The 72,089-nt window shown below is 35.4% G+C and overlaps 1 protein-coding gene across 1 annotated transcript; it reads left to right on the top strand.

Annotated features, from left to right (window-relative positions):
• The first annotated feature begins 16,657 nt into the window (after window positions 1-16,657).
• On the top strand, window positions 16,658-29,998 carry LOC120086104 (folate-biopterin transporter 1, chloroplastic-like). The gene is made up of 9 exons (XM_039042551.2): window positions 16,658-17,134; window positions 17,885-18,096; window positions 18,442-18,506; window positions 18,625-18,787; window positions 27,584-27,732; window positions 28,392-28,634; window positions 28,752-28,920; window positions 29,010-29,102; window positions 29,195-29,998. The coding sequence occupies exons 1-9, from the start codon at window positions 16,879-16,881 to the stop codon at window positions 29,489-29,491; spliced, it is 1,647 nt and encodes a 548-aa protein (XP_038898479.1). The 5' UTR covers window positions 16,658-16,878; the 3' UTR covers window positions 29,492-29,998.
• Window positions 29,999-72,089: the final 42,091 nt, after the last annotated feature.

Raw genomic sequence — 72,089 nt, forward strand, 5'->3', positions numbered from 1 at the left:
AAATAAAAACACCATCTTTATGAATAAACACTTTATTCACATTAAACGAGATAGTATATTTACATTGCAACAAACACTTTATAGAAATGAAGTTCCTCTTTAGTTCAGGAACAATATATACATCATTTAAAATAAGAAACCTATGCTATAAAGCTAACTGGAGTCCTCCCACTGTCACAGCTGAGACAACGTGCCCGATGCCTACTCGTGTCGTCATTTCACCAGCCTCCAACTGTCGCCAAGATCTAATCCCCTGAAAAGAAGAACAAACATGGTTAGTGGCGCCTGAATCAATTATCCAGGCAGAATCATCATTCTCCACTAAACAAGTTTCAAGCACAAGTAAATCACATTTACCTTTATCGGCATTGGCCTTAGCCTTGGCTGCTTTCTTCTCTTTTAGATACCAAGGACAGTTCCTCTTCCAGTGTCCATCTTGGTTGCAGTGACTTTCCCTTAGCAACCTGTGGACGCCTATTTGGGGCGACAGACAGTGGGTTAGCAGGTGCCTTCCCTTTTCCCTTACCACCCTTCTTCTTCTTTCCCTTTGCAGAGTTAAAAGCAGAAGGTGCAGACTTCATTCCTAAGGTCGAACCTCTATGGAACGTCCTGGAAAATGAAGCAACATTTGCCTCATCTTTCTGCCTCTCCTTACTTTTCAGTAAAGATTGGCATGTCTGCAACTCGTTGAGGAGAGTTGTAAGGTTGTATTTCACTTTGTTAAGAATCACATTGCTAACAAAGTGCAAGAAGCTCTCCGGCAAAGAATGCAGGATTATGCTAACCTGGCTACCCTCATCGATGGTAGACCTATTCAACTATGCCACATTAAAGTGGACGATCATGTTAAGCACATGTTCACGAACAGAGGTGCCTTCTTCCATTTTGGAGTTGAATATGTATTTAAGAGCCTCATGCATAAGCTGTTCAGATGGTTGTCCAAACATCCCCTGCAGGGACTCCTGATAACGGGCAGAAATGCACGTTATTACAGCACAAAGTCATAAAACAATGTAGAATTGCGATGATAAAAATATATAATATTGCATCCAAAAGCATCAAGTTCACAACATTACGATCACATGCATCCATCGCATTAAAACAGTTAACTTATGTATTTTTGTGCAGGAAAATGCATTGACGCAAGGCGAAAATGCGATCCGCATAAATTAACGTTAGAGCGTATTAAGAGATTGTGGCCGCAAGGCTATATGATCATTTGCGCTCGCGGAAAATCTACTCAAGAAAGATGGCTGCATAGAGCCAGCACATCAAGGTGGGCGCATCTGGATGAAAGTTTAATAAATCACGATGGGACAAAAAGCTGATGACGGTCGATTTTGAGTTAAGTTGACAAGATGTTAAAGACATACTGTAGCAAGTACACTCAACTTTTTGGTGACAATTATTCAGTGCATTAAACAGAGAATTAATGCCATCCCATCAATGAAATCATCAGAGAGAATAAGCTCTTCACCCTGAAGCTCTATAAACACCGAAGGCCATCTTCAGTGAAGGAGTTCGTTTAGTCGCCCAAGTTTTTAGAGTTCACCATTTAGACGACACTTAGCCTTGTTCTTAGTTTCTTATACTTAGAAGGCGGAGCGAGAGAAGGGAAGAGACGCCGGAAGATTATCCTGGTCAGCTCGAGAGAGTGCCAGGGAGCGTGGAAAAACAAAGAGGGCTAACTCTTGCGAGAGCAAGAATATCTTTTGAGTAGAGTAGAGAAGAACAGTGTAAAAGCCTTGGGAAGCAAGAAATTGCTACCAGGCTCTTTATTCTTAATTGTCATTCTATACTTTGATTATATATTCATAGAATGGAACTTGCTTTACTACATCTGTTCACTCTCTTTAAAACTCGCATGAGTAGCTAAATCTATCGAATGGGTTGAGAAGTACTTAGCTAACATGACCTAGGATTTTCATTGCATGTGATCATCTTGTCTTATGTTGTGTCCATCACCCCTTTAGAGTTACTCGAGAGAGAGTCTAAAGAAAGAACCTAAGACTTGAGAGAGCTAGGTTAGAATCTAGACTCGAGAGAGAAAAATTAGATCTGCATAAGTAAGAGATAGAGACTTAGAGATAAGCTCTATTTGTCAACATGCATCACATGCACCCTAGAGATAGGTTATGGTAGTATGCGGTCGCCTTGTATGTGTGTGTGTCAATCGTCATTGCATAGACAAGAATAGAGGCTTTTGTGAAAGTCCTATAGACATCGTCGCATATATCGCATGCGTTCTAAAACTAGAAGCCGTAGCATTTGCATTGAGAGATGATTTGCTGTTGTATGCATGTAGCATGACCGCATAATATGAACGCAATCCTAAGAAGTGTTAGCTGAACCTCTTTTCAGCCCGTTCCCCCGCATATTCATCGTATCTATCGTAATAATAACTATTTTCTTCACTCCACCGCATACATTTTATACTGTAAACAACAAACCAACCAATTCTCTGATTTATGTTACCGCAAAGTGATCTATAAATTACCAGGCAACTCAGTAGGATTTATACTTGGATCTTACTGAGAAAACTTGTATGCTCAACGCATTTTTCACTAACGCAATCCTTACCATTATTTCATCACATAAAATAACACATCAACTCTATGATCTCACGCGCTGAGACCATATGCTCATGTTTCTTGGCCAAGAATTCAGAAAGACTTGCCAAGATGTAGGCTCGGGCCATCTCATTCGTCCTTGTCCATCGCTCATATGCCTCCCGAATATTTCGAGCGGCATTCAGAGTTGGAATAGAAGGACAATCCTCTGTGAGAGTGAACATGAGATCCTCAATGATCAGGATCGTCGTGATCATGTGTTTTCATGTTGCGAAATTATCGCCAGTAAGTTTTTCAGTGCTTAACAAAGCCAACGTGGCTGTTGCCATTTTTGAAAATGTTGCTAAAAATACAAACAAAAATTTATTAGATTTTGCTAAACCACTTTTAAACCAATCAATTTTGTAAAACAATTTCAAGTACCCTAAGTTATAGACTTCTATTTTGCAATGATGCCCCAGTGAGGCAGGATAAATGCCACCGGTCGGGTGATCAATTGCCCCTTCGCTGGGATGAGACATTCTCAACCATTAGGAAGAACTAACTCTTAGAACTGAACCTAACAACCACCATTTTTGGGTCCAAAATCGTTAACCTTTAACTATTCTGCGTAAGTGTAACCCCTCGCTTTCGGTGCTAGAGTCCCGCCCTAATGAGCCCACCATAAGAAAGAAACAGATTAGGACAAGAGACTAAGTTACCTTATCCTCTTACAGGAGGTCAAATAAAGAAACACGCAAAATTGCCATCTTTTAGGGGGATGCTCCCAGGGTACCTCGAGGAGATGCGCAGTAACTTTATTCAACCTAACGAGAGAGACCGAGGGATATGCTGTCGCACTTCTGGCTCCCACTTACTATAAACACTCTCTCCATCTACCTTGATATTGACCTACCCAAACACCATCCATTGGGGGGACATGCCAAAGGTGCCGCGAGGCCAAGGGTAGATCTCACGGTGTGGACTATTTAGGAGAAATGTGAAAGGTTTAAGTGAAGCATCTCATGTCTCAAGTACCTCCAACTGAATGTTCTACCTAAGGATTCATTAACCTAGACAATCCGGCTACTGATTTTAGTCTAAGTCGTCTTTTTAAACTCTGCTCATAAACAACATTTGTCTATGAAATATGAATAAGTTCAAGTAGTCTCATTTAAACACTTTAATGGACTGTCCTTAACTTGCATGCATGCATCAAATCTATCTAATTCACCTTTCCAGGTAAGTTCCCAGGTCAAGGGTGTTACGTTTTCGTCAACTTAAATATCCCAGCCTAGACAGAACCCACCTTGGACAAAAGGTCCTTTATAGATAGATTTGCTACACTTTAACCTTTTATTAGCCAATTTAATCCTATTAAACTGATTAAAAGATTAAAGCCTTAGGGTTGCTAATTGTATTAAAACCGTGATCTTAGGTTTATGTGATCCAAGTTTTAAACACTTTAAACCATGAATTAAACCTAAGTGAGCATTCATGTCTTTCTTATTTCTTTTAGTTCTAATTTCTTTTTAACTTTTAAAAACAAACAACTAAAACCATTGCGTACAACGAGGCATTTATAACATTTATAAAATAATCTATGTGTCATGCTTCATGCAATGTCCGGTCATTACTATATATAACTTTTATATAACGCGTAACAACCAAGAAACCATGCTATCATCCACGCTTATACTATAACATTTATAATATAAAGATGATGCATGTCAATGCTTTTTATGCTGCATAAATATAACTCTTATATTATATGATGCATGAGCATGCTCTTACATAATTAAAATCATGCTTCTTTAAATATAACAATTACAATAAAGAGATGATGCATGACCATTGCATAACCTAAGGTGGGATTTATTATATGTGCATACCATATGACATATAAAAACATATATCGCATGTAATAAATAAAGGATTAATGGACCGGGATGAGCCTTTACAAAAATCGGAATGAAAAAAACCTATCTATTACATTTTTCATCAAGCTAACTGGTTCATAGGTGAACTGGGTCTTGAACTGCCAGGAGGTCTTCATCGTGTAACAAACTCCAGTAGGTATATGATCGTTCAACGCACACTAGACGATAGAAGCATTAGTAAACGATCGTGTAGACGACGACGAGCCTGCGAAGCCTAATCGTCCATGCGATTGTGTAGCGCGACGACAGGTAAACGATTTATCTTGCTTATTAAGTGATCGTTTAGTTAGTTACTAAGCGATGAATCTTGCTGACCTAAACGATTGTTTAGCGTGCGCACTTTAAACGATATGCGAGCGTCTCATCATCTAAACGATGCGTGCAACTAGGTAAACGATTTACCTTGCGATGCTAAGCGATCGTTTAGTCAGTTACGAAGCGATAAAGCTTGCTGACCTAAACGATCGTCTAGCGTGCGTGCATTAAGCGACCCGCGAGCATCTCATCGTCTACACGACGCGATACTTAGCGATCGTGAATGCGATCGTCAACCCGATGCGACCAACTCTTGATCACATTCCCCATCGTTTAATCGATGCGTTCAACTGCAATCACGTACTTCTTCATCTTTACGATGCGATGAGCAGCGATCGCGTAGAACTTCTTCTACAAAATGTGATCAACAGCGATCATGTAGAACATCTTTTGCACAATACGATTAACCCTAGATTGCCTCCTTCTTCGAAGAGCCGCAACGCTTGCCCAGAACTTCGACGAACCATTCAAAACTTCAAACAAACTTTGAATACAGACTCGATAATGATTATTAATGCCTAAAAACGTAGGGGCCTTTACAAATAGCTGCAAATTTAAAAGGATCTAAATCAAACCGAGGCTAATCATCCTGAAAACATCCATTAATCCCAGACATCCACAGCAGATTTAACAATTAAACAGCATAGAAATGCACCCAACATGAATGTAAATATCATTTCGTTGCAACAGATGAAATCGGCCTGGCTCTAATACCAATTGAAGGATCTCATATCTAAGGGTTTCATGAGTGCGTTTGGATCGCTCCGATTTCACAGTGACCGAAATACAATAATATACATTCAACACATACAGTTATGTAAACAAATCTAATTATCGACATGCTTAGAACAAGATAAATAACAAGGGAAAGAGTTCCATACTAGTTGAAGACAATCTTCAATCTTCGGCACTCACAGCAGTGGAATCCTCCAAGAGATCTACCAATGGCCAGCGACAGCGTCAACAATAGCAGCACGAACAACGCACGAACACGAATGCCGTGGGGACGACACCATCACTAAAGAGCCCCGGGTATTCTTGGAGTGAAAACCTAAAGGATGGGCTTTGGTGAATTTGGTAGAGGAAAGAGGAAACACGAATCGTGTAGATGATAAGCAACTGGGAGGGAAAAAGACTACTATAGCATAGTAGATTGCTTATCATTTAGGAGGAGCTACACGATCGTGTAGGATTTACTGAACGATCGTTTAGGAAAAAGTACACGATAGTTTAGTAAAATTGGCACACTATACGATCGTTTAGAGAAACTATTCGATTGTGTAGGCTAGAGTGTGCGATCGTTTAGCGTGAGGTGGACGATCGTTTAGGCGGAGAAGTGACTATCGTATAGGCTCTCGAGCGATCGTTTTCTTTCACCAACGCGAGCATCACGAAATCTTTTTGGGCGAATGACGGACGATGTAAAAATGAAAACTATTTTCATTTTAACTCATCGGTTACAATAACCAACGCTGCCCACTAACCCACGTCCGAACGTGAAAGTTGGCATAATTATCTTATAATTAACCAACTAATTAATTAATAAATATAATCATATTATATTTTTATCCTATAGTTTGATATCACATATCTACTATAGCATTTTCTCCTCTACTTGATATAAATCATATTTATATCTTATTTTCTCCAAAATAATGTATCTCATACATTTAGCCAATTATATCATATATAATTAAGTCCAATTATATCATATATAATCAAACTTCCTCTTGTCAATTTGAACATTTCAAATTAATCCAAATACTGGTTCTCGGCTTTATCCAAGCTACCTAGGGGACTTAATGGACTTGTGGCTCGAAGTTCCAACGGTATGTGAATAGTTGATTAAACTCTTTAGCCATGAGATCCACCATCTGTTAACTGTCAGACATTCCACTAAAGACCAACAGCTAGACTCTTCTTACCACAGATATATTTCTATGTCCATCGGATATAACCAATCATGAGTACGATGACCCTTACAGATGCTCGTAAGTACAGCTGAGCCAAATTACCGTTATGCCCCTGTAGTTACATCTCACTCCTTAAGTACCACTGATTCCTCTAATGAACAATACAACATAGTCCTATTATGTGTGAACACCTCTCGGGCCAAGAGAAGGTGTATGACACCACATCGTTCAAGCCCCGGAATCAACCCTTAAGGGAGTTATCTATCTACTTACCCCTGCCTCGGGGAATGAGTGAATTCCATCTTGTGTAGCTGAATTCCCAGCTCCCAAATCAGACGAATCCTCAAAATGGTAGGTTTGAATCGGCGACTTGGCCACTCGCACCCATACAAATCAAAGGACTGCCCTCAATGGTAGGAGTTCCTAACTCACTGAGGATTGAGGTCATGTTACCTATGGTCATCCTAGTGAAATGAAGTCTCTGTCATGAATAGTGTTATATAACGAGACAACACTTCGTGGTCAGGTCTTGTACAAACTCTTTGTATAGGACGCCCCCGCTCGCATGTCCCCAATACGAATGATCAGGATCAGACCATATGTGACAAGTCACAACACTTGTGACCATTCCACAAAGCGGGCCGCATCCGTAGCGTTACCAGGATAAGGTTTTCCTCCTATATCCATATACTACAGACTATTTTGGTTATCACTCAAGACATGATCCACTTGTATGTCACCACATACATGCTTGAGTCACATACAGATAACCAGGGATTTTATGTTTATTGGTTTGTGGTAAAGCAAATAAAACAAGTAACTGAGCAAAAAAACAAGATGTGAAGTAAATATCATATATTAACAACACAAGCGTTCGTACAAACGGGAGACAAATATAACTATAGGGGCATAACGGTTATTGGTCCTGTTGTACTTACGAGTGATCTGTGAAGGGTTGTCGCACTGCTCATTGGTTAAGATGGACACATAATATATTTGTGGTAAAGAAAGTTCAGCTATCGGTCTTTAATGGAGTGCCTGGCAATTAACGGATGGTAGATCTCGTGACTAAAGAGTTTAGTCAGTTATTCACGTACCGTTGGAGCTTTGAGCTACAGGTCCATGAGGTCCCTTTGGTAGCTCAATGGATTCAGTTGAGGATCAGTTCTTGGTGTTGATTTGAAATGTTCAATTGACAATAGGTTTTTTGATTATATATGATATAATCAGTATGATGTATGAGATACATCTAGTGAAGGATTGATGTAAATGAGATTTACATTTACCATGGAATAGAAAAAGAACTATGGTTTATATATTTCATGAGATGAAATATTAAAACTATAGGTTATAAATATTGTATGATAAGTTGGTTATCATTTATATTTATAATAATATTAATTATTGGATAATTAATTATTTTTCTTTAATAACCAAGTGAGTGGGTCGTTATTGAATTTATGATAACTGTGAGTTTAAAAGGAAAATGGTTTTCCTATTTTCAAAATGAAGTTTTACAAACGCTAAAAAGTTTTCTTTGAGTTTTCTCTCTCGCGCAAAAGAAACTCACGTAGTCGTCAAGTAAATTCAGATTTGATAAACGACGACTGGGTGAGCTAAACGATCATGCAGTGGCAAGCTAAACGATCGTGCAGTATTTACTAAATGATCACATAGTTTTGCTAGACAATCACTTGCCCAAAGTAAACAATCGTGTAGTATCTGTAGGTGATAGACAGAGCTAAACGATAGGCTAAACAATCGCATAGCTTTTGCTAGACGATCGCATAGCTTTATCTAAACGATTGGGCATCGACCTATACGATAGGTCTCCGCCATCTCCCACTTGTCCAGTCGTTTACACGATTAGTGTTTCCTCCTTTGTCTTCCTTACACCAAGTTCGAACAGAGTCCACCCTTTGGATTCTCACACCGAGAATACCAAGGTCGCCTTATTAGTGGTGTCAGACTCAACTCGACACCGTCGAGGTTTTCTGGAGGTCGTTCGTGGTGCTGTGGAGGCCATTTGTGTTGCTGAGGAGTTCGTGACCGAGGCGATCATTGAGGACAAGTGCGAAGTGTTCATGTTGTGTTTGTTGCAATGTTGCTGTCGTGTAGATCGAGCGTTCGAGGTTGCTGTTGTTTGAGCGTTCGTGCGCAACGGAGCGTGGAGACACTTCTGCCATTGTTAGTACGATTTTTCCTTTTGTGCATTTGTAACTTTCATGCTGTAATTTCTATTTGAGTTGTATAACCGCTTGTTTGAAAGTCGACTGTAAAAGAAAAAAGATGAATGTAAAATAGTAAAAATTGTAGCAAATAGTAAATACTGTAGCAAATTGGGGGGTTTTGAAATATTGTTGACTGTAGCTAATTGGGACTACAAAATAGTATTTACTGTAGTAAGAGATGGTTATTATAGTATTATGATAGTTGTTGCCCCGAACGTCCCCTTAATGCCAACTATATCTTCCTTAGCTTCGATTTACCTTTTCACCAAATCTACACCAAAAAAGTTTAATTAAAATAATAACTAAATTAGAATTAATACCTATGACATATGATTCTGTTGGAGATGAGGAAGATCTAGATGATGATACAGTTGAGAGTTGAAGTTGCAACTGATGAAGAATAGTCTAGCACTATAAAATTGCATCAGTAATATTGGTTAGGGTTGATGCCCTAAATCTCGTAGGTCTTGTAGTTTGTAATTGTAATGTACAAACTTTTTATTTATTTGATAAAATATGAGATTTTTATTCGACATTTAATAGCATTAACCCACAAACCAATAAACTAACATCTAAGGTTATCTTATATAGCTTAAACATATATGTAAAGACATACATATAGATCATGTTTAAGTGATAATCTAAATGGTCTGTAGTAGATGGATAAGGTTGGGTACCTTATCTTGGTGACACTATGAATACGACCCGTTTTGTAGATTTTAAAATTGTTGTAAAGTGCTACAAATGATCTGATCCTGATAATTCATGTAGAGACATGTGAGTGGGGGTATTCTATACGAAGGAGTTTGTATGATATCGGATCACAAAATTATTAGTCTTGTAATATAACACCGTTAATAATAGAGACTTACATTTCACCAGGATGACCAAAGGTGACATGACCTGAATCCTGAGTGAGTTATGAACTCCTGCCTATGAAGGCGATCCTTTGATTTATATGGATGAGAGTGGCTAGAATGCCGACTCAATGAGCCTACCATTTTCGGGATTTGTTTGATTGGGGAGCTGGAAATACAACTACACAAGACGAAATTTACTCATTCCCTAACATCTGAGTAAGTAGATAAATTGCTCCCTTAAGGGTTGATTTTGGGGCTAATGTGACGCTACACCCTCTCTTGGCTTGAGAGAGATTTAGTCATAATTGGACTATGACTTATTATTCATTAGAGGGATCAGTGGTACTTAAGGAGTTAGATGTAAGTATAGAGGCAAAACGATAATTTTGGCCCAACAGTACTTACAAGCATTTTGTTAAGGGTCATCAAACTGTTGATTGGTTTTATCCAATGGACACAAAAATATATCTGTAATATGAAGAGTGGAGCTGTTCGGTCTTTAAGGGAGTGTGTTTGGGATAATTTAGGGACGCGTTTTGTTTTTATCATTTAAAGACGGATGGGTTTGAACATGAAATCATGCGTTAGACATAATTGATGCGTTTGCTCCCATGCGTCTGAGGTCACGCATCAGAGTGATGATGCGTTAATCTTAGCATGCAATGATCACACGTTTCTATCACAACTTTTCTTACGCTTGCGCCAAGTATAACACAAACGCAAGTTTCTCGGGTAATTCGAGGTCGAACACAGGGACTTGTCACTCAATAATATTTGTGAAGTGATGCGTTTGAGGTGATGAATAAGAATAAAAATAAAGCGAAGAAGGTTTAAATGTTTTACACACTACTCCTACTCCTAACTAAACAGATTGAGCAATAGAAGACTTGCAATGAGAATAAGTAGAGACACAATAACCAATAACGCATAGTAATATTTACCATCTTAAATCGCCCTAGTAATCCCAGCTTGTTGCACTAACGCGTCACACTTCTCGGTGGTCAGCCGCATGACTATATCTCTATAATGCATGGTTGCATCGAGCATAAGATTTTGCCTATCTCTAGGAACAATACGAACCTTTCTTAGTGCGTTCTATCCCTTACCTTTTCAGGCAGTTAGACACGGCTACTTAACTTATAGACAAGCAATGCAGCATCCCATAGACAAGCATGCCACAGCCTTTCACCAAGCAAAGAGGATTAACTCACTATACTCGCACAACGCACACCTCTCGGTGGGTTGTTACATGAGTTCTATCTCTAGGCTACACGATTAAGCATGCGATTGACTTTGATAAATAAACGCTGAAGATAAACTATGATGGAGATAAAGATGATGAAGAAGACGGTAATGAAGGAATTAAGATTTGCATTGATCACAAAATATCTTAATATCTCAAGCTAAAATGTAATACAATACAGAGATTAGAAGGGAGATGAAGGACTCTGCTTCAAGGATGCTGGTGGTGCCATGGTTGAATGGTGGAGATGTCTCTAAGCTAAAATGTAATACAATACAAAGATTAGAAGGGAGATGAAGGACTTTGCGTCAAGGCTGCCGGTGGTGCCATGGTTGAATGGTGGAGATGATTCTCTCGAGCCCTATCTTTGGCGAATGCTCCGATCGTCACTCGGTCTGAGTTATGGAGATGAAGAATTCTCATTGGAAATCTCTTTCAAGCTCTCATCTGTGATCACAAACTTCTGCCTTGAGGCAGAAGCTCAGATGTCTCAAAATGAAGGTCTCAAGGGCTATTTATAGAATTAGGACGCCGACAGCTGTAATGATGAAGGTATGGCTCACTGATACTTTTGTCGCGGTATGGCCATTGTCACATCGCTTTATCTTGTTGATACTCCCAAGGTATGCGTCTGAGTTGAATTTAGCTGAAGTTATCAACGCATTCTACCCATCTTGTGATTTCTATTATGGCTGTCAATCCGTGGCCGCAATCTCTATTTGTTCACCGCATTCTCTATGCGTTGGACGCATGCGATTACTGCAACTTCCATGCGTTGGACGCATGGGGTTGCCGTCTGCGTTCGTCTTTTGTGGTTGCCTGGCTTCAACGCATGTGTTTGTTTGTGATTTCTTATTACAAACGCATGCGTTTGATTCCTGTGATAGCTACAAAAATAGACACTTTGGCACGGAATAATCATAATATTGTGTCAGTGAGGTTTTAGGTGCTTATCGACGCAAAACTCAATTTTTCACAAATTCTAAGTATTATCACTGCGTTTTCTACCTGTTAGCCCTCATAATTCTAAATAAAAGGCTTATAATAGTTAACATTTCTGCCAGTTATCAAAGTGATCGACAGTTAATGGATGTTGAATAATTTAATTAAAGAAGTTTAATTAATTATTCAAGTATCATTGGAGCTTCAATCTACAAGTCCAAAGGTACCGTAGCTCAACAAGGATTATTGATAATCAATTTTGGATTAATTTGAATTATTCAAATTAATAGAGAGAATTAATTATATGTGATATAATTAATATAATGTATTTGATACATTATAATGTAAAGTTGTTTTTTAAAAGAAATAAATATTTGAATATGATTCAAATATTAATTATGTAAATTGGATTTATATAATTAAATTTAATATAAATATGATGAATTATTGAGAGAGTTCAAATTATAGGTTATATTGTATTTGATATAATATAAACTATAGGTTATATGTTATATTGGATATAAATTATAGTATGTATATGTTATAAGTTAAGGTAGTTATATATATATATATATATATTAACTAAATTGAAATTAGTTTTACTTTATTTAATTTTATAATCTACTGGCACTCAAAATAAGCTTGGATTAAGGGAATAAGGAGAGAAGGTTTCTGGTTTTTGACAATATGAACAGTTCTTCAATCACTATTTCTCAGCAAATTGCAACTGATTGTATGCGCAATTTTCACTCAGACTTCAAATTTATATTACATGATCATCATGCAAACTCATTTGTTGCATGAGATCCAACACTAAACTCATTTATTGCATGCAAACCCCACTTTTCAAAATTTTCAATTTTTTCAATTTCGAAACAAATTTCAAAATTACAAATTACTTTCAGTTTTTAATTTTACATTTAAACTGAAATTATATTAATGTTACAAAAATCAATTCAAAATTAATTTTTCTAAATAATTAATAATTAATTAAACAATTTAACTAATTCTAATTAATTTAATATAAAATATTAAATGAATTAATCATCAATTCCACTACCATGAATCCTCATTCATGAATTTAATATTTAAATCATATTTAAATATTAATGGATTCTCCAATTATGTTTAATTCCAAAAGTAGACATGTAATTATATCACATATAATTATTATTCCCTTAATTCTAATTTGAACGTTTCAAATCAACTTATCACGCTACTCTAAGGCTAGTCCGTTTATGAGCTAGTAGGGGGACCTTGTGAACCTATAGATTATGGGCTTCAACGATCTGAGATTAATTAGCTAAACTCTTTACACCGAATTAACCCCCATTCGTTAACTATTGAGTCACTCCACTAAAACCCAGAGTTGCACTCCCCTCACTGTAGATATATCGTGTCCACTCGATATAACCATGATCAGTAAGTTAACCCTTCACATGTTGTTCATAATAATGGCTGGGTCAAATCTTTGTTTTACCCTCGAGATTATCTCTTGTTCCTTAAGTCCCACTGATCCTCTAATGAACAATATGTTTATGATCCGATCATCAAATAGAATCCCTCTCGGGTCAATGAGAGGGTAGGGCCTCTTGTTCAATACTCGGAATCAACACTTAAGGGAACAACCTCTCTACTATCCCTGAAAGCGAGTAGGAGTTAATTCTATTTTGTACCCTATGTTCCCAACTATCTACCTATTCTTACCCCTGAAATGGGAGGCTTATTGAGCCGGCACTGTTGAGTCAACCCTCATCTATGCAAATCTAAGGATAATCTCGAATAAACAGGAGTTCATAGTTAACTCAGGATTCAGGTTAAGTTACCTAGGTCATTGTTATGAAATAGTTAGTCTTAAACAATAAACAACGTTATAAAGTAAAAGTGACTCATTTCATGGTCCGATCTTGTGCAAACTCATTGCACATGATGCCCCCACTTCTCATGTCATCACATGTACAAATTAGGATCACTTTTTCTGTAGCATTTTACAACTTCTTGTAACAACTACATAGTGAGCCGCATCCGATAGTATTATCAAAATAAGGCACCCAATCTTATTCATATAATATAGATCATTTTGACTATTTACTCGAACCTAATCCATGACTATTTACTCAAACCTAATCCACTCTTATGTTTCCACATAAAGTTCAGGTACTCATGTAATAGTCATGGATTTTTTTCTAAAACGTAAGAAGTAATTCATATATTCAATAACAACTTTATAGAATGAGTTTATTGTTTACCAACCACGAGTTTTAGGACATAAAACCCAACAAATAGGACGATCCTAGCATTGTTTTGATGAAGAATTAGTCTTCGAACTATTTGCAGAGACAACAAGAGTAACTGCAGGAAGAATTGTTGGAAAAGATCTAATGGCTCTTTGTTGTTCTTCTTAAAGAAGTAAAGAAAAGGCTCGAGTAACCGAAGGAATAGAATCCATTAGAAGTAATTGAGTATGAGCACGAGAGAAAGACTCACTAAGTCCTATAAAAAAAACCCATTAGATACTTAACTTGAAGAAAATCGGCCATATCACGAATTCCTCCACAATGACACACTCCACAGTTGCAAGAAGGACAATACGTATTGAGTCGATCAATAAGGTCACAACAATCGGACAATACGTACCGAGTCTTGATTATGAGATAAGGTCGTAAGAGTCCTCTTGAGTTGGAAGATTCGCAGAGCGTCTTTCCTTTGAAAACGTTTTTGTGGATCAAGCTAGATTGTTCGTGCAAAATCAACAAAGAGAATACTAGCAGATCTAAGATTTGAGACAAAATTCAAGAGCCACGAAATAACAATGTTATTATTTCGATCATGCTAAAAGAAGCTCACTGGTTGGATGAGGGAGAGTGCCATCAATAAAACCGAGTTTATTCTTGACATAAAGTCCATTACCATGGCTTGACTCCAAGAAACATAGTTATCTTCAGTCAGAGGTCCTGTAACTAGAACAAGACTGGTATATCATTGTGATGAAGAGAATATGGATTGAGGTAAGCTTCAGATTCATTTTGAGAAACTGAAGATGGAAAGGATGTGCTCGAAGGAACAATTTCAGGATTGTTAGAGGAATTTGCATTAGGATCACTGGTTGTTCAGAGTGAATAGGAATATTTCCATTAGACATGGCAGGAAGTTGAAGATGAGCAAATGAAAAAGCGGAAGATCGAGAAGAATTTTAGCGAGAGAAAAAATAGACTTATGCTGCCATATTAACAAAGGAATTTTAATAAATCACCCTCTTGCTTTATTAGAATGGGCCTTAGCCGTATTTATACGAGAGTGGACTAAAACAATAATTAATTACATGGGCTAACAAACTAACAATCCATTTACAAGATATAGAAAGAACGACTAATCAAACTATATACTAACAACAGAAACATAACTATTTCTGATAACTTCATCATCTTATAATATATTGTAAATGAGAAATAATTGCCTACTTCAGAACGCTCTCAAGTTTTGGTACAAGTACAAATGAGAAACAGAGAGAAGATGGAGATGGAGGAGAAAGAACACGAGAGAAGAGAGAAGAGAAAGGGAGAGGAAAAAGAGAAGCGAAGAAGATTAAAAAATATATATTTTTCTAAATTATCTTGCCACATCATATAATTAATCAAGTTTAAAGCACCTTCTTAATCTATTATTAAAAATTCAGGGACTAAATGACCAATTTAAAATATTAGGGACCAAATGCATTTATTCTTAAAAACTAAGGTGCCACTAGGCTTCAGTTGCACTCATCTTTTGTGGAGCTCGAATAGCAATCAATAAAACTTGCCAGTGGCACTTTAATTTCTTTAAAAATGTTTTTTTAAAAATTTTTCTTCTTTGTGTGTAAATGAGAAAAGGGAGTATGAGATTAACTTGCAGCTAATCATTATTCTAATATAAATATTAAACATAAAAAAAGATGGGATTAGACACATAATCTAGACTAAAATGTCAAAGGTTGAATATGTTATATTAAATTGTTGTACTAAAAAGAAAATAATTAAATATTCATGATTTAAATGTCTGTTATAATACAACGAATTGTGAATGTTTGTTTTCGTATGTTTTGATCAATTTTTTATATTGAAAGCATTAAATCATTACTAATGATATTTTAATAATTATTTAATATTTGTAATGAATATACTAAATTGAGTTTGGCCAATCGTATTGACATGCACTCCATCCTTAGAGGTCAGTGGTTTAATCCCCCACCCCCACTACTAAACTAAGTTCATTTTCATCCTTTGATTACCTATATTACATCACAATAATTTAACTAAACTTAATATTTCAATATTATACGAATCATCCACCTCTATTATATCAACAAAGAAAAAAAAATTTCAATTCCACTATCAACCCATAGGAAGCAAAAGAGAGGAAATATGTACATTTTTGTAGAAATCATTGGACAAATCCAAAGTTTGAAACTCTTTAGAATATGTTAAAAAAAGTATTTATAATAATATTTCAACTTTGTATTTAAAATTATATTTAAAATAGTGATGTCAACTAAAATATTGATGTCTTAATTTTATAAAAATGTCTATAAAAAATTTGAGAAAATGTCGATCAATATTGATGAAAATTTATAATAGCCAAAAAAAAAAAAAAGAAAGTAAAGATTTAAATTATTAAACAAACATTCCAATGCACAATAAAAATAGCAAATAATTGGCGCCCTATCCCCAGACCACGCAAAAGCAACGAATGATCCCAAACCCATTTTTGGTAGCTAAAGATATCCGTGGTTCTCCTCCGGCCTGGCAGTTGGCACAACGAAGAGGAGGGTTAGTTTGGTCATTTCTTAACTAATTAATTATAATTAAGATTCTAACCCGAATTAGGGAGGTTAATTAAATATATCTCCATGGCCTACATTTTAATGCCTGCATCCATCATACACTCAATCTCAATCTCGCGCTTCGGAAAACCAATTCTGTCCTTCCCTCCTTCCTATAAGATACGCCGGAAACCGGCCCCTCCCGGCGCCGGAGCCTTCAAGCGGAGTCGACAGTCGCCGCGGCCTCCGCCGCCTTGCCGGGACCCGCCGAAAGACATGTCCGTCGCTGTTCCAATGTCGCAAATGGACGTGGATGACGAGTCTTTGCCCAATTCTCGGAGTAGTAAGATTATAATTACTTTATTTTTTGTTTTGTGTTATAGTATGTGGAAGTGCGCCATTTATTGAAGTCTTGAGCACGCCATTTATTGGAGTATTTGGAATTTGAAACTCTCATATTTGAATACGAATTGTTTGTTTGTTCGTTTGGCTTTTTTTTGTTTTTGTTTTTTTTTTTTTTTTTATAATTCTGTTTGGTTTCCGATAATAGGTTACATAGTGCGGCACAAAAGAATAATTCGTAATCTAGGACGAGAGCTTTTGAAATTAAATGTTCATTAATTCAGCCGTTTCTATTGATAAAGAGAGGATCGATTGGAGGGGCAATTTTACTTCTGCTTCGAAATTAATCGTGCTTCGTAACGCATTTTTTTTCGAGAAGAATTAGTGTCAAATACAGCAGGGTGAAATAGAAAAAGATAATCAGGAATCTCCGGAGTTTAGGATGGCGATGACCCCTCGCGTGCACAGGGAAGGTTGATTAATAGATCATTTTCATATTTATGGATTTATGTTTGATTGATGAAGGAAATAAAGAATTTTGGATTGAAATTTTGCGTTTATGGTGCATTATGCTTTTTGATGATCCCTTTGATCAATTTCTAAACGAATTAGATGTAGAAGAGCTTGAAGAGCTTTTTCATAAACAACATTGATATGATCCTTGAATCAGGACGAGGACACTAATCCATTTTACCTTTCGGGATTCTTATTTCCACTATGCATCTTACTACTTGTTGCCTGTATGATCCAGGTAATGACAGGGAAGGAATGGTCTCGTACAGTGGTAGAACTACAGCTCATAAGAAGAAATATTACCCAGGCACCATTAAAATTTTTGGGGTGGATCTATCTCCAGATAATGTGGCTGTCGCCATGGTTTATTTTGTTCAAGGGGTTTTAGGCCTTGCAAGACTTGCTGTCAGTTTTTACTTAAAGGATGACCTACACCTAGATCCTGCAGAGGTATGTATTATAGTGTTCCGTGGTTATGAATATTTAGGTCTTACTTGCGAATGTATGAAGTGAAGTGTTGACCTCCCTTAATGGTGCATGCTGATGGGTCATGGGTGTATATTGTTAACTTTTCACTTTTGTTTTCTGCTTGGTGTTTCGTTATATAACTCTTCTTTGTTTGGCATGGAGACATTTTCCTTTGTGATGAAAGTCTCAATGGAGTATATCATTTCTGTGTTTGTTTAAATGTTATTATTATGTGTCTAAAGGTTAATTTGATTTCAAAATTTTGTTTTGATTAAGGCAAAAAGATTGTAGTAATTTGGTATCTGATAAATGTTATTTATTGACTAGACAGCTGTAGTATCTGGCTTCTCCGCCTTTCCATGGCTTGTCAAACCTTTATATGGGTTTATCAGGTATATAAGTGTCTTTCTTCTTTGTTTCTCCCTTTATCTGAGTTTTCAACCTAACTTCCTTAATCTCACACAAACGTGAAAAGAAAAAAAAATCTAATGAGCTTTTGGGTGAATGCAGTGATTCTGTTCCACTTTTTGGTTATCGAAGAAGATCGTACTTGATTTTATCAGGACTGCTTGGTGCACTTTCATGGACTTTAATGGCCACACTTGTCGACAGCAAGTATGGTGCCGCTTTCTGTATACTCCTTGGATCTCTTTCTGTAGCATTCTCAGATGTTGTAAGTGCCTCGTACTTTGCATTTATTTGCTCTCATTTCGTTAGAATGCTTTTCAGCAATGATTGTTATGGAGACCAGAATTTGGGGCTGCTGTCTATATCTTAATAATTCATTATTTATATAAAATTTCACTTGTATATGGAATTTTCATTAAAGTATTTAAAACTTTGATATTATTGTTTGTTATTGTTGGTAAGATGTAAAAGTTTTGGTCGGTATTTTTCTATTTTGGTTTATTTCATGGCATGGCAACACTAGCTAGCCAAGTAGACATTGTAACAGTGAAAAACACACATTGATTCAAGTTTATTCGTGCTTTGATTGGTCCTCCCAAACCATTATCAGTGATCGCCTCATAGTGTAGGACTGGTCAATGTAATTTTCCCATTGCACAACACAAGAAGTCAAGTTTTCATCTCATTTTTTAAACTTTCACCCACCTTTTTTTCCTGGTTATATCAATTACTTTATAAAGCTTGAGTTTTGGGATGTGAAGGTTATATGGACCAAGTCCCACGGTGGGCCAACTCCCAAATTTATGCATTAAAATTTCCCAACTTCCTCTATGTAGAAGCACCCCACCCTAACAAACTACCAAATAATTGTAATCATGCCTTAATAATATCCTAATAACATTCCCAATATGTTCTTATTAATACTCCAACAAAATGGTAAGCAACCTTCTCTACTCCTTTTAGCACTAGGTAGCAATGGCCACAATAGGTCAATGGCCACAATAGCTTGAGACCTGCGTCTCATTTCACCATTTTGCCAAGGATTGTTGCTAGTGACATTGCAGCTTCATAGAAACCTTCACCCATGTCTATGATATTGGTCAATGAACTTTCATGAGTTGTAATTAAGGCCATCTCATATCGAGTTAGACTTTGAATACCTTTTATCCAACCCTTACGCCGACTCTGGCTCCACTCAACAAACCCCATCCCAATTCTGTTCGTGATCCACCATCACCCTTGGCCTCTACGAAGATTGCTTAGTCATTGAGACTCCCCTACCGATTTGCTTCTATACTGATTTTTCTCTAGACCTTGATTCCTTACACATTGGAGAGTCTGTTTAGACTACGCCACCACCTCTGAAGGATAATAAACACTCTTCTGAAGAATCTGATGAGAAAGACTAGCTTTATTCCAATCTTGGTCAACTTGCTCATTGGTTATGGAAGCATGGTCTATGTATTATGGCCATTCCAAATAATTCTAAGAAACGGAAATCTGTTGTTAGACCAATAAGTTAGGGAGTTGAAGAATTTGACATCCACAGTGATAGCTTCCCCCTTGTCATAGACAGGTCAAACGAATTTGAATAATCATTGTCTCGTGGAATGTTTTTGAGACCTTGTCTCTAGTATCAAAAGAGCTCCTATCAAATCCCTCATCAAGACCAACACCACCTTTGCAATCCTTCAATAGACTGGAAGAAGCAATGTGAATAGATATCTTTGCATATCGCTCGAGCTGCTTTAGATGCTTGTAGAACAACCAATGTTATTCTCATCCTATGGAACAATCCATCCATGAAGGTTATAAGAGTCATTGAAGGTACTCCTACTCTCACTCTCGATCTTGCTCTCTCTGATGGCTGTATGTTCTGGTTAGCAGGTGTACATAGGCCCTCACAAGTCGTCGATAGAGCAACCTTGTGGACACAACCCTATGACCTCTCCATTTATGTTCGGATCACTGAATTTTAGGAGGCAACTTTAATATCACTAGATGGTACTGTAAGACCCCTAGATATGGAAATAGTAGGATTATTAGTAAATGTTGGTATGGTTTTTAGAAGGGGCAAATTAGTAAATAGCTAGTAAGTTGGTTAGGGCTTTAGTTATAAATAGAAGGAGTTGGTTGAGAGGAAATGGGTGAAGAATTTTGTGGTATTTCCTTTGGGGAATTTGGGAGAGAGTAGCCCTCTTGAAAGGCTAAGTTATATTGTAGTTTCTTAGGTGGTATTCTAATTATGTGGAAAAAGGAGAATATCTCCGTGATTGATGCAATCCAAGGTCAGTTTTCCCTCTTGATTTTTTGTAAAATTAATGTTGATTTTTGTGGGTGGATAACAGGTGTGTACGGCCCCTCATCTTACAGAAATAGAGATTTATTTTGGCAAGAGCTCTCAGCCTTGTATGGATTATGTAATGACTGCTAGTGCGTAGGAGGGGATTTCAACGTTGTTAGATGGGCTAATGAGAAAAGCTTTAGGGGTCGATCAACCAGAAGTAGAAAGTGTTCAACAATGTTATTGAAGAAATGGACCTGGTAGATGTTCCTCTTAGGAATGGTTCATTCTCATGGTCCAGGACTGGAAGTCGTCCGGCTGCTCCGAAAATTGATCAATTTCTTCTCATTAAGTATTGGACTGATTTTTTCAGAGAAGTTAAAGTGGATAGGCTTCCTCAGGTGACCTTTGATCATTTCCCCATCTTACTTACCTTAGGGACACAGTTTTGGGGTCCTATTCCGTTCAGGTTAAAAAACGTGTGGCTTGAGCACCATCTCTTCATCAAGAATTTAGAGGGCTAGTGGGCGAGTATTAAATCTGAGGGCTGGCTGAACTTTGCTTTTATGGAAAAGCTTAAAGGGCTGAAGGGGATCTTGAAAATGTGGAATAAAGAAGTTTTTGGAGACATCTTTGCTCAAAAGAAAGCCTTGCTTGAAAAGATTGATGGCTGGCATTGATTGGAAGACCTTGGGCTGCTTTCTACTAGTGATGGCTTCTCGTTTGGCAATATGACTTCAGACTTGACCCACCTCCAAGACGTTGATGATACTCTCCTTTTTTGCTTGTGGGAAGATGGGAACCTTTCAGCTTGGTGGTGTGTTGTCAATCTCTTTTGTTGGGTTCGGGCCTAACCCTTAATTCCTCTAAAACCTCCCTCATTGGAATAAATCTAAACAGTGAGGAAGTGGACATCCTTACTTCAAGATTTGGGTGTAAAACTGAAGCTCTTCCCTTTACTTACTTAGGCTTTTTGATTGGTGGGAAAGGTATGGCTATGGAGGCTTGAGGAGAAATTTAAAATGAAGATTGATAAGTGGAGGGGGATATCTTTATCGAAAGGCGGAAGATTGACACTTGCTCAGTCGGTCCTCAATAGCCTCCCTTGCTACTTCTTCTCTTTGTTGCAAGCCCCGATTAAGATCATTAACAGTCTAAAGAAGATAGTTAGAGACTTTGTCTGGGATGGTGGCTCCTTCCACCTGACTTCACACCTTGTTAATTGGAATTGGGCTTCTCTCCCTACAATCTACGGAGGCCTTGGGATCTGCTCCTTTTGCCAAAAAAACATTGCCCTTCTTATGAAATCTCTTTGGAGATTCTGTCATGAGGAAAATGCTCTTTGGAGGCGTGTCGTTGCTGCTATCTATGGTGAGGATGATCGTGTCTGGCTTACTAAGCCTCCTAAGAAGGGAAAAAAGTATAGTTTGTGGGCTGGAATTTTAAAGCACAGAGAGCTGTTTATGAACTTCTTAGATTTTCTGTTGGGGGATGGTAAAACTATTAGTTTTTGGGAGGATAAATGGTGTGACTCCCCAACCCCTTGCTCACAAATTTCCTAATACATACTCCATCTCTTACAGAAAGAAAACTAAAGTGGCTGATTGTTAGTGTAATTCGAATCAATTGTGGGATTTGGGCCTGAGAAGGAACATCTTTGATAGAGAAATGGGTGACAATGGCTGAGCTTCTCCAAATTCTTCACTCTTGAATTCCACAAGGGAATAGGGATACTTACATGGAAGATTGACACCTCGGGGGAGTTTACTACTGTAAAACTCTTAGGTTTGAGAACATAGCTTACAAAGGTTGGTCGAATTTGTTTACCATCTTTCGGCTGAACTGCTGTCTCCCCTGCAAAGTTGATGACGGGTTTCTTTAGGGTCTTGATAGCATTGTCTTCGGCGGAAGAGGGAAAGTTGTTTGGCGTTGCGCCTCTCGATCTCTTTTGTAGTGTCTTTGGAAAGAAAGAAATAGTAGAATTTTTGTAGATAAGTTTAATTCTTTTGATTATTCTTGGGCTTGTGTTCAACATACGACCTCTTGGTGGTGTACGAACTACACCAAATTATTGTGTAATTTCAGCCTTTTGATGATTTTTAACAATTGGAAGGTGCTCTTGTATTAGTCGTCAGGGGGCGTGGTGTTCTTCTATTTTGATTGGAATATAATTGTTTGTTTCCTATTAAAAAAAAATTGTAATTTCTTTTTTGATATTGCAATATAAATCTATCTTTCAATATTCTCTGTTTGTTCTTTGTGTTCTTGAGTGTTCTTGTTAGGAGGTATCCTTATAGGTATGTTGAGAAATGTAATGGCAAGCCAAGTGTAACGGTCATGCTTGTCCAGGGCCTGTTGCCCATGGCCGCATGCCCAATCCAACCCCTTTCTAGCTTACTTTCATATCCTGTATTGTATTAGTGTAGTTAGCTTGCTTTCTTTACATTTTCATTGTAAGTGACCACTCGCCCTTTTGCATATGCAAGGGCGCCAGTTGGCTTTTTGTTCAGAATGCACTATATGGGGATAAGACTAACCATCATTTCCTCATACCCGGAGTAGTACTCTATAAAGCCGTTGTTGTTGCTTATTGCTTTCTAGTCTACTACAATCTTTCTTTCTTTATTCACACTCACAAATCTTCTTACGAAAACCTTTTCTCCAAACCCGTTTTCTAAAACCGTTTTCCCTAAAACGGGGGTGGAGGTTGCAAGAGGCACTCGGTGTGCCATCGGCAGTCCGTAATCGAGTTGGCTGGCTTGTTCGTGAGCGGGAACAAGTGCCGCACAATCGCTAAGAGAAGCTTCCGAAAGAGCGATTGTGACACCAAGCACCAATGGTATGAGATAGTTAAACAAGTTTAATTACGATTCTGCCCTCATTTGTCTAGTTTTTGTGATAAACATTTCATTACTCTTATTGACTGGTTTCTCATTATCGGCCCTTACGTTGACAAATTCAACGATGCTTTGGTGGTCAAGTTCCCCCACACTACATCAGACCGGTACTTAATTCTTCTTACTCTTGGTTCCAACGATGGGGGGCCCTGGATATTTCAAATTTGAAAACATGTGGATGCATCATCACTCCATGGACCAGTAGTTTGAACATTGGTGGCAACACAACCATTTGACAGGATGGTCCCGTCATAGTGTTATACAATAACTTAAAACACTAAAGGATGTATTAAAAGAATGGAATTGAGCAACCTTTGGCTGTATGAAAGTCAGGAAAAGTTACCTAACAAACGAATTCAACAAAATAAATGTGCAAAAGGAATTTCAAGGGATTGATCCAATCTTGAGCCAAAGAAGAACAAGGATCAAGGCAGAGTTCTTATCCATCTCCTTTTGAGAAAAAGATGGTGTTCCAAGACTTTTTTGAAAGTGCCATTATAAACGTGAGCCTTAACAAAACCTATATTTGCCTCATCCCTAAAAATGATACTAAATTTGAGGGGGCTTTAGGCCTATTAGCCTCACTTCTTGCTTATACAAGATTATGGGTGACCATTGGCCAGTTGGTGTTGGTTTTAAGTTTAAACTAATGGTGACCACTAACAGGTTGGTCTTGTTCGATTTTGAAGAGCTTAGATATGCTAGGGTCATTTAGTTTTGTAAATTCGGTGAACTGAATGGAAAAAAAAAATACTAATGGAGAAGAAAAGAAAAAAAATAAAGGGAGCAGGAAAGAGGAAGAAGAGAAAAAATGAAAGGAGGGAGGGAGAAATGGAGAGATGGAGAGATGGAGAAAGAAGGAAAAATGAAGAGAGAAAAACGTTGGGAAAAAATTATCTTTTTTTTATTAAAAAACTTACCTTGATGGTCTCCCCAAGACAGTTGTAGCAGGAGCATTGCATGCGCAAGGCACATCATGCACTATTTATTTCTATTTTTTTAATGGTAGATCAATTTGGTTGGTTTGAGGCTCTTATGTGAAGGGTCATTAATGAAACCATCCCACTCCTTGCACCTCGCCTCGGGAGACCCGACCCGTTCAAATCAAAATCGAATGAGGACCTACGTCTGAGGGGAATGGAATGGCAGAGAGAAATTTGTGCATCCAACCATTCCTGTCAAAGGTTTCGTGGCGAAGCCAAGTCAATTTTGGGCCACCAAACCCTGCAATTGATGAGAAGACCTAGCCCAATAGGGAAATCCCAATGAATTGGGCCTTTCGATACAATCAAATAGAAAGCACTATGGATTATACCCTTATTTGGTCGATTGACTTAGTTTCTTTAGTCTTTGATGGTCACCGTAATACAAGGTTATTGCTAAGATCTTATTTGAACATCTCAAGAGGGTCCCTTCTTTGACCATTGTAGAGTACCAATGATATTTGTGGTCGAGAAATAGATTATTGATGCGTCTATGATAGCAAATGAGCTCATAGACGAACATTCAAGGACTAAAGTAGAGGTGGTTATCAAAATAGATGTTGAAATAGTCTTTGACATGGTTGATTGAGACTTTCTCAACGAGTTATTGACCGCTAAAGGTTTGGCCTAAAGTGGAGAAGATGGATTTGAGGTTGTACACCTCTACAGAAAATTATTCTATTATCATCGACGGAAAACCAAGGGGGTAAGATGCCTTCAGGGCCTTCGCCAAGGCGATCCCCTCTCTCTTTTCTCTTTCACAGTCGTGGTTAATTGTCTAGTCAGATAACATCACAAGAAGCTAAAAGAAGTTCCATAAAGGGTTTTTGAGGTCGGTGATGGGACTCTCCATTAACTGCCTGCAAAATTGCGGATGACACCATCCTTGTTTCATCTTCAAGCAAAGATATCCTCACACTCCCGAAGAATCTTTGGGCCTTGGCATAAATCATAAAAAATCAGAGTTTTTTGGCATCAATTTGGCATCCGACAGAGTATTATCCCTTGCCTCTGCCTTCAAATGCAAAAGTTGCATCTTGGCCTTCGACTATATAGGCTGCCTTCTCCACAGCAAGCCTCACACCATCTCTTTCTGAAAGCTAACGAATTTAGCAACTTATTACCTCTCCATATTCAAACTCATCTAAGGCAGCATCTTTATTGGGAAAACATTTCAGAAACTTCCTGTGGAATGGCAACAAGGATAAGCTTCCATTCTCTAAATTGGCAGACAGTGGAGGTGCCTATTGATAGAGCGAGATTTGGGTCTGATTGATCTGAAGTTTAAAAGTCAGAGCCTTCTTGCACAGTGGATTTGGAGATTTCAAAAGGAGTGGAGCTTCATGGTTGCTAAACAGAGAGGAGATTTAGTTGTGAAATATGGTACTACCCCTTTTGATGATTATTCAGGGCAAACCGACCTTAAATCTTTGAGGGGTCCATGGAGACATATTATACAATTGAAGATTTCATCACTGATGACACTGAGCATAATTGACAACGGGAAATCAATCTCTTTTAGGAGTGATAGGTGGGTTGGTTTATCTCCTCTTAAAGCTGCCTTCCCAAGACTATACGCTTCATCTCCTCGAAAAGACATAACCATTGCTGCTTTACGGAACGGGGAAATTGCTTCATGGAATCTGGGCCTCTGGCGACACCTCACAGGAGGAGATTATCGAGTGGTCTATCCTTTCCACCCTACTCCTCCCTCCTCCAAGGCCCAACATAGAAGATCAATGGAGATAGATCTTGGATACAAAAGGATCCTTCATGGCGAAGTCCCTAACTCAAAAGTTATCATCTAGCGGTCTTGTTCTTTATGTGAACTTGTGGAAAGGCCCTTTCTATAAGAATGTGAAAATTTTTGTTTAGGAACTTAGTCATTGATGCATCAGTCCAGCTGATGCCTTGCTCATGAAGGCCCCATGGCTTATCTCCTCCCCAAACTTGTGTGTTCTATCTCGTAATAATGGGGAAACTTTGATGTACCTTTTTACATGTTAATTTGCTCACTTTTACTGGATGAGGGTCCTCTCAGCTTTCGACTATCACATGGCTCTCCCAAATGACACTATTAGTCTCCTAGAAATGATCTTTGTGGTAAATCCTTTCAAGAAAGAAAAGTTCTACGGATCTCCATCAGCAAAACTTTCCTTTGGTTAACATGGTTTGATCAAACTACTGCATCTTTGAGGACAAAGCTAAGGATGTCGATTCATTTTTTGAACACCTTATTTATATTACTCTCTTGTGTGCGTGTGCATGTGCATGTGCGTGCGCAAATGATTTCATATCATCAAATGAAATGAAAGCTATGTGTTTCTTATAATATATATATATATATATATTATGTAATGATTCTCTTGCATCTTGAAAGCTGTCCAGGATATCCTATTCTCACCCTTATTGGTTCGTTGTCTTGATTTTTGGTCAAATTTTGCTTTAATCACGGCTTCTTTCTGTTAGTATGGCAACTCATCAATGAGAGATAGAAATCTATTTGGTCATCACAAATCTTCAAAGCCACCCTTTCCTTCACCAGTACGACAAGGGTCAGGAGAATGGGCTTTGTCTCGATTGTATGATATCAATGGCTGGCATTTCCCCCACTTGATGGTCAAGTTTGACCCTTATGAGCAAAACTAAACTGTAGCCTTTTTATTTGTTGTGTTATTATTATTATTTTTTTATATATAGAGAGAATAAACAAAAACTACAGTTTAGTTGAAGTATATATTTATCTTTCGAGTATAAGAATGCCAATTTTCAATAGTGTATTTTTTGCCTTTGCTTTTCTCTCTCTTCAACCTACCTGACAAAGAATGTACATCAGCCATGATACAGAGTTTGCAATCTAGGGTTTCTTTTTCTGAAACATCAGATGTCTGATACAGGTTGTAGATTCCATGGTAGTTGAGAGGGCTCGTGGTGAATCACAAAGTATGTCAGGATCTCTTCAGTCCTTATGTTGGGGGTCTTCGGCTTTTGGTGGAATAGTGAGTTCCTACTTTAGTGGTTCACTGGTGGATGCATATGGTGTAAGGTACTGTAGTTCATGCATGGATGTTACATAAAAGGGAAAATTTTAATTTTTAGCCATAAACTTGTCAAGTTGTATCAAGTTTCACCCCCAAAACTTCCAATTTTATCAAATTGGACCCTAAACTTGGATAAGTATAGTAATTTCCACCCTCTGTTTAATTTTCGCTAATTCACTGACTAATTTTAACAATGTGAAAATCTTCATAAACTCACTGATTTAAAAAGATCGAGTTTAACATAAAGTTTAACAAAAATTTAAAAAGATCATTTGATTAATGCACAAATTAACTATTGAATAATATTGCTAAAACTTACAAAGTTTAACAAAAATTTAGCTTTATTGACGTTTTTCTTTGAAATTTGTACAATGTCTATGTTGTATATTTCATTGAAAGTGTATGTGAATGCAATTTTTTTAATGATTTTTCAAACAAAGACTTAATAGAGGATACAAATTAAACTACTTTTCAAGCTTTCAAGTATAGTTTAAGATTGTAATACTAATCTAAGTTTGAGATACAATTTGAAGAAGTTATGAAATTGTAAGTTTAGGGTAGAAATTGATAAAATTTGACAAGTTTAGATGTAAAATTCGATTTCTTTTCTTACATAAACAATTGCATTGAGTGTGAATGCTAAAAAGTGGATCTGGTGTCTCAGGTTTGTTTTTGGAGTTACATCTTTGTTGCCATTGATAACATCTATGGTGGCAGTTCTTGTAAAAGAGCAGCCTGTGAGAGGGATAAATCATTCTTCAGCTAACTATGATTTTCTTCGGAGCTCAAGACAGCACGTTGTTGAATTGTGGGACGCTGTTAGTCAACGAAATGTGCTTCTTCCAACTTTATTTATTTTCTTGTGGCAGGCAACACCACAATCAGATTCTGCCATGTTTTTCTTTACGTATAGCCACTGTCTCTCTAAATTTTATCCCTTTTTCCAGATTTTAAGTCACTTTAAAGATTCCATGTTCTCAACATCTAATTTGTATCTTAATAACCGTGGGTTTAATCTCCTCAGAACAAATAAACTCGGATTCACTCCTGAATTTCTAGGGCGCATCAAGCTTGTTACATCCATAGCATCACTTGTAGGCGTTGGGCTTTATAATGGATTTCTCAAGAAAGTCCCTCTAAGGAAAATTTTTCTAGGAACCACCATTTTTGGCTGTGCACTTGGAATGAGTCAGGTCTCTGACTATAGAAACTATTCACCAGTTCATGTTTGTGGTCCATACTTTATTTATCAACTTATCTTGTTTCTCTGGTAATTTTCTAGGTTCTCCTTGTAACGGGGTTAAATCGCGAGTGGGGTATAAGTGATGAGTGGTTTGCGATTGGGGATTCGTTGATTATAACGGTACTTGGCCAGGTAATATACTAAGTACAACGTTGCATCTAATCAGAGTGGTCCTTCAATTTTACCAGAATTTAGTGAAAAAGATTCTCTCTCTTTTCTTGCAGGCGTCTTTCATGCCTGTCCTTGTGCTAGCAGCAAAGTTATGTCCAGAAGGAATGGAAGCCACACTCTTTGCAACCCTCATGTCCATATCAAATGGAGGGAGTCTGCTCGGCGGCCTGATTGGTGCCGGTTTGACACAACTGTTTGGCGTCACCAAAGACTCATTCGATAACCTGTCCACCTTGATAATCCTGTGCAACCTGAGCTCACTGTTGCCTTTGCCATTGCTTCGCCTCCTTCCCCAGGAAACTCCAGACTCAAACTCAGAGACTATAGACATGGAGTTGAAGTCCAACTGAAACTTGGTAGTTACTTCCAAAAGCAAAACTGTAATGGCTGTTTTAAGCATTAGCAAAATTTTTCTTCGAGGGAGATTGATGCTGTAAATGATGATTGGAATTTAGGAGGTGAAAGGGGTCTTGAACTACAGACATCTATCTCTTACAGAGTAACAATAGAGGATGAAACGGAGACCCGTAAATGGGGCCCACCCCCTAATCCATAATGGAGCCAATCATGTGGCGAGCTAACTGTATTTTCCACGTGGGTGGGCCCTACTAACTCCCTTCACTTATCCAATCTGTGCCCCCATTTTTGGGATGGAAGTTTGATCTATCTGGGAAAAAAATAATTGGAGCCAGGGCATACCACCCGCCACACGAGCATGTTATTGCTCGTCTCGTTATTGTGATACCCTCTCTAGTCCTTACCACTGTACAATATTAATTACTTTTTATGATGGTATCAGTTTATATTTAGACCCGTTAAACAAGAAATTAGTGGACAAATTAAGTTTTTGGTCCCAAGACTTGGCTATTTTGGGGCGTTTGGGACGTTAAAATTGGTTGTTATAGTCTGTCGGTTATAATAGTCTGTGTTTAGGTGCAAACTATATTAGCTTGAGTTATAATAATTTGTTCTTCGACAAACTATTTTAATCTGGGTAGGAATAGTAAACATTGTAACAAAAAAGGAAAAAGAGGATGGAGAGGAAATAGTAAATACGGTATCAAAAAGGAATTTGCAATAGTAATCCTGTGGTTAATTGTATGTTATAATAGTTGGAAATATCATCTATTAAAATTGGATCCCTAAATATGTAGTCCATTCCACCTACTTGAAGTTGAGGGTTGAAACAATATTTTTAAGTTCATGAAGTTGAAAAATGTCCCCTTATGTTTAAAAGGTAATTCTACTAATTAGTAACAGTAAGTAGTAACAGAGGAAAACCGATTGAATGGGTATGTTGGTGATAGGGCAAAATTATAGAGTTAATTCAATATGGCATGGAAAGGCTTATTAGCTATATCCACGTGGTAGAAATTTAAATATAACTCAATTGATCATAACATGTGAAAAGTGAGCATATTTGATTACATTTGGTGTTGTTTATGATGTAAGAAGAATAGAGATTAATTAGGTAATTATGTAATATTCTAGGTTAATTCATTTTTTACTTCCACTTGTAATAAATTATTGTAAATAGGAACTTTCCCCTCTTGTATCAAACACATTATCATTCTAATAAAAGATTCACAATCTTGATTCTTGGAAGATTACTCTTTGAGGCTACTTAGGCTACATCAATTTGGTATCAGAGCAACTATTTGAGCCAATGTTGATTGCCGCTTGTGGAAGATGGGAAAACTCTTGGTGATGTCGATTGCAAGAGGGAATTTCGTGAATTGTGTTCGTTGCCGAACAACACACATCTAATCAGGGGAAACATTTGAAATTTCAAGCAAGAAAGAAGAATCAATAAATCGAGGATTTTCTAGATTTTGCAAGGATGGACGATTGTCGATCAAAGAAGATGTCCAAGTAAAAATTTAGCAGTTGGTATAGGCGAGAAAATCAATTTTACTTCCATTATTCAGAAGAAGAATTCCAACATATTAATTTTGCCCATGCCCGGTTTTCTCAAAGAATCTATCATTATCCACATTGCAAATTTGATTCTAGTGACCCCGATGATGTTTCTAACATGTCTGAGACAGAATAAGGCGACAATATCGAAAAAGGGCCCAATGATCCAATCAGACCAATTTTCAAGAAATTGTCGTAGAGATTGGGAGTTGGATGAATTAAAGAATCATCAAGAATGGATTTTTACCGCAAAAAAAGAACGTTCAAGACTCAAAATTACTCTTTTGGTTATGTAATACGATCAAGAAAGGTTGATTCAAGAAAATCAATGGATGAGTCCCATACCTTCTACAAGATTGAAACATATCCAAGATTCCAACAAAATGACTACTTTAATCTCGTAGCATTGGAGGGAATAAAGAAAACAACAAAAGAAATCCATCGTTCATTGGGAAAAAATGACTCAACATATCGATCATTTTCAATTTATTTGCAAGAGTTCAAGAATGGATTGATTTCATATAAAGAAGAAAAATAAGGGAATCATGGTTGGAAATTTTCAAATAGAAAATCTTGAAGATAAAATTGGGAAAAGTCTTGTTGAGACCCATATAGTTAAAGGAGGTGATTGGGACAAATGACTGAAGTAGAAGAAAAAGAAGAAAAGAAAAATTTGAAGATGTTAATTCGAAAATTGTCTCAAGTTAAGAAGAAAACTTCAACGAAGAAGATGGAAAAGAGGTATCGAACACCAAGCAAGAATCGAGCAAGAACAACGACACATTGATTGCGTTGGAAATGGATCATCAAATTGTCGAAGAACTTGAAACAAATAATAGAGTAGACATGATTCTTGAATGATTCTATTTGGAAGGTGGTTTTTTTAGAGGTTGGTCCTTTAAATACGGTTTTGAATGAGCTTGAAGGAAACATTTTTTTTTTTTTTTTTTTGTGGTTTATGGCTGATGGAAAAGTTCATTTTTTTGTGGCAATATTATATATTTTTTTTTGTCTCGAATTTATCCATTTGATCATAATATTTTTGTTCAAGATGTAGGAGGTTTGTTTGGTCATACTCCATTGAACAAGTTTATTTCATTCTTTGTTTACTTCATAATTTTTTCTGTTTAAACTCGAGGATGAGTTTTCTTTTTGGAGGGGTAGAATGATGTAAGAAGAATAGGGGATTAATTGGATAATTAGGTAATATCCTAGGTTAATTCCTTTTTTACCCCACTTGTAATAAAGCTCTATAAATAGGAACCTTCCCCTTTTGTATCAAACATATTATCATTTTAATAAAAGATTCACAATCTTGATTCTTGGAGGATTACTCCTTGAGGCTACTCAGGCTACATCAGTTTATTTGTGTTAAGCACCCGTATTGACATCTAGGGCCTACTTCCAAATATGTAATAAAAAAACGCAAACGGATTGACGAACTGAAGGTGCTCAATCCAATTGCGTTTAGAAATTACGTCATATCATTACCGTCACTATTATTATTAATGTTCCAAAAGAAAAATAATAAATTTTGACACCTTTATTGATATTAGGCTTTTACATCCGTTTGATGTATTTCCAAATTTTGTAAAGCTGTAATTGTAATTAACATCCTTATAGATGTAATCCTCGTCATTGGAGAATAGGTATCGAAGAAATCTAACCCTTCTTTTGTGGTGAAAGCCTTTAGCTACCAATCGTGCTTTGTACTTATCAATAGTGCCATTAGCCTTTAACTTTCTCTTAAAAATCTACTTACTCCCAATTGGTTTACTTCTAAGAGGTAAATTAACCAATACCCATGTATTGTTCCGTAAAATGGATTCTAGCTCACTATTGATAGCTTCTTTCCAATAAGGGCATCAGAAGATGATATAGCTTCTTGAAAAGTTAGAGACCCACCTTCTATCATATAAGTTATGTAATCAGGTCCAAAAGAATTAGCTTAGCTTTTTTTCTTATTTTAGGTTTAGACTCAATATTTTGATCGTCTTGACCTTTCGAAGAGCTAGCCTCATTAGTCCTTTTAGCACCAATAATTTTGTGTCCTTCTTTTAAAAGAAATATATGCTAAAAGAATCCAGCTTTAGTAAATTCCATTATGGTATTATTATTGATATCAGAAAGTCCTAATTTAATTATCATATATCTATAAGTAGTACTATGCATTGCGTAGCCAGAAATACACAATCAATTATCTTAGGTCCAAGTTTAGTCCTTCTTGGTAAAGGAACTTGTACCTTTGCCAAACACCTCTACACTTTCAGCATTTTCTATGAGGTTAACTTACCATTCCACACTTCATAAAGTGACTTATTAGTTTTCTTATGTAGAATTCTATTTAGTATAAAATTTGCTGCAAGCAAAGCTTGCCCCCACAAATTGTAGGGTAAAACTGAACTATTTAACATGCAATTAACCATGTCATTTAAAGTTCGGTTCTTTTTTTCAGCTGCACCATTTTGCTGTGGTGTATAGGATGTTGTAGTTTGATGAATTATACCATTAACTTCATAGAATTCATAAAGTAATAATGAATCATATTTACCATCTCTCTTTGATCTTAGCACTTTTACTTTCTTCTTATGTTGATTTTCAACGTCTACCTTATTTATTTTAAAAAGACTAAATGTTTCATCTTTACTATGTAACAAATATACATAACAACATTTATTACTATCATCAATGAATGTGACAAAGTATCTCTTACCACCTCATGTGGGAGTACTTTTCATGTCACATACATCATTGTGGATTAAATCAAGTAACTCATAACTTCTTTCCGCATATGAAAATGAATTTTTAGTAAACTTTGATTTAGCACAAACTTTCACATTTATGTCTATTATTAATGTTGAAATTTGGCAAATAGTCTTAAACTTACCATTCTATTTAAAGAACGACAATACATACCCCAATCTAGAATACCAAATATCAGACAACTTAACAATATAAATAGAAGAATTGATATTATTATTATTCTTTAGTATTTGTACTAGTACATTCAGTTTGAACATGCCATCACTTAGATAACCTTTTCCTACATACATACCCCTTTTGTTCGAATAAATTTATCTGACTCAAATAAGAGCTTGAATCCATTTTTATTAAATAGAGTTCCTAACATTAGATTCTTTCGAATTTCTAGCACAAGCCATACATCATTAAGGGTAATTATCTTTTCAAAATTCCATTTTGGCAAGACCTTTTCTTACCATCCACAGAAGCAGTTGAAGCATTTCCGATGTACAGCTTATCACTGCCAACTTGTTTCTCATATGTAACGAACAATGACTTGTCCTTATGAATATTCTTAGTAGAAATAGTATCAATCCACCAATCTTTGGTGTATGAAGCCATATTACCTCAGAAATGACGGCAACCAGATCATCATTTTCCATGACGTTGGTCTCATTGTTAGAACTTTGTCTATTCTTGTATTTGCACATTGCAGTAGTATGACCATTCTTACCACAAACCTAACAATTTCCTCTATTGCGCTTCCTAGCATCATTCTTTTATCCACGATGCTTCTTGAAATTTTGCTTCTTGGGTTTATGCTTCGAAGCTTTAGCTATGTGAACCTCAACTTCAACTTCCAGTGGAGTTTTATCTCCTTTTCTGTTATCCTCTTTTATAAGGAGTTTTACCACGAGTTTTTTCATGGATAACTCCTTTCGCTTGTGTTTGAGATAGTAATTGAAGTCTTTCCACGAAGGAGGTAACTTCTCAATCGCAATAGCAACTTGGAATGACTCACTAATATCCAATCCTTCACTTTGCAAATCATTGATTATAATTTGCGATGCTTCTATCTGATTGATTACTAACTTGGTATCAATTATTTTGTAACCTAAGAATTTTCCCACGAGGAATTTCTTAGTACCAGCATCCAACTTGTACTTCTTGTGTAATGCCTCCACGATAGTTTTGATGTATTGTAGGCATTATAATAAACACTATAAAATGTTTCCTTAAGACTAGTAAGTATGTAATTACGGTATAGGAAGTTTAAATGCATCCATACTTGCTTTGCAATTTCTAAGAGTTACAACTTTTGGTGGGGTAATTGAGCAATCTTCCTTCAAGATGTGAGCAATTTATACACTAGCAATCCTGATCATTGGAATGCATCAGTCAGAGTTCTAAGGTACTTGAAGTACACTCTAGATTATGGATTGCATTATAAGAGGTATCCACACGTACTAGAAGAATTTAGTAATGCTAATTAGATTTCTGATAGCATGGAGACTAAATCAACCCGTGGGTATATTTTTACCTTAGGTGGGTGTAGAATTTTAAGGTTAGACTGGTGGCATAGAGTTATACCTAGGTTGAGGAAGTTGACTATGAGAAAACTTTCTCATCTGTTGTCATGTTAAATTCTATCCGGATACTCTTGTTCATTGTTGCATATTATGACTAAGTTATTTGACAATTGGACGTCAAGATTTTCTTCTTGAATGGTAATCTTGAGGAGACCATCTATATGCAATAGCCACAGGGGATTTGATATTACGATCAAATATTATGGCTTTGATTAAAATGTTGATGAGTCTTGTGTTTACAAGAAAATCATCAACAGTTCAGTAGCTTTCTTAGTGTTGTACATGAACGATATCCTACTCATTGGGAATGATGTAGGTCTACTGATTAATATTAAATAGTGGTTAGTGGCCTAATTTCAAATGAAAGATTTGGGAGAGGCGCAGTTTATTTTAGGGATCCAGATTTTCAGAGATCGTAAGAACAAAACGTTAGCCTTGTCTTAGGCATCATATATTGACAAGATGCTTGTCAAATATTCGATGCAAAATTTTAAGTGAGGTTTATTACATTTTAGGCATGGAATATCTTATCTAATAAGCAATGTCCTAAGACACCTAAAGAAGTTGAGGAGATGAGACGGATCCCTTATGCATCGGTTGTTGGCAGCCTGATGTATACAATGTTATGTACTAAACCTGACTTTACTATGTAGTAAGAATAGTCTAGATATTATTATAATCCAGGATTAGATCACAAGACAACCATTAAAACCATTCTCAAGTATCTTCGGAGAACGATAGTGGTGTTGCGGTAAATTCTAGGGAGCTTAGAAGTCACAATCGTGGAAAGAACATAGAGTGCAAATATCATCTCTTCTGGGAGATCGTGCATCGAAGAGACATGAACGTCACAAAGATCGCTTCGGAGTACAATGTTGCTAAGCCATTTACAAAGACTTTCACAACTAAAGTGTTTGAGGGTTACTTGGAGAGTCTGGGTCTACGAGACATGCCACATCTAGTCTAGAGCAAGTGGGACATTTTACTAGGTGCGTAGTGTATGCCTTAGTTTATTGTTTTTGTGTATTGTACTATTTTTATATTTTATATTTGTATACCTCACTAACTTTAGGACAAGTCGAAGATTGTTGGGGTTGATATTCTAAATTTCGTGGTCTTGTAGTTTGTAAATTGTATTTATACAAACATATTATTTATTTAATAAAATTAGTGTTATCTTATTTGACATTTAGTTGCATTAATCCAAAACCAATAAACTAAGATTCAAAGTTATTGGATGTAATTTATGATGGAATCTACGAAGGTCTTGAGCAGAAGTGGGGATCGATCCCAATTTTTTATTTTACACATAAAACAAATTATAGAACATAAACCTTACGCATAATCACAAAAATTACAACATGCAATAATAAATGGAAAAGAGAGAATTTGGGTGAGAGAACACTTACCTTTGAAGAAATTTTCTTCAAGAAAACCAATTCCCTTATCTGGATTTGTCACGAACAATTGCGAACAAAATATCCAAATGAACACCACCACGAATGAGTCCTCTGTATTTTTTGGGATGAGAATCATAAGAGTTTGTGGGCTCTGTGAGAGAAAAAGAGAGTTCATGTGTTTTTGTTTCAGAAAAAAATGACCGGTAAAAGAAAGAAAAACTCAAATCTTCCATGTGAAGAAGATGAATAACCACTCACCACTCTTCATAAAATTAAAATTAATTTAACTTTAATTAATTAATATATATGATATATAATGATAATAATAATGATGATAATGATGATAATGATGATAATGATGATGATGATAATAATAATAATAATAATAACTATTTTATTATACATATATACATAACTATATTTTATAACACAAATAACATATAACCTATAGTTTCTATATTGTATCAAATATAATATAAACCTATAGTTTTAATTCTCTCACAAATGACATTTAATATAAATCCCATTTATATTAAATCTAATTTTATGAATCCAATTCATATAATTAATATTTGAATCATATTCAAATATTTATTTCTTCTCAAATAAACTTTATATTATAATGTATCAAATACATTATAGTAATTATATGATATATAATTAAATTAAATTAATTATATCACATATAACTAATTTCCTCAATTAATTTGAACAATTCAAATCAATCTAAAATTGATTCTCATTTAATCTTGTTGAGCTACAGAGGAGACCTCATGGACATATAGCTTGAAGCTCAATTGGTGCTTGAGTAATTAATTAAACTTCTTTAATTATATTATTCAACATCCATTAATTGTCAGACACTCCACTAAAGATTGACAGCTGCACTCTTCGCACTACAGATATATTTCTGTGTCCATGGGATATAATCAGTCAACAGTATGTTGACTCTTCACAAATTGCTCGTAAGTACAGCTGGGCCAAAATTAATTTTGGCCCAGTAGTTACATCTAATTCCTTAAGTACCACTGATCCCTTTAATGAACAATAAGTTATAGTCCAACTATGACTAAACTTCTCTCGGACCAGGAGAGGGTGTGGTGCCATATTGTTCAAGCCCCAGAATAAGCCCTTAAGAATATATTTACTTACTACGACCTCGGGGGAGGAGTGAATTCCGTTTTGTGTATCTGTGTTCCCAGCTCCCTAATCAGACGAATCCTCAAAATGGTAGGCTTGTTGAGTTAGCGATTTGGCCACTTCCACCCATACAAATCAAAGGAATGCCCTCATAGGCAGGAGTTCACAACTCATTCAGGATTCAGGTCATGTCACCTATGGCCATCCTGGTGAAATGTAAGTCTCAATTATGAACTGTGTTATATAATGGACTAGTCATTTCGTGGTCTGGTCTTATACAAACTCCTTTGTATAGAATACCTCTGCTCACATGTCTCCATATGAATGATCAGGATCAGATCATTTTTAGCACTTTACAACAATTGTAACATCTACAAAGCAGACTGTACTCGTAGTATCACAAGGAAAAGGTATCTAGCCTTATCCATCTACTACAAACCATTTAGGTTATTACTTAAACATGATCCACTTGTATGTCTCTACATACATGTTTAAACTACAAAAGATAACCTTGGATGTTAGTTTATTGGTTTGTGGGTTTAATTCTACCAAATGTCAAATAAAACACCTCATATTTTATTAAATAAATAGTTTGTACAATAAAATTACAAACTACAGGACCTTACAAGATTTAGGACACCAACTCTAATAACCTAAACATGTATGTGGAGATATACAAGTGGATCATGTTTAAGTAATAACCTGAACAGTCTACAGTAGATGGATAAGACTGGGTACTTTATCTGATGACATTACAGATACAACCTGCTTTGTAGTTGTTATAATTGCTGTAAATTGCTACAAATGATCTGATTCAAATCATTCATATGGAGATATGTAAGCGAAGATATCATATACAAAGAGTTTGTATAAGACCGGACCACGAAATGAATAGTCTCACTTTATAACACCATTGCTAGAAGAGGCTTACATTTCACCAGGATGACCATAGGTGACTTGACTTTGATCTACGTGGGTGAGAGTGACCAGATTCACTAGGATGACCATAGGTAGTTAAGGGTTATACCTAGGTTATGAACTCCTGCCTATGAGAGTGGTCCTTTGATCTACATGGGTGAGAGTGACCAGATTCGCCGACTCAATATGCCTACCATTTTGGGAATTTGTCTCATTTGGGAGCTAGGAACCAGCTACACCAAAAGGAATTCACTCCTTTCATTGTTAGAGTAAGTAGATAAATTGCTTCCTTAGGGGCCGATTCCGGGTCTTGAACCATGTGGCCCGCACCCTCTCTTGACCCGAGAGGGGTTAAGTTATTGTTAGACTATGACTAATTGTTCATTAGAGGGATTAGTGGTACTTAATAAATTAGATGTAACTATAGGGGTAAAATAGTAATTTTAACCCAACTATACTTATGAGCAGTTTGTGAATAGTCACTGCATTGTTGATTGGTTATATCCAATGGACGTAAAAATATATCTATAGTGTGAATAGTGCAACTGTCGGTCTTTAGTGGAGTGACTGGTAGTTAATAAAAGTTGATTAATTTAGTTAAAGAGTTTAATTAATTAATCAAGTATATAAGGTCTCCATGTTAGTTCAATAAGGATTAATGAGAATCAAATTAATTTTGGGTTAATTTGAATTGTTCAAATTAATTAAAGGGAATTAGTAGTATAAGATACAGTTAATATAATGTATGTGATACATTATAATATAAAGTTTTAATGAGAGAAATAAATATTTTAATATGATTCAAATATTAATTATATGAATGTGATTCATATAAAAACTATACGTTAAAATTAATATGAATATGATTCATATTAATACTATAGGTCATATAAGAGAATAATAAACTATGGGTTATATTATATATGATGTAATATAAACTATAGGTTATATGTTATATGTGATATAACATATAGTTTAATATGATATATATTAAATTAGTTAATATATATTATTATTATTAAAAATTTAGTTTTGAATTTTTGAAAATTAAAAAAAGAGGAGAGAGTTATTTTGATAACTCCCTCAACTCCCATTTTCTTTCAAATACGTGTAACACAAAAAGGGGAAGGGAGTTGTTTTTCTCATCATCATCTTCTTCATCCATCTTCCTCCCCATCAATCTCTCTGTGGAAAAATTCTCTAAAATCTCTTCTCCCTTTTACCAGAATTAACCATCAGAAGCCTACACCTCTCTGTTGATTCTCACCTTGAGAATAATGAGGAAGACTTATGGTGGTGTTCCCCATTGGGGTTGCTGCTGTGAAGTTCATTCGTGTTTGTAAGAAGGAGATCGGTTCGTGATACCTTGGCTGTGAAAATGAAAAACGAAGAAACGATCTTCAAGGGTAAGTTATCATTTCCCTCTTTTCCTCTTTAATTTCATAGTAGAAGCATGTATAGAATTCAATTTTTTTATCCATATTTCCGTCACTCTGTATTTTTAGTTTAGTAAAATAAAGTCAAGACACAACACATTCAATTGCTTCCATTTTGGGGAATTAAAATCCCTTTATCCTTAAGACCACTAAGATGTAATCACGACACAGGAATTACGAATGCATTCATGCTTGCTTCGCAGCTTCCGTTCAGAAGTTACAACTTCTGGTGGGGTAATTGGGCAATCTTCCTTCGGGATATGAGAAAGATTTCAACATTGTGAGGTAGAAGATCATCTTTTGTTGTCATCTCTTAAAGTTGTCTCTTTTAAACTTCTCTGATTTTTTAGCATGGGGTTTGACAATGGGCGATCCCATCATGGCAAAAATGGAAATATTGGTGGAGGAGTTTGCAGTCATCAATTCAGATACTTAATTGTCTCAGATTGCTCGAGAAAAATGGTGTATATAGAACTGAATACATTAGCAAACTGATTACGGCTCAATTACTAGAAACAATACACTCATGCTACGTTTACGTCATTGGAATGAGAAATGGTCTAGACGTAATGAATTTTCATTGATGAATCAATTGTAATGGACTTCAATCATAAAGGTAATTAGATTGCTTTTAAACATGTTTATTTAACCATTTTGTAAACATAATTTAATTACTACTGTTGTTGTTTACTTAACTATTTTCCAATGAAAAATTAGATTTTTTTTTGGATTTTTTTTATCAATCTATTAGCAAATAATATTCCAAAATTTTAGATTTTTTGGATTTTTTTATTACAAATAACATCCCTTTTTTTTTTTTTGATATTTTTGGGCTTTTTAACCTTTATCGAAAAATAACATCCCAAATTTTTAGATTTTTTTTTATGTTGATGGCTTTATCAAGCACATAATATTTCAAAATTTTAAATTTTTTTGGATTTTTTTATTGATGCTTGCCCGTTTGAAACATTCTTGTTTCCTGTTTTTGTTTATGTTTCTCTTTTTTTTTAAGAAACTGACTTGTTTGATAACCGTTCCCATTTCTTATTTATAGAATTTTGAGAAACGTTTCTGAAAATGAGGTCAAATATAAAAAACTACAAAAAATATTTTCTCGCTATTTCATATCTATTTTATACATTACTGTTTCTTTTATGTATCAAAACGCATCCTTGACTTGTTGATAGTCATGCATGCTTAAACTACCTTTTCAACTCTTGGTTGTGTTTAACTCTCAAGATGGGCACTTTTATTTATTTATTTATTTTTTTGTCTTTCTTTTATATTTATTTTTAATTTTCATATTTTATTTATTTTCTTAATTAATTTTGTTATTTAATAAAAAAACTATTATATTTATATTTTATTTTAATTTTGAATTTTAAAATTCTCCAATATTTATATTTATATATTATATTAACTTTCGATATGTATATTAATTTTTTTATTTAAACTTTTGGGTATTAATGTTTATAATATGCATGTTTATATATTATTTTAATTCTAATATCTTTAATATATCGGAAATCGAGTAGAATTTTACAATATATAATTTTTGTTGACTAAGACATTCATTTAGATTAACTTTAATATTTTACAACCATGACATTTACATAAGGGAAATTTTAAAAAATAGAAAAATAAGGGAAACTATTTACACAAAATAGAAAATTTAATCTTCTTTGATAGAGGCTGATGAAGTCTATCAATGTCTATCGGTGATAAAAACTAATAGAAGTTTATCCTTGATACTTTGTGATAGATGTTTTGTCTATCAGTGTTTTTTTCTTTTTCGCTATTTCTATAAATAGTTTGACATTTTTTCTATCTATGAAAATTTTTCTTTACATAATATATATTTAAGTTGGATTTGTCTCGACATCATTTAAGACAAATGTCTCGAGTTAGAAATGACAGTGCCAATCAAATTTGGACAACATATAAAGGAAAGATACAACTTTGTTATTATATTTAGTTGTCATAGAGACTTACTTGTATTAGAAGACATAAAATTTTGATTACATATATTTTTTTTTAATGTTTAATATATGACATATCTTATTTTTTATATTATATTGTTAGAAAAAAAGAAAAAAAAAACACAAGAAACAAGAAATAGTTATCAAACAAATTTCTATTTCTGTTTTTGTTCCTTTTTTTTAAAACAAAATAGGAAACAAGAATAGTTATCAAACATATTCATGTTTTTTGTTCTCAGAAAAGAGGAAATAAAAAACAAGAAATAGGGAACGAGAAACAGGAAACAAGAAACGAGAACATTATCAAACGGGCCCTTATCAAACAAACATCATCCCAAAATTTTGAATGTTTTAACATAGCAAATAAAATCTCAGATTCTTTTTATTTTTTTATCAAGAAAATAACATCAAAAAAAATTTTTTAGAACTTTTTATCATATGTTATAAACAAATAACACCCTAAAATTTTGGATTTAATTTTTTTTTTTTTAATTTACTGAGCAAATAAAATCTCAAACTTTTTTTTTATCAATATCGTTATAGACCAAATAACATCTATAATAATAGATTGATAACCATGTTCTTTTATTTTTTTTTATTTTTATCTTTTATCAATAAAATGGTTTATGGTTAATGCAACAAATAAAATCCCAAAAATTTGATTTTTTTTTTATTGATTGTTATCGGGCATAACATCCCAAAATTGGATTCACTTGAATTTTTTTTATCGATACTATTATAGATAAAGTCATATTACTGTCAATAGAATTGGTTAAACCATTCAAAAATATTTTAAAAATATGGTAGATCCCACGTAATTTTTAAAAGTAATCTGATTGATTACCTTTAAGTCCTCAATCAGGTTACAATATTTGATCCCATATTTTATTACAATTACAAAATAATAATAGACAACGATAACCGCAATCAAATGGGACCCACTTTTTAAGTTACAATTGATGAATTACGTTACAAGTGTCGTAAATAAGGTCTCAATGTATAATATTCAAACTCAAACGAAAGTCAGATGGTATAACAAGACTTAGATATAAAGATAACTAAAGACTTGAAAGAACCTCAAAACCTTTGGAGATTCAAAACATAGTTGAGGCACACTTCTGATAAGCGCTATTTTGAAGACAATTATTCGTTCTGTATGGATTGCAAGCAGACTACAACAATCGTCTTAGCATGATACAATGACTAACTCCGGTAGAACTGTAATCTCAAACTACTCGGATCTGACAAACTCTTAGATACTTGCTCTCAACTCAACTCATGAACAAAAGAAAGAAAGAAAGAAAGAAAGAAAGAAAGAAAGAAAAAAAAGAAAGAAAGAGAACTCTTCACTTTGGAATTGGATGCTACAAATGAAGAACCAAGTTGCTAATCATAGGTTAGCAACTTAGTAACTTTCCAAGATATAAAATAAATCAAATAAATACAAAAATTGAAACATTTGTCAAATTTAACTCAATTGAGTTGTACTCGACAAAAAGAAATGTAACATTCAAATTGAAGAAACTACAAATTTAACTTTGGGAAATTGTATTGTATGAAAAATACATTTTAAGAAACCAAAGTCATGACTCCAACATTTTTGTAATTGCAGGTGTGGCAATCATGTAGCAATCACATAGCAATCACATAGAAATCAGATAACAATCAAACAACAATCACATAGAAATCACATAGCAATCAAATTTTCAGGCGGAAGTTTTTTTGACATGTTTGCAAAAAAGCAAAACCTGGAGATAAGTGCCCAATTTTTAATTTTTTTTTTTTTTTTATTAAAGTTTCAATTGTCCCTTAAACTTTCATACATGTTAAATTTGTACATGAAATCTTAACTTGAAGTTTCAATCCAATTTGAAAATTTCCAACAATGAATTTAACCTATGCAATTAAATCCATTTGCTTTTTTATGTTTCAAATATTCACCAAATTTTCTCTTTCTTTCACTATATATATCCAACAATAAAGATAACGATAACGATAGCAGTAAATGTGACAAAATTCATAATTTTAAGTAAACGTGATAAACAAAAGTTCAATTACATTTGTGATTATGACCCACTGTCAGACCTTTAAGACTCGACATGAACCAATGGAGGTTCGAGCGTGGCCAGGGGCGCCAAAGGGGTAGACTGACAGTTGACGACAATCAACAAAGTGTGGACTGGAGTTAAGAGACTTGGCAGAGACCAGGTAACACATGTGGAGACCCACCCAATCGTTGGAGGGTGGAGGGTCAAGTGGCACACGCCTCAACCGAGAGAGGAATGGTTGAATAGGCGGGCGACACACACAAGAGAAAGGTACAGGGGCAAGAGGACGACACAGAAGGCCCCATGCTAACCTCTAAGACATGCACAAAAAAACGGAGGCTACGCAGTTGGAAAGGCGTGTGAGATACAGATGGCACATGCATAATTGTGCTAGACACGAGGATGGTGCGCATCCAACGCACATGGCACGAGAAACGTGCGCAGGCGTGCGTGCGCAAGAAGTGGCATGCTTAGAGGGTGCACGGTCAGCGCTCGGCAGGGGTAGACGCACACAAGGAGGGCATCCCAAGCCCCAAGCAGACAAGGTAGACCACAGGCCTCACACCTTAAAGGCTACCCAAGGAGGTCCAGAAGGACATGTGGCAACTAAAGGTGAGCATGGCAGACTGAAAAATTGAGCTAATTGATCCAAACTGGTCGAAATGAAGATGGACGGTCAAAAAGTAGTGAATATTGATTGGAGTCGGTTTAAGAATTCTGAAGCCGACATTTAAGTTGGTCTATGGAGTTGGTTGGTTGAGAATTGATTGAACTGACCAAATACTGGTTTAATATATATATATATATATATATATATATATATATATATATATATAATAACATAAGGAAATATCGATAATGAAGAAAGGGATAGAGTAAAATGAGAATCACGAAGGCTTATAATGATAACATAAGCCTTCACGTATAATTCCTCCTCCAAAATTAAAACGAACTTAAAACCCTAATTTCGTCACCACCACGAAGGCTTCCCCTATATTCTCTAGGATGAGAAACCAAGGAGTTGTGGGCTCTTGGTATTTTGGAAGAAAGGGATAGAGTTTGAGAGAGGAAGAAGGTTGTGTGAAAGCTTGAGAACTTTTCTCGGAGTTTTTTTGTAAAAAAATTTGCAGATAGCGTTCTCTATAAGTCTCAAGCACAAAATGAATTAAGAAGAGAACAACCCTCAACTATTCCTACCACTCACGTAGTATGTTGAGAGAAAATAAGGGAAAGAAGTTATTTCCCTCTCCCATTAATTCAAATTCAAATTCAAATTAAAATAACATAAGTTAATTTTAATTTAAATAAAACTATTATATATATATATATATATATATATATATATATATATATATATCTATAACTATAGGTTATACGACATTAAACATTTAACTTATGGTTTAGTATTGTATCACCTACAATATATAGTTTTTAATTCTCTAAACAATGATATTTAATATAAATTCCATTTATATTAAATTCAATTATATGAATCCAATTCACATAATTAATATTTGAATCACATTCAAATTTTTATTTTCTCTCAAATAAACTTTATAGTATAATGTATCAAATACATTATAGTAATTATATCATATATGATTAAATTAAATTAATTATATCACATATAATTAATTCCCTCAATTAATTTGAACAATTCAAATTAATCAAAAATTGATTCTCATTTAATCCCTGTTGAGCTACAGATGGGACCTCATGGACCTGTAGATTGAAGTTGCAATGGTATTTGAAAATTAGTTAAACCCCGTTAATTAAATTATTCAACACCCTTTAATTGTCCAACACTCCACTAAGGACCGACGGCTGCACTCTTCATACTACAAAATTATTTCTGTGTCCATTGCATATAACCAGTCAGTAGTGTGATGACCTTTCACAAATTGCTCGTAAGCAGAGTTGGACCAAAATTACCGTTTTGCCCATGTAGTTACATCTAACATTTTAAATACCACTGATCCCTCTAATGAACAATAAATCATAGTTCAACTATGATTGAACCCCTCTCTGGCTAGGAGAGGGTGTGAAGCCACATTATTCAAACCCCATATAAGTCCTTAAGGGAGAAATTTATCTACTTACCCCAACATTAGAGAAGGAGTGAATTCTTTCTTGTGTAGCTGCGTTTCTAGCTCCCCAATCAAATGAATCCCCAAAATGGTAGACCTTTTGAGTTAGCGATTTGGCCACTCTCACCCATACAAATCAAAGAACTACCTTCATAGGCAAGAGTTCACAACTCACTTAGGATCAAATCATTTGTAGCCCTTTACAACAATTGTAACATCTACAAAACGGGCCATATTCGTAGTGTCACCAGGATAAGGTATCCAGCCTATCCATCTACTATAGACCATTTAGGTTATCATTTAAACAAGATCCACCTGTATGTCTCTACATACATGTTTAAGCTACAAAAGATAACCTTGGATGTTAATTTATTGGTTTGTGGGTTCAATGCTACTAAATGTCAAATTAAACATCTTATATTTTATTAAATAAATAAAATATTTGTATAATGCAATTACAAACTACATGATCCTATGAGATTTAAGGCATCAATCCCAACAATCTTCAGTTGTCCTAAGGTTAGTGGGTGTATGATATATAAGTCATACTAATATACGAGTACACAAATAAATAAACTAGGGCATAAAATGCGTCCAGTACAAAATCTCCTACTTGCTCTAAACTAAATATGGCCTGTCCCGTAGACCCATACTTTACAGGTGACCCTCAAACATCTTAGCCGTGAAGGCCTTTGTAAATGGATCAACAACGTTGTGCTTTGAAATTATCTGCGTGATGATCACGTCCCCTTAATGCACAATCTCTCAAATGAGATGATATTTTTGTTATATTTGCTTCCGACATTTGTGACTCCAAGGCTCTCGGGAATTAGCCACAACACCAGTATTATCACAATAAAGGGTGATGGACTTTGACATGTCTAGAACCACTTCTAGATCAGTCAGAAATTTTCTGAGTCATATAGCTTTCTTAGCAGCTTTAAAAGCTGCTACATACTCAGCCTCCACAGTGGAGTCAAATTACGCCTCTTCTAAATCTTTAAATTTCTGAGACAGAGCTAGCGATTTTTTCTTTCGATCTCTAAAGATTTGAATGCCTAGACCAAATTGCACCTCTTCTAAATCTTTCATTTGGAATTGGGTCGCTAGCCAATTCTTTGAACGAGCCCGGTTAAAGATCCTTAAGCGGAAGTGGATCGTTCCAATTTTCCAATTTTCACAAAATACATAATTTACAATGGAAAAACAAAAATATATACGGAAATTACAACATGCCCATAAACAAAATACAGAAGAACAAATTTGGGCTTGAAACCCTTACCTTTGAAAACTAATCTTCAATAGAATTCCCTCGAACAATGGGCACTACCATAATGGCTATCTCGGTATTTTCTGCGATGAGAACCCACGAGTTGTGAGCTTTGGCTATTTTGGATGAGAGAGATGAGAGAGAGAAGAGAGTAGAAGAGAGGAGGAGGAAAGGGATGAGATCTCAGAGACCTTTTCTGTCTTTCTTTTCACTGTGCTTTTTGTGTCTTCACACTAAAGGAAGAAGAAGCAGAAAACTAACCATCCACTATCACGTAATGGAGAGAAAGATGGAGAGGGAGTTATAACTCCCTCCCAAAATTGATTTTAAAAAAATTATTTAATAAATCATTTAATATATAAAATATATGATAACTACTTTATCATATAATATATATATTAAACTATATATTATATCAAATATAACGTATAACCTATAGTTTCTATATTGTATCAAATACAATATAACCTATAGTTTCAATTCTCTATCAGCAGTGGCTATTAATATAAATTTTATTTATATTAAATTTAATTGTATAAATCAAATTCATATAATAAATATTTGAATGTATTTATTTCCTCTCAAATGAACTTTATATTATAATGTATCAAATATATTATAATAATTATATCATATATAATTAAAATAAATTAATTATATCACATATAATTAATTCCCTCAATTAATTTGAATAATTTAAATTAATCCAAAAACTGATTCTCATTAATTCCCATTGAGCTACCAAGGGGACCTCATGGACCTATAGCTTGAAGTTCTAATGGTGTGTGAACAATTAACTAAATTCCTTTAATTAAATACTCATAATCCGTTAGCTCTCGGACACTCTACTAAAGACCGACAGCTGCACTCTTCGCACTACAGATATATTTCTGTGTCTATTGAATATAACCAGTCAATCGTACGATGACCCTTCACAAAATGCTTGTAAGTACAGTCGGGCCAAAATTAGTGTTTTCCCCCTATAGTTACATCTAACTCCTTAAATGCCACTGATCCCTCTAATGATCAATAAATCATTGTCCAACTATGATCAAACCCCTTTTGGGCCAGGAGAGGGTATGGCGCCACATTGTTCAAGCCTTGGAATCAACCCTTAAGGGAGCAATTTATCTACTTATCCTGACATTGGGAAAATAGTGGATTCCTTCTTGTGTAGCCGTGTTCCCAACTTTCCAATCAGATGAATCACCAAAATGGTAGGCTTATTGAGTCAGTGGTCTGGCCACTCTCATCCATATAAATGAAAGACCACCTTCATAGGTAGGAGTTCACAACTCACTCAGGATTCAAATCATGTTACCTATGGTCATCCTGGTGAAATGTAAGTCTCAATTATGAATGGCGTTATATAATGAGACTAAACATTTTGTGGTCCGGTCTTATACAAACTCTTTTGTATAGAATATCCCCATTCACATGTCTCCACATGAATGATCAGGATTAGATCATTTGTAACACTTAAAACAATTGTAACATCTACAAAGCGAGCCATACTTGTAGTGTCACCAGGATAAGGTATCCAGCCTTATCTATCTACTATAGACCATTTAGGTCATCACTTAAACATAATCCATCCGTATATCTCTATATACATGTTTAAGCTACAAGATAACCTTGGATCTTATTTTATTGGTTTGTGGTTAATGCAACTAAAATTGAAATAAAACATCATATATTTTATTAAATAAATAAGATGTTTGTATATTACAATTACTAACTATAGGACCCTATGAGATTTAGGGCATTAACCCCAACAAATCTCCCACTTTACCTAAAGCTAGTGGGATGTACAATATATAAGTGAAACTAATATACAAAGTACACAAACAATAAACTAGGGAATAACATGCCCAGTACAAATCTTCCACTTGCCCTAGTCAAAACATGGCTTGTCCCATAAACCCATATTTTTAGGTAACCCTCAAACATTTTAGCCGTGAGGGCCTTTGTAAGTGGATCAACAATGTTGTGCTCGGGAGCTATCTACGTGACAATCATATCCCTTCGATGCACAATCTCTTGGATAAGATGATACTTCTACTCTATGTGCTTCTCGTGCTTATGACTCCTAGGCACTTCAAAATTAGCCATAATATCACTATTATTCACATAAAATAAGATGGGGTTTGACATGTCTGGAATGACTTCCAAATCAGTCAAGAATTTCTTGAGCTAAACAGCTTCCTTAGCAGCTTCATAAGACGTTACATACTCAGTCTCCATAGTAGAGTCAGCAATGCACCCTTCTTGGTGCTCCTTCAGACTACTACCCCTTCGTTAAGAGTAAACACTGATCCTAATGTGGATTTCCTAAAATCCTTATCAGTCTGGAAATCAGAGTCTATGTATCCTGTAAGGATCAAATCCTTAGAACCATACACGAGCATGCAGTCCCTCTTTCTCCATAGATACTTGAGGATATTCTTAACGGTGGTCCAGTGATCAAATCCTGGATTAGATTGATATCTATTAGCTATCCCTACCACATAGTAGATGTCAGGTTTAGTACACAACATATGATGCATCCCAACAGCCGATGCATAGGAGATCCGTCTCATTTCCTTAACCTCTTGAGATGTCTTAGGATACTGTTTCTTAGACAATATAACTCTATGCTTGTAAGGTAGTAAACCTCTCTTGGAGTTTTACATCGAATGCTTGACAAGCATTTTGTCAATGTATGATGCTTGATACGGAGCTAGCGTTTTATTCTTTCGATCTCTAAAGATCTGAATTCCCAGAACAAATTGAGCCTCTCCCAAATATTTCATTTGGAATTGAGTCGCTAGCTAGTTCTTAAATTCAGTTAGTAAACCTACATTATTCTCAATGAGTAGGATATCGTCTACATACAACACTAGGAAAGCTACTGAAGTATTGATGATTTTTTTGTATACACAAGGCTGATCAACATTCCGATCAAAGCCATAAGATTTATTCCAGTGTCAAACTTTATGTTCCAAGATCGAGAAGTGTATTTTAGTCCATAAATGGACCAATTAAGCCTGCAAACCTTTTGCTCTTGACCTTGGGTTATGAATCCTTCAGGCTGCTTGACGGTCGGGTTTTTGGGCGTCGTTTAATCCAGAAAATCTAATGATCAAAGAAAATTTGTAAATACTGAACTACTTCTATAACTACTAAAATGTGGCAACAATGGTAAGTTCGAGTCGATCTGCAACTTGTTTTGTTAAGCTAGTTTCCTAACTAAAGTAACAAATTGGGGGGGGGGGGGGGGGATAGGGTTGGTGTGGAAAAGATAAATGCGTGGAAATAAAAAGGTAAATGTAATCTAGGATAGGGGCCTATCTAATTTATAGAGCAAGAGAGAGTATCCTATGTAATTTCTATCATGGAAATTAATAGTTAGACAAATATTCCATTCTATGCATGCATGACTACTAAATCGATTCGACTTAATTAATCTCTATAAAGATCGACAATCAATTAAACCAAAATCAATCAAGTGTCCTAATTATTAATTAAGATCGAAAAGACCATACCCTAATTAAACTATATGCTCTTAATTCTACTGGGTTCTCAGCGATCATATAGAATTAAATATCAAGAAAAGCATATTCAATTAACCAAATTATTCTTTGAGTTTAGATTAAACGTGCATTACCAAGATTCAAGATCAACCTATAAATCTAAGCACTCACATCTAATCTTTTGCTACGAGGTAAATTCAAGCATTGATGAACACACAGAAACGCGCGAGCTCGAAATTAACTAGCAGAGACATGCAATTATGATAGGGTCGTTAGTCCAACACACAAATGCAAATCTAATTATACCAAGATTCAAATAAAACATAGAATCGAAGAACATCAAATTTAATCATAGAATTCTCAAGAAATTAGATCTACGACTCTTGCTCAAGGAAATTAGATAGAAATTACCTCTTAATTCATAGATAAATCCTAGATAAACATCTGATCCATTGATTACAACCAAAATGAAAAGAAAAACTAACCTAAAGTTACTAAAATTTGAAGGGAAAAGAAGAAGAATGAAGATTAACCTCAACCTCCATCAATTCGGCCCCAAAATTCAACACACTTTAACCTAACAGCGAAAAGAAATATTTATAGAATAAATCACAACGTTGTAATGCGCTGCCCTGTGTTTGGGCCAAAAAAGACTCACGCATGGACAACATGGGAAGCATCACTCCAATTGAAGTGTTGCAATGTTGCCCTACACACCCATGTTCTTGAAGGAACTCGTTTACTAGGAGATCCATGAGCAGAAGCAGATCGTCCAAATTTCATTTAGATTGAAAACATAAATTTACAGTAAACACCAATAGTTTATGCATTCTAAATAACATCATAGCATGCTTTTTAAATTAGAAAAAGAGTTCAACAAAATATACCTATGAAGAACGTTCCTTCGTGTATATCCCTCGAACTGTCATGAACACTTCAATTAGCAACATGAACTTGAAGACCCTCTTCAAGTGAGTCACGAACCAAAAAGGATGAAGACACTACCACTTGGTATCCTTGGTATTCTCAGGGTGAGAACCCATGAGTGGTGGGCTCTGACTATTTTGGTTAAGCGAAATTTTGAGAGTTTGAAAGAGGAAGACGATTGAGGAAGAAACATTATCGCATAGAGAAGCTTCTCAATCACATTCAAATATTTATTCCTCCAATTAAACAATAATGTATCAAATACATTATGTCAATTATATCATATAATTGAATCAATTTATTCCCTCTCATTAATTTGAACAATTCAAATTAACCCAAAAACTGATTCTCAATTAAATCCTTTGAGCTACTAAGGAGGCCTTATAGACCTGTAGCTTGAAGCTCCAACGGTACGTGAATAATTAATCAAACTCTTTAATTATATTATCGACCATCCGTTAACTGGTGAGCACTACACTAGAGACCGACAGCTGCACTATTTGCACTACATATATTTTTTTGTGTCCATTGAATATAGCCAATTAACAGTACGATGACCCTTCACAAATTTCTCGTAAGTAATACTAGGCCAAATTACTGTTTTTCCCGGTAGTTACCTCTAACTCCTTAAGTATCATTGATTCCTCTAATGAACAATAGATCATAGTTCCACTATGATAAACCCCTCTCGAGCCAAGAGAGGGTGTGGCGCCACATTGTTCAAGACTTGGAATCATCCCTTAAGGGAATAATTTATCTACTTACCCTTACTTTGGAAAGGAGTGAATTCTATCTTGTGTAGCTGAGTTCTCAGCTCCCCAATCAGACAAATCCCCAAAATGGTAGACTTGTTAAGTCGGCAATCTGGCCACTCTCACCCATATAAATCAAAGAACCACCCTCACAGGCAGAAGTTCACAACTCACTCAGGATTAAAGTCATGTTACCTATGGTCATCTTAGTGAAATAAAAATCTCTATTATGAACCGCGTTATATAATGAGACTAAACATTTCATGGTCCGGTCTTATACAAACTCTTTTGCATAGAATATCCATGCTCGCATGTCTAATACATGAATGATCAGGATCAGATCAGTTATAGCACTTTACAACAATTTGTAACATCTACAAAGTGGGCCATACTCGTAGTGTTACCAGGATAAGGTACCCAGCCTTATCCATATACTACAGACCATTTACGTTATCACTTAAACATGATCCACCTGTATGTCTCCACATACATGTTTAAGTTACAACGATAACCTTGGATGTTAGTTTATTAGTTTATGGTTAATGAAGCTAAAATATCACATATTTCATAGACAAAGTGAATAAAGTATCAAATAATATTAATCACATACAAGTTTGTTCATACAAGGTTTACAAACTATAGGACTCTATGAGATTTAGGGCATCAACCCCTTTAGTTCTGCCTTCTGGAGTTGGGCAAGCATTGGACCAAAGCAAGGGTTGAGTGTTATATTGCTGAAGCAGGGACATTATGGTATTTTTGCTCATTTTAAGTCCAGATACTCAAATAGACTCCAATTTGCTTCAAAATTAACCCCGTTTAGCTTCAAATACTCGGTTATACTTCTTGATTGCTCAGTACCAACAAAATAGGATAATAAACACATAAAATCCCATAACAAGTCCGAATTAAGCTAGGAATGATAGTTCTTTTTTAGAGCTATCACTGTTCCATATAAATGGTCTCCTTAAGATTGCCATTCAGAAAGGCAGTCTTCACGTCTATTTGCCAAATCTCATAGTCATAATATGAGGCAATGGATAGGAGAAACCAGATAGACTTCAACATGGCAACAGGTGAGAAAGTCTTCTCATAGTTGATTCCCCTAACTTAGTTATAACCCTTTACCACTAGTTTAGCTTTGAAGGTTTGTACCTTCTCATCAACACCTCGTTTTCCCTTGTAGATCCATTTGCAACCTATAGGTTTAAACAAGCTTTATGACCATTCCATAACTCTGGAGGTGTTTTCGTAACACTCTTGGATGACAATTCAAAATATATGCTGCAGTCTGTACTGCAAAACCCTAAAATGAATCAGGTAATGAAGCGTAACTCATTATAGAATAAACCATGTCCAACAGGGTTTGATTTCTCCTTTCTGATACACTATTCTGCTGAGGTGTACCAAGTGCTGAGAGTTGGGATACAATTTCATGCTCTATCAAATTGTTCTGGAATGTAAGATCCAAAAACTCTTCATCTCGATCAGATCGAAATGTCTTAATTGTTCTATTTAATGCATTTTCAACATCGGCCTTAAATTCTTTGAACTTTTCAAAGGATTTAGACTTATGTTGCATAAACATACCCATATCTTGAACAATCATCAGTAAAGGTGATGAAATATTCAAACCCTCATTTTGCTTTACATTCATCGGACCATAGAGGTTTGAATGTACTAGCTCTAAGAGTTCTTTGGCCCTATGATCTTTTCTAGTAAAAGATCTTTTAATCATTTTGCTTTCAAGGCATGACTCACACACCGGTAAAGAATTTTCTTCTAACTCACCTAAAAGTCCATTCTTCTTTAACCTTTCAATCCTATTGAGATTGATATATCCTAATCTCAGGTGCCAAAGTTGGGTATTTTCTTTAGGAGAAATTCTAAATCTTTTATTTTGAGTTACCGTAATTTTAAACATTTCAGTGTTATAGAGCTTTAGTTGCTAACGGTCTTAGAACATAAAGATTGTCTCTAGCTCAGCAGAACAAATATTAACACCATTCTTTGAAATAAACATTTTATTTACAGAGAAGTTAATATAATAAGAACGTTCTAATAAATATTTTACATAAATTAAGCTATTCTTCAAACCAGGAATATCAAATACATTTTCAAGTAAAACACATTTATTCTGTAAAGTCAATGGAGAACTCTCACTGCCAAAGCTGAGACGACGTGCCCAGTTTCAACCCGTATCGTCATCTCCCCAGCATCCAGTTTTCACCAGGAACTAATTTCCTGAAATGAAGAACAAACGTGGTTAGTGGCGCTCGAATCAATTATCCAGGCCGAATCATCATTCTCCACTAAATAGATTTCCAAAACAAGTAAACCATATTTACCTTACTTGGCCTTCTTCTTTTTTGCCAAGTATTTGGGATAGTTCCTCTTCCAATGTCCTTCTTGGTTGCAAGTGTTGCAATGAAAATAGATTCCCTTTGCAACCTTGGCCTTCTTGTCTTTTTGGGCAGTAGCTGGTGGGTTAGCTTTCCCTCTTCCACCTTTATTCTTCTTCTGCTTTTTGGTGCCGAAGAAAGAAGGCACAGATTTCGTCCCAGAGGTTGAACCTCCGTGGAACTTCTTAGAGGATGAAGCAACATTTGCTTCACCCTACTGTTCCTTGGTTTTCATCATGGACTAGAAGGTCTGTAGCTCGTTGTGCAAGGTGGTCAAGTTATAGTCAATCTTGGTCATAAAGCATTGCTAAGGAACTGTAGGAAACTTTCAGATAAAGATTCCAGAATAAAGCTAACCTGACTGGCTTTATCGATGACAGATCCATTCATCTCTACCACGTTGAAGTGGACCATCATGTTGAGAACATATTCTCGAATAGATGCCCCTTCTTGCATACGAGCATTGAAGATGTGTTTGAGAGCGTCGTGCTTGAGTTGTGTGGATGGTTGCCTGAACATTCCTCTCAAGGACTCTATGATTTCACAAGCTGTGAGTATGGGCTCATGCTTCTTGGTCAAGACTTCAAAAACAATTGCCAAGATATACGCTCGAGCCTTCCTGTTTACTCGTGTCCATCGCTCGTATGCTTCTCGAAAATTTTGAGCAACATTTAGAGCTGGAATGGGAGGACAATCCTCCATTAGGATAAAATAGAGGTCATCAATGATTAGGATTGTGTTGATCGTATTTTTTCAGGATATGTAATTTTTGCTCGTTAATTTGTCGGCAACAAGTATATTAAAAGTTGTAGAAGTCATTATGAATAAGCTTGCTGAAACCATACAAATTATTTATATTAGTTTATTTGCATTAAACCACTTACGAAAACCAATCAATTTTAGCAAAATAATCTAATGTACCCTAAGTGACATCTATTTTGCAATGATATTTTAGTGAGGCAGGATAAAAGCCACTGTAGAGTGATTAAGTATCCCTCCACTGGAATGAGATAATCTCAACCAATAGACAGAACAACTCTCTGTTACTGTAACTACTAGTCACCATTGTTCAGTCTAGAAATTGTTAAACTCGCTTAACATTTTTTGTAAGTATAACCCCTCATTTTGGATTTTAGAGTTCTACTCCAATGAGCCAACTGTAGGGAAAAATCGACTGGGGCATGAAACTAAAGTAACCCTATCTATTGCTGGAGTTTGAATAAAGCGTCATGCAAAAATGTCATCCGTAGGGGAACACTCAAGGTGCCATGAGATCGTGCAAGAAACTTTACTTCAAACTAATGAGAGAGACCGAGGGATGTGTTGTCATACATCCTGCTCCCACTTACTATAGACACTCTCTCCATTCACCTTGATATTGTTCTATACAAACACCATCTATAGGGGGACACTCAAGGTGCCTCGAGGGCGAGTGTAGATCTTCGAGTGTGAACTTTTAGGTAGAAACATGAAGAGGAAAAATGAAGTATCATATACCTCTTTTCCTCCCACTGAGCATTTTGCCTAGGGTTAATTAACTTAGAAAACTTCGCCTACTGATTTTTAACTAAGTGATTATTTAATTTGCCCAAAAACAACACTTGCTTTGGATAGTTAAATAATTTTGATTAAGATTTATTAAACACTTTAACAAACTTTAATGAAACATTGCATGCTTATGATAAATCTATCTAATTCACCTTTCCAGATAAGTTCCCAAGTAGAGGTGTTACGTTTTCGTCAACTTAAATACCCCAGCCTAGACAGAACTAGTCTTAGACAAAAGGTCCCTTATAGATACATTTGTTACAATGTTAATCTTTTAAATAAGAATCAATTTAATCCTATTGAACTAATTAAAAGATTAAACTTAATTTCAAATTTCATTAGAAAAGTGATCTTAGGTCTATACGAATTATATTTTAAAAGTATTTTAAAAGATGATTTTAACCTAAGATTTGCATGCAATTCTGATTTATTGATTTTAATTTCTAATTTCAATTAGTTATAACAATTATAAACAAATAAAACAAATTAAAATCATACATTGCACGTAATTGACCTACTTAGTAAATTATAACAATTATGAGTTACCTAAGGTCATCATGATTCATGCAAATTCGTTTCATTACTAATATATATTACAAATATATAATAAGGTAATGAAATAAACTATAACAATGATCCATACATACATTCAATCATATATTATAATACATATAATAGAAATTATGCATGGATATGTTATTAATACATGCATGCATATATTATAACATTTATATTATATGATGCATGAGTATGATGCTATAAAATAAATCATGCAACTAGATATATTATAACATTATAATATAACATGATGCATAAACTATGAGGGATTTTATAAAAAATGGCATATATTATGGCATATAATAAAAAAAAAAAATAAATCATATATCACATGCATAATTTAAAAGCAATTAATAGACATGGATTGGACACTTAAAAGAAATTTAAATCTAACTATTACAAAAAAAAATATCCATCCGGTTTGAAACAGGTGAATTGGGCTTTAAACCGCTTGAACCAGACCCTGAACTGGTCCAGATGAACCCAAAAGCCTTGAAATGAAGAACCCATGAATCGAACCGGAGCATCAGGCCACTAACCGTGCGTGAACCGAAGCTGGACCGTGCGAATTCTTCATCTCGAAGCATCACGACGCTGTGTCCTAGCATCACGATGCTACGAAGAATTTCTTCATCTGCCGCATCACAGCGTCGCAACGCTAGGGCACAACATTGTGATGCTGCAGTACAGTCACCCACTGTATTGCTTCGAACTCCTTCGAAACAACACCGAATTTTGCCTCGTTTTCTCTAGAATTTGGCCGAAAACTTCACGAACGACTCAAGGACATATATTACAGACTCGATCAAAAATTAATGCCCTAAAAACATGGGCCCTTACAAAACAATTTTGTAAATAAAACGATAAATCTATACGGTCCAATCCCAAAACATCCATTAACGCAAACCAATTTTATCAACCAGAATTCATCATATGAATTATAGAATCCAGAAATCCACCAAAATTATAAAAAAATTCTAGAAAATTAATAAAAATTGGGACCAAAACCTGACTCTGATACCAATTGAAAGAAACTGATTAAAGGTCCTTGAGTGGAAATAGATCGTCCCAATTTCCAATTTTCACAATACAAAATTTACAGTGGAGGAACAAAAATATGCATTTAGTACAAAAATTACAACATGCTCACAAAATACTGAAGAATAACTTTAGGTTCGAAACCCTTACCTTTGAAGACTAATCTTCAATAGAATTCCCTCAACAATGGGCACTACCACAATGACTACTTCGATATTCTCTAGGATGAGAACCTAGGAGTTGTGGGCTCTGGCTATTTTGGATGAGAGAGAATGTAGAGAGTAAGAGGAGGAAGAGGGGATCTCAGAGACTTTTTCTCTTTCTCTTCACTATACTTTCTGTGTCTTCACACCAGAGGAAGAAGAAGTAGAAAACTAACCACCCACTATCACATAATGGAGAGAAAGAGCGGAGGGCATTACAACTCCTTCCCAAAATTGATTATTTTTTAGAAAAATTAAATAACTAATTTATTTAATAAATCATTTAATATATAAAATATATAATAACTATTTTATCATATAATATATGTATTAAACTATATTTTATATCAAATATAATATATAACCTATAGTTTCTATATTGTATCAAATACTAACCTATAGTTTCAACTCTCTTTCACCAATGGCTTTAATATAAATTCACATATAATTAATTCCATCAATTAATTTGAACAATTAAAATTAATTAAAAAACTGATTCTCATTAATTCTTGTTGAGCTATCGAGAGGACCTCATGGACCTGTAGCTTGGCTACCGAGAAGACCTCATGGACCTGTAGCTTAAAGCTTTAAAGGTACATGAACAATTAACTAAAGGCCTTTAATTACTTACTCACCATCAGTTAATTGTCAGGTGTTTCACTAAAGTTCGATAACTGCACTTTTCATAAAATGATCGTAAGTATAGTTGGACCAAAATTATTATTTTGCCCCTGTAGTTACATCTAACTCCTTAAGTACCACTGATCCCTTTAATGAACAACGAATCATAGTCCAACTATGATCAAACCCCACTCGAGCTAGGAGAGGGTGTGGCACCATATTGTTCAAGGCCCAGAATCAGCTTTTAAGGGAGCAATTTATCTACTTTTCCCCACGTTGGCGAAGAGTGAATTCCTTCTTCTGTAGTTGTGTTCCCAGCTCCCCAATCAGACGAATCCCTAAAATGGTAGGCTTATTGAGTCGGCGATCCAGCCACTCTCACCAATATAAATCAAAGGACCACCTTCATAGGTAGGAGTTCACAACTCATTCAGGATTCAGGTCATGTTACCTATGGTCATCCTGGTGAAATGTAAATCTCTATTATGAATGGTGTTATATAATAAGAGTAAACATTTTATGGTCCAATCTTATACAAACTTCTTTGTATAGAATATCCCCCCTCACATGTCTCCACATGAATGATCAAGATCATATCATTTGTAGCACTTTACAACAATTGTAACATCTACAAAACAGGTCATACTCGTAGTGTCATGAGGATAAGGTATCCAGCCTTATCTATCTACTATAGGCATTTAGGTTATCACGTAAACATGATCCATCCGTATGTCTTTACATACATGTTTAAGCTACAAGATAACCTTGAATCTTAGTTTATTGGTTTGTGATTAATGCAACTAAAGTTGAAATAAAATATCATAAATTTTATTAAATAAATAAGATGTTTGTACATTACAATTACAAACTATAGGAGGACCCTACGAAATTTAGGGCATCGACCCTAACATTCTTAATTTCAATCAAGAGTTCTACATCATTCCCAATGAGTAGGATATTCTCTACATACAACACTAGAAAAGCTACTGAACTATTGATGATTCTCTTGTAAACACAAGGCTCATCAACATTTTGATCAAAGCCATAAAATTTGATCGCAATATCAAATCTTATATTCCAAGATCGAGAAGCTTGCTCCAATTCATATATGGATTGATTAAGCCTGCAAAACTTTTGCTCTTGACTTTGGGATATGAATCTCTCAGGCTGCTCCATATAAATTGTCTCATCAAGATTGCCATTTAGAAAAAGCAGTCTTGACATCCATTTACCAAATCTCATAGTTATAATATGAGAAATGGACAGGAAGATCGGGATAAACTTTAACATGGCAACAGGTGAAAAAGTCTCCTCATAGTCGACTCCCTTAACTTGGGTATAACTCTTAACCACCAGTATAACCTTGAAAGTTTGCACCCTCCCATCAATACACTGTTTTCTCTTGTAGATCCATTTGCAACCTATAGGTTTTACCCCATCAAGTTGATCTACAAGATCCCAAACATAATTGAAGTACATAGGCTCCATTTTCAGATCCATAGCCTTGATCTATTCATCTTTATCAACATCCTCTTTTGCTTTCTTATAAGACAATGGATCCTCAACATCTCTGTCATCTACCATAGTTAGGATTTCTGTTAAACCCATGTAACGGACGAACGGGTTTGCAACCCTCCCACTACGTTGAGGTTCCCTCAACGCTTGAGGTGGACATGACCTACTAGATGAACCAACTTCAACAACTCTTGTTGAGGTGTTAAGTTCTTCAACAACTCTTGTTGAAGGTTTAGTAGTTTCCTTGGAAAGTTCATTCAACACAATCTTACTGAATGACTTATGCTCCCTAATGTGGTCCTCCTCTATAAATGTAGCATTTTTTGACACAAACACTTTATTTTCTTTAGGATTGTAAAAGTAACCACCTCTAGTTCCTTTAGGGTAGCCTACAAATAGGCACAATTTTGAACGAGGTTCGAGTTACTTAGGATTTAGCTCAAGCATATGTGTCGGGCAATCCCATATCTTGAAATGGAGTAAACTACCCTTACGACCATTCCATAATTCAAAGGTGTTCTCATAACACTCTTGGATGGAACAAAGTTCAAAATATAAGTTGGACTCTATACTGCATAACCCCAAAACGAGTCCCGTAGGGATGTATAACTCATCATAGATCGAACCATGTCCAATAGGGTTCAATTTATCCTTTCTGATACACGATTCTACTTTGGTGTACCAAGTGCTGAGAGCTAGAATACAATTCCATGTTCTATCAAATAGTTCCTGAAAGTAAGATCCAAAAACTCTCCACCTCAATCAGATCAACATGTTTTAATCGTTTTATTTAGTGCATTTTCAACTTCAACATTAAACTCTTTGAACTTTTCAAAAGCTTCAAACTTATGTTTCATTAAATAAACATACCTGTATCTTGAATAATAATCAATAAAAATGATGAAATATTCAAACCTTTCTCTTGTTTTAACATTCATAGGGCTGTAGAGGTCTGAATATACAAGCTCTAAGGGTACTTTGGCCATATGATCTTTTCCAGTAAAAGATCTTTTAGTCATTTTTCCTTCAAGGCATGACTCACCCACAGGTAAAAATTTTCTTCTAACTCCCTTAGAATTCAATTCTTTACTAATCTCTTAATCCTACTGAGATTGATGTGTCCTAATCTTATGTACTAAAGACGGGCATTTTCTTTAGGAGAAATTTTAAGTCTTTTATTTTGAGTTACCGCAGTTTTAAACATTTCAGTGTTAAGGAGGGTTTTAGTTGCTAACGGTCTTAGCACATACAAATTATTTTCCAGCTTAGCAGAACAAATATTAATACCATTCCTGGAAATAAATGCTTTATTTACTGAGAATTGTATAGAGTAGTTTTGTTCTAATAAACACTTTACATAAATCAAGTTCCTCTTCAAACTAGGAATAATAAATACATTTTTCAGTAAAATATATCTATTCTGTAAAGTCAGTTAGAGTTCTTCCACTGCCACAGTTGAGACAACGTGCCTAGTTCCAACACGTATCGTCATTTTCCCAGCTTCTAGTTGCCGTTAGGAACTAATTTCTTGAAATGAAGAACAAACCTGGTTAGTGGAGAATCATCATTCTCCACTAAATAGGTCTCCTATACAAGCAAATCATATTTACCTTGCTCGACCTTCTTCTTTTCTACCAAGTATTTGGAACAGTTCCTCTTCCAATGTCCCTCATGCTTGTAGTGGAAACAGATTCCCTTTGCAATCTTGGCCTTCTTGCCCTTCTGGGCAACAGTTGATGGGTTAGCTTTCCCCTTTCTACCTTTCTACCTTTCTTTTTCTTCTATTTTTTGGTGCTGGAAGAAGAAGACACAAACTTAGTTCCAGAGGTTAAACCTCTGTTGAACTTCTTATAGGTCAAGGAAACATTTGCTTCACCTTTTTGTTCCTTGTTTTTATCAAAGACTGAAAAGTCTAAAGCTCATTGAGCAAGGTGGTCAGGTTGTAGTCAATCCTGTTCATAACAGCATTACTACAGAAATATAGGAAACTTTCAAGTAAAGATTCCAAGATGAAGCTAACCTGACTGGCTTCATCAATGATAGACCCGTTCATCTCCGCCACATTGAATTAGACCATCATGTTGAGTACGTGTTTTTTAACAGATGCCTCATCTTACATATGGGCATTAAAGATGTGTTTTAGAGCGTCATACTTGAGTTGTGTGGACGGTTATTTGAACATCCCCCGCAAAGACTCCATGATCTCATGGACAGTGATCATGGGCTCATGCTTCTTGGCCAAGACTTCTAAAAAGCTTGCCAAGATATACGCTTGGGCCTTTTCATTTTCCCTTATCCAGTGCTTGTATGCCTTTCGAACATTTCAAGTGGCCTTTTGAGTAGGAATAGGAAGACAATCCTCCATAAGGACAAAACACGGTCATTTATGATCGTTATCGTGTTGATTATGTTTTTCCACGTTGTATTTTTTTTTCGATATGTTTGTCGGCAATGAGTAAATTAAGTGTCATGGAAGTCATGATTTTAATTTGCTAAAACCATACAATTTATTTATATTAGTAATCTATGCATTAACCCATTTGCAAAAACTAATCAAATTTAACAAAATAATCTAATGCACCCTAAGTGCATCTGTTTACAATGATGTTTTAGTGAGTCAGCACAAAAGCCACTGTAGGGTGATCAGGTGCCCCTTCACTGAAATGAGACTATCTCAACCAATAGATAGAACAACTTCTTGTTACTGTAACTATCAGTCACCATTATTTGGTCAAAAAATTGATAAACTCGCTTAACAATTCTTGTAAGTGTAACCCCTCATTTTAGATTCTAGAGTTTTGTCCCAATGAGCCAACCATAGGAAAAACTCGATTGGGGCAAAAACTAATGTAATGCTATCCATTATGGAGTTTGAGGTAAAGAATTATGCAAATGGAATCCGTAGGGAGACACAAGCAAAGATGCCTCAAGGTCGAGCATGAAACTTTACAATAAAATAATGAGAGAGACCGTGGGATGTGTTGACACACGTCTCGCTCCCACTTACTATAAACACTCTCTCCATTCAACGTGATATTGACTTATACAACATCCGCATGGGAACACAAACAAAGGTTTCTCAAGGCCGAGTATAGATCTCACGGTGTATACTTTTAGGGAGAAATGTGAAAAGGTAAAATGCAGTATCATATACCTCATTTTCACCCCACGGAGTGTTATACCTAGGGTTATTTAATTTAGAAAAAATCCAGCTACTAATTTTTAATTAAGTGTTTGTTTAATTTGCCCAAAAGTAACACTTACTTTGGATGGTTAAACAACTTTGATTAATGTTATTAACCACTTTAATAAACTTCGATCAACCATTGCATGCTTGTAACAAATCTATCTAATTCACCTTTTCAGGTAAGTTCCTAGGTAGGGGTGTTACGTTTTCGTCAACTTAAATACCCTAGCCTAGACAAAACTAACCTTATATAAAAGGTCTCTTATAGATATATTTGTTACAAATTTAATCTTTTAATTACGAATCAATTTAATTATATTAAACTGATTAAAAGATTAAACTTAATTTTTAATCTTATTAGAAAGTGATCTTAGGTCTATGTGAATCACATTTTAAAACTATTTTAAAAAATGATTTTAACCTAAAGTTTACATGAAATTATGAATTATTGATTTTAATGTCTAATTTCTTTTAATTATAACTTTTATAAAATAAATGAAATAAATTAAAATCATACAATTGCATTTATTGACATACTTAGTAAGTTTTAACAAGTATAAATGACCTAAGGTAGTGTCATGCTTCATGCAATTCCATTTCATTAATAACCATATATAACAACTATATAATAAGGTAATGAAATAATTAATAACATCCATCCATACATACATAAAACTATATATTATAATACTTATAATATAAATGATGCATGACTATGTTATTAATACATGTAAACATATAATATAACACTTATATTATACGATGCATGAGCATGCTATAAAAATAAAATCATGCAACTATATATACTATAACATTTATAATATAAATAATGATACATGAATGATGCATAACCTATGGTGGGATTTTTACTATATGATATACATTATGGCATATATAAAATTAAAATGAAATCATACATCAAATGCATAATTTAAAACAATTATTCGATTGGGATTGGACTTCTAATTAATTAATCAAATTAGTATAACACTTATATTAATTTAATTAATAACAAACAACTATCTATTACAAAATTATTGGTCAACCGGTTTAAAACAAGCAAACTGGGCCTTGAACCGCATAAACCGACCAAGAGTCGTTCGAACCAACCAAATCGAATAGAAATCAGCTGAGCCACAAACCGAATTAGGTGCGAACTGGATTATTCTTTCTGTCTCGCAGCATTGCAACATTGTGACCTAGCGTGCAATGCTACGGATAGCACGTTTCATTCGCCTAATCGTAGCGTTGGAACACTAGGGCACAACGTTATAATGCTACTGTATAGAATGCACTGTACATTTGCGATCTTCTTCGAAACTCCTTCGATTTTGGTCTTGTCTTCTCCAAATTTCAATTGGAACAACCACGAACGACTCAATAAACAATAAATACAAATTCTATAACATGAATTATGCCTAAAACACGAGCCTTTACAAATCAAATCTGTAAAATTAAAGGTTGTAAAGACTAGATCCAATCCCGAAATTATCCCCCCCCCCCATGGTACCAATTGAAGGAACTGATTAAGGTTCGGAGCGGAAGCGGTGATCAATCCCAAATCTCAATTTTTACAGAATATGAATTTTATAGAAACAAAACAAAAACATTATGCATTTAAATTAAAATTTTACAACATGTTTTTTATGAAAAAGAGAAAAGAATGGGAGAAGAATGACTAACCCTTGAAGATCCGATCTTCACGTATAATTCCTCCTCCAAAATTTCAACGAACTCAAAACCCTAATTTAGCCACCACCACAAAGGCTTCCTTTGTATTCTCTATGATGAGAATCCAAGGAGTTGTATGCTCTTGGTATTTTGGAAGAAAGGGATAGAGTTTGAGAGAGGAATAGGGTTGTATGAAAGCCCGAGAACTTTTCTTAGAGTTCTTTTGTGAAAAAAATTTGCATATAGCATTCTCTATAAGTCTCAAGCACAAAATGAATTAAGAAGAGAACAACCCTCAATTATTCCCACCATTCACATAGTGTGTTGAGAGAAAATAGGGAAAGAAAGTTATTTCCCTCCCATTAATTCAAATTAAAATTAAAATATAATAAAATAATTTTATTTAAATAAAACTATTATATATATATATGTACAACTATAGGTTATACGATATTAGACATATAACCTATGGTTTAGTATTGTATCACATACAATATAACCTATAGTTTTTAATTCTCTCAACAATGATATTTAATATAAATCTCATTCATATTAAATTCAATTGTATGAATCCAATTCACATAATTAATATTTGAATCATATTCAAATATTTATTTCCTCCTAAATAAACTTTATAATATAATGTATCAAATACATTATAGTAATTATATCATATATGATTAAATTAAACTAATTATATCACATATAATTAATTCCCTCAATTAATTTAAACAATTCAAATTAATCTAAGATTGATTCTCATTTAATTCCTATTGAGCTACATAGGGGACCTCATGGACTTGTAGATTGAAACTCCAATGGTACTTGAATAATTAATTAAACTTCTTTAATTAAATCATTAACACCCATTAACTGTCGGGCACTCCACTAAAGACCGACAATTGCACTTTTAGCACTACAGATATATTTCTGTGTCCATTGCATATAACCAATTTGTTGGGATTGGTGTCCTAATTCTCCCGAAGTCTCGTTGTTTTGTAAAGATACACATTGTTCTTAAAATAAGTGTTATTTAATTATGACATTTACTTATATCCAATAAACAAAGCTCCTTGGTTATCTTATGTGAACTTAAGCATGTATATGTGATATACAAGTGGATCATGCCTTAAGTGATAACCTAAATCGGTTTGTAGTATAAGGATTAAGGTAGGATACTTGATCCTAGTGACACTACGGATACGGCCCGCTTTGTAGAAGTTTGCAAGTGTTGTAAACTACTACAGATGGTAGATCCTAACCATTCATATGGAGATGTGGAGCGGGGGATCCTATACAAAGATTTTGTATAAGACCTGGACCACGAGATGACTAGACTCTGTATATAACGTCGTTGATACTAGAGACTTGCATCTCACCTAAATGACCATAGGTGACACGACCTCAATCCTGAGTGTTTTGGGAACTTCTGCCTTTGAGGGCGGTCCTTTGATTAGTATGGGTGAGAGTGGCTAGATTGCCAACTTAACATGCCTACCTTTTTGGGGACTTGTATGATCTAGGAGCTGGGAACTCAATCCACAATATGGAATTCACTCCTTTCCCGAAGCATGGATAAGTAGAGAGATTATTCCCTTAAGGGTTGATTCTGGGGCTTGAACATAGTGGCCATAGTTTCTCTTTGGAAGAGAAGACTCAGTCATAGTAGGACTATGACTTATGTTCATTAGAGAGATCAGTGGTACTTAAGGAGATAGATGTAACTACAAGGGCATAACGGTTATTGGCCCAGCTGTACTTACGAGCGATCTGTGAAGGATTTTCGTACTGCTGATTGGTTAAGATGGCCACATAACATATCTGTAGTAAGAAGAGTTCAGCTGTCGATCTTTAGTGAGGTGTCTGGCAGTTAACGGATGGTGGATCCCGTGACTAAAGAGTTTAGTTAGTTATTCACGTACCGTTGGAGCTTCTAAGCTACAGGTCCATGAGGTCCCTTGGTAGCTTGGATTCTGTTGAGGATCAGTTCTTAGTGTTGATTTGAAATGTTCAAATTGACAAGAGGTATTTTGATTATATATGATATAATCGGTATGATATATAAGATACATCTAGTGAAGGATTGATATAAATAAGATTTACATTAAGTACCATGGAATAGAAAAAGAACTATGGTTTATATGTTTCATAAGATGAAATATTAAAACTATAGGTTATAAATATAGTATGATAAGTTGGTTATCATTTATGTTTATAATAATATTAATTATTAGATAATTAATTCTTTTTCTTTTAAATAACCAAAGTAGTGGGTGGTTATTGGATCATGGTAACCATGAGTTTAAAAGGAATATGGTTTCCTATTTTAAAAAGAAGTTTTTTTACAAACATTTAAAAAGGTTTTTGAGTTTTCTCTCGCGAAAAAGAAACTCACGAAGTCGTCAAGTAAATTCGGATTTACTAAATGACGGCTGGGGGAGCTAAACGATCGTGCAGTGTTTACTAAACGATCGTATAGCTTGGCTAGGCGATCGTTGGCCCAAGGTAAACGATCGTGTAGAGTCTGTAGACGACAGACCGATCTAGACGATAGACTAAACGATCGCATAGCTTTTGCTAGACGATTGCATAGCTTTATCTAAACGATTGGGCATCGACCTATATGATAGGTTTCTGCCATCTCCCACTTGCCCAGTCGTGTACGCGATTGGTGTTTCCTCCATTTGTCTGCCTCATACCAAGTCCAAGCAGACCCCACCCTCTGGATTCTCACACCAAGAACACCAAGGTCGCCTTGTTGGTGGTGTCAAACTCAACTCGACACCGTCGAGGTTTTCTGGAGGTCTTTGAGGACGAGTGTGAAGTGTTCGTGCTGCGTTGTGGTCGTGTAGATCGAGCATTCGAGGCTGTTATTATTTCAGCGTTCGTGCGCAACGAAGCATGAAGACGTTTCTGCCAATGTGCGTGGAGTTTGTCTCTTTATGCATTTGTAATGTTCATGCTGTAATTTCTGGAAATATTTGTATAACCGTTTGTTTTGAAGTCGACTGTAAGTATATGTTAATTCATTATTGTAATTTGGAATAGTCTTGTTCCGCTGCTCATGGAAATTGTGATTTTGATTTCCTTCACAGTCAATAACACGATGACCCTTCACAAATTTCTCATAAGTACAATTGGACTAAATTTATCGTTTTGTCTCTGTAGTTACATCTAACTCCTTAAGTACCAATGATTCCTCTAATGAATAATAAATCATAGTCCAACTATGATTAAATCCCTCTCGGGCTAGGAGAAGGTGTAGCACTACATTGTTCAAGCCTTGGAATTAGCCCTTCAGGGAGCAATTTATATACTTACCCCGACATTGGGAAATGAGTAAATTATTTTTTGTATAGTTGTGTTCCTAGCTCCCAAATCAGACGAATCCCCAAAATGGTAGGCTTGTTGAGTCGGCGATCTAGCCATTCTCACCCATACAAATCAAAGGACCATCTTCATAGGCAGGAGTTCACAACTCACTAAGGATTCAAGTCATGTCACCTATGGTTATCCTGGTGAAATGTAAGTCTCTATTATGAATGATATTAGATAATGAGACTAGTCATTTCTGAAGGAACTCTTATCAAAGAGGACCTATGAGCGGAAGCAAGATCGTTCCAAATTCATTGTGAGAGAAAAACTGCATTCACAAACATATAACATGTTATGCATCTACAAACAAATTACGACATGCTTTTAACAATTAAAAAACAAAGAACAAGAGACTTACCTTTGGAGAAATTTTCTTCCCTTGATCTCGTCAATATCAGCAACGCTCGTTGTCGCTATGATCGCCAAGTCAATCGTCCACCAAATCTCGTTGTTGCTCACCATCGAATGGTCTACTGCACGAACAAGCAGCAAGGAGGACACCACCACTCAGTAACCTTGGTATTCTTAGAGTGAGAATCCAATAGGTGTGGACTCTATTGGATTTGGAAGAGGGAAGAAGGAAAGACGATCGTACTCAACAACCAAGCAAGTGGGAGAGATTTCATGTCTATCGCATAGACGGGTGCTTGATCGTTTAGAAAAAAGGCACAATCGTTTAGTAAATCGGGCTGATCGTTTAGACGATCGTTTAGGTAAAATCGCTTGCACGCTCGATCGCTTAGTAAAAGCTACACAATCGTTTAGTTGGACTGCGCGTGTACACGATTGTTTAGGAAAACTTGAGCTATGGTGTATGCTCTCGTTAGCTAGACGATGGGCAATGTATAACTCGTGAAGCGATTGTCTGATCTCTTTGCAAAATGAAAATTATTTTCATTTTATCCTTCAATTACGAAAAGTGGATGCAACCTCTCATTATCACATACGGCTATGGAGAAAAACTACCAACAACTGTCTCATAATTGTTTGATTAAAAATAAATATAATCATATTATATATATAACCTATAGTTTTAATATCACATCATATGCAACATATAAACCATAGTCATTTTCTCCTCCACTAGATATAAATCATATTTATATTCTTTTCCTCCAATTAATGTATCTCATGCATCATGTCAACTATATCATATATAATTGACCCGTTTAATCATATCATATATAATCAAACTCCCTCTTGTCAATTTGAACACTTCAAACTGACCCAAAAACTAATTCTCAACGTGAAACTATTGAGCTACTAAAGGGACCTTATGAACCTGTGGCTTGAAGCTCCAACAGTACGTGAATAACTAACTAACTCTTTAACCACCAGATCCACCATCCATTAACTATCAGGCACTCCACTAAAGACCGACAGCTGTACTCTTCTCACCACATATATATTTCTGTGTCCATTGGATATAACCAATTAACAGTACGATAATCTTTCACAGATGCTCGTAAGTACAACTGGGCCAATTTACTATTTTGCCCCTATAGTTACATCTAACTCCTTAAGTACCATTGATCTCTCTAATGAACAATACAACATAGTCCTACTATGTGTGGACACCTCTAGGGCCATGAAAAGGTGTATAACACCACATCGTTCAAGCCCTGAAATCAGCCTTTAAGGGAACAATTTATCTACTTACCCGTTATTCAAGGAAGAAGTGAATTCCATCTTGTGTAGCTGAGTTCCCAACTTCCAAATCAGACGAATCCTCAAAGTGGTAGGTTTGAGTCGGCAATTTGGCAACTCGCATCCATGCAAATCAAAGGACCGCCCTCAAAGGCAGGAGTTCCCAACTCACTCAGGATTCAGGTAATGTTACCTATGGTCATCCTAGTGAAGTGAAGTCTCTATCATGAACGACGTTATATAATGAGACTATAACACTTCGTGGTCCGGTCATATACAAACTCTTTTGTATACGATGCCCCTGCTCGCATGTCTCCACATGAATGATCAGGATCAGACCATCTGTAGCAAGTCACAACACTTATAACTTTCTACAAAGCGGGTCACATCCGTAGTGTCACCAGGATAAGGTTTCCCTCCTATATCCATATACTACAAACTATTTTGGTTATCACTTAAGGCATGATCCACCTGTATGTCTCCACTTACATGCTTAAGTTACAGTGACAACCCAGGATCTTAGTTTATTAGTTTGTGGTAAAGCAAATAAAACATCCCATGTTTCATAGACAATGAAGAAGAATGACACAATTTGTGAATGATTTTGTCTAATGAATTTGTGAATGGCAAAAAAAAAAAAGAAGGATTTATGAAAATGGCATAAATGTTGGTTTGATGTGGTTCTCTACTATGAATAATGGGATATTGTCCAATGAATTTGATGTCCAATGATGAATTTGTGCATTAGAAGCCTTTTCTTGAAATTTTTGGGTGAAGGTTTGTGAATAAGTTCAAGTTGTTTTGTCATTTGTGAATGATTCATGTGTTGTGAATTATTTGAAGTACAAATGTTCTAGATCTTGAAAATTTAGTCCTAATTTTAAAAGTGAAATATTTAGTCTCCAAACAATGAAGAAGAACGACTGAGATTTATGTTTTCTTATTCTATATATTTATGTTTTTGTTTGAACCTCCCTAGTCTTGTCCTGTAGTCCCTTCCCTAATAAAATCTCATATCATTTGTTTGGCGATCCCCTATACCTTGGATTTGACTTCAATCTTTTATGTAATTAGTTTAAAGTCCATTCTTTAGTTTAGGAAAAATCGGCTTAGGTCGACCTATGAAGACCAGCCCAATGTTAGTTCCTATTTCCTGAACTCTTTTTTCAGGTTGTGGTAGTTTGTTCAAAAATCTCATCCAAGATTTTGTAGTTTTAAATGGATTCACAAATATGGAGTTTGATGGAACTACAATTGATACTTTAAAAAATGTATGAGATGCAGACACGGATGCCAATACAAATATTATTGATGTTGGTTCAGCAAATGAGATATCAGATGTTCCAAATCCACCGAAAAGAAGAAAGAATGTGAAAAAATTCATCACTCATGCTCAATGTAAATATTGTGGAGTTATCTATGCATGTCATTCTAAACGTAATGGTACTGGGACTATGAAGAATCAT

The sequence above is a fragment of the Benincasa hispida genome, chromosome 1 (genome assembly GCF_027475165.1).
Source record: "Benincasa hispida cultivar pf3 chromosome 1, pf3_genome.v1.1, whole genome shotgun sequence".
NCBI lineage: Eukaryota > Viridiplantae > Streptophyta > Magnoliopsida > Cucurbitales > Cucurbitaceae > Benincasa > Benincasa hispida.

What these genes read in the sequence shown, in the direction of transcription:
- LOC120086104 (XM_039042551.2), top strand. Translation starts at nt 16,879, where the DNA reads ATGGCCTACATTTTAATGCCTGCATCCATCATACACTCAATCTCAATC. An exon ending in TTTGCCCAATTCTCGGAGTA is followed by an intron (nt 17,135 to 17,884) that starts GTAAGATTATAA and finishes TGTATGATCCAG; the next exon opens with GTAATGACAGGGAAGGAATG. An exon ending in GTGCACTTGGAATGAGTCAG is followed by an intron (nt 28,921 to 29,009) that starts GTCTCTGACTAT and finishes GTAATTTTCTAG; the next exon opens with GTTCTCCTTGTAACGGGGTT.